The sequence below is a fragment of the Mustela lutreola genome, chromosome 2 (genome assembly GCF_030435805.1).
Source record: "Mustela lutreola isolate mMusLut2 chromosome 2, mMusLut2.pri, whole genome shotgun sequence".
Lineage (NCBI taxonomy): Eukaryota > Metazoa > Chordata > Mammalia > Carnivora > Mustelidae > Mustela > Mustela lutreola.
In genome coordinates, this window is record NC_081291.1 from 10,037,094 (window position 1) to 10,098,041 (window position 60,948).

A 60,948-nucleotide genomic window follows, 5' to 3' on the forward strand; every position below is an offset into this window, starting at 1 on the left:
CTGAACCACTCTCCTTTCTTTGCCACATGGACCTCTCCATAGTTCGGCTTACATCATGGCTACTGGCTTCATCAGAGCGAGCCAGCGAGAGGACAAGAGAGAATGCTAGCAAGAGGGAGAGCCCGCCAGGATAGGAGTCACAGTCTTATAACCTCTTCTTGGAAATGACTTACCATCCTTTTCGCTGCATCCTATTGGTTAGAAGTGAGGGGTCCAGCCCTCACTGGAGGGACAGGGACCCTGGGAGACCATCTCAGATGCTGCCTGCCACAGGAACCACGTGCAGATATCTGGGGGGGAAACAGCATTTCGGGCAGAGGGAATAGCACGTGCTTGCAAGGGCCCCCAGGCAAGAACAAGCCTGGAGTGCAGTCAGGACGAGAAGCACAATGTGAGTGGAGCATCACCTGACGGCAGGGGAAGAGTAGAACCTGAAGGCTGAAATTTTTCTAAGCCATAAAAAGCCTCTAGACTATTTCAAGGCAGGCCATGATGTCATTTGATTTAATCCTGAGGAGTTTCATGTGATATTCATAGACGTAATATGGTACCTGGGATTTGCTTTAAAATAGTCCATTAAAAAAAAAAAAAGTTGGGAGGTAAGAGATAAAACAAGATGGGCAAAATGTGGATTATCATAGAAGTCAGGTGACCAGGCCATCCAGGCTCTTCTCGTCTTCTACTTTTGCACGTGTGTGAAAATTTTTCTATAATGAAAAGGGAAATAATAAAGATAAACCATGTACCTAGTTTGGGGGGGGTGGCGAGAGTAGTAAATTGGGGGATCCAGGGCAGAAGCAGGAATTGGAAGCAGAGGTCACAGCAATGGTCCAGGCTACAAGCCATCAGCCTGGCCAAAATCCGAGGCTGACAATACCAAGTGCTGACAAGCCATGGAGGAACCGGAACTCTCCTCCGCAGCTGGCGAGCGTTAAACGTCTTGCCAGGTGTTTTCTGTTTTATAAAGTCACACACTCCAGCCCAGCAATTCCCTTCCTGGGTATTTACCCAAGAGGAAGGAAAACATATGTCTGCGCAAAGATCTGTTGGCAAATGTTCATAGCAGCTTTGTTCCTTCTTGCCAAAAAGCTGGAAACACCCCAAATGTCTACCAACAGGAGCACAGATGAGCAGGCTGAGGTCCATTCACAACACGGAGTACTGCGCAGCAGATCCTGGAGACTAGGGAACCCCAGGATGCTCATGGCTGAGAAGCAGCACCCAGAGACTGCCCTCTGGGCTTCTGTTTGCATGAAATTCTCCAGAAGGTTAGACTAACCCACAGAGATAGAAATCGGAATAATGCTTGGGGTAGGGGTGGGGGTGAGAGGGCTGGGATCCTTCTGAGACCTTCTGGATGGAAAAGTTCCAGACGCTGGTGGGCTGCGGGCCCAGGACCCGTGCACGTGTCGGGCACGCAGGCAGCAGAACCTGCTGGATGGAAATAGTGTCTCAGTAAAGTTCGGGGCAGGTGGTACCGCCCCCGGTGTGAAGGCAGTGGGATTCCGATCTGAGCTCCGAGGCAGAGCCTACAGGCCTCGCTGGCCACTGGGCGGGACGTGGAGGCAACAAAGGAAGCCCCCAGCCGTCCCCAGGTAGGGGAGGGGAAGCCCAGACCTCCACTACCACCCCGCCCCCCCCACCACCACCACGCCGGGACGCGCTGGCGGGTCTAAAAGCTTCCCTGCAGCGGCCGGTGCGGTCGATAGCAGACACCCCGGCTCCGTCCCGCCTGCCGGGCAGCCCGGCCCCTTCTTCCCGCCAGCCCAGCCCCCGGGAGGAGACCCGGGGCCGAGTGGAGCCTGCTCCGCAGCCCCTCGCCTGGCGCTGGTGCCCCTCCCCGAGGCCCCCACTTCTCAGCCACGGAGACTGGCCCTCGTCCCCGGAGGCTGGAGGGGGGCCAGGGGCCAGCGAGCCAGCCGCTCAGGGGTCTGCCTTGGGATGAACCTGCCGGTGCCCCCCATTCCCCACTCTGAAACTCCTAAAGAACAGCAGCAGAGGTCTTTCCTCGTTGCCAGGGGCGAATAAATCTTTGCCTTAGAACCACCTCTTTGGGGCCATTCAGGCTTGGATTCGTTTGTTCATTCATTCATTCACCAAATATCTAGGGAGCCTTTAATCCCCCGCCCTCCTGGAGTGGACATCCTAGACTAGCGCGGAACAACAAAAATACGAAGAAGCCACAAATGAGGGCACACAGGTCGTTTAAAATTTCCTGGTATCCACACTTTAAAAGTAGAAAATAAGTAGATGCAATTAATTGTAATCCTGTATTTTATGTAACCCACTATGGCCAAAATATTCCCCATTCGACATGCACTTCAATATAAAAAACGATTAATGAGATATTTTACATCCTTTTCTCTGTACTGAGTCTTTGAAATCTGGGATGTTTTCATTTGGAGCATATCTGAATTTGGTCATTTTTTTAAAAAAATATTTTATTTATTTGACAGAGAGAGGGATCACAAGTAGGCAGAGAGAGAAGGGGAAGCAGGCTCCCCGCTCAGCAGAGAGCCTGATGGGGGGCTCGATCCCAGGACCCTGGGATCAGGACTTGAGCCGAAGGCAGAGGCTTTAACCCACTGAGCCACCCAGGCGCCCATGAATTTGGTCATTTTTAAACACTCAAAAGTTGCACTGTAGCCAGTGGTGACCATATGGGCTGGCATAGGCCAGGAGGATGGCAGGGGACAGGTGAGAGGGACGGAGAGGCACAGGGACACAGTGAGGCCTTCGGGTTTCTCTCTAGTGAGACGGGGTCATCTGGAAAGTTTTGAGCAGGGCAGAAGCATGATCTGACTGTTAAAAAAAAAAAAAATCCTTGGGACACCTGGGTGGCTCAGTTGGTTAAGCAGCTGCCTTAGGCTCAGGTCATGATCCCAGCGTCCTGGGATCGAGTCCCACATCGGGCTCCTTGCTCAGCGGGGAGCCTGCTTCTCCCTCTGCCTCTGCCTGCCATTCTGTCTGCCTGTGCTCTCTCTCTCTCTGATAAATAAAATCTTTAAAAAAAAATCCTTTTGGCTGTTGTGTTAAAATAAGTGGCAAGAAGGCAGGGACTTACCTTGAAATGCACTAAAATATGAAGTGACGGGATAAACCAACTGTGGTCCATCCAGACCGGGGAGGATTATTTATCGCTAAAAAGGAAGGGGCCGGGGCTCCTGGGTGGCTCAGTGGGTTAAGCCGCTGCCTTCAGCTCAGGTCATGATCTCAGGGTCCTGGGATCAAGCCCCGCATCGGGCTCTCTGCTCTGCAGGGAGCCTGCTTCCTCCTCTCTCTCTCTGTCTGCCTCTCTGCCTGCTTGTGATCTCTCTCTGTCAAATGAATAAATAAAATCTTAAAAAAAAAAAAAAAAAAAAAAGGAAGGGGCCATCAAACCGTGAAAAGACCGGGAGGAACCTTAAAGGTGCACTGCTAAGTGAAAGAAGTCAATCTGAAAAGGCTCTGGGTACTGTATGATTCCCACCAGATGACATTCTGGAAAAGGCAACACTATGGAGACTGGAAGATCAGTGGTTAGTGGGGGCTGGGAGGGATGAACAGGTGGAGCAGGAAGGATATTTAGGGCAGTGAAAAATACCCCAAATGAGATGATAATGGTGGATACACGGCATTCTTTATTGGTCCAAACCCACAGAATGTACAACGTGGAGAGAGAAGGAATGTCCGTTCGCTGTGGACTGGGAGTGGCTACGACGCATCAGGGCGGGGCCATCAGTTGTCAACAGTGCACCCTCTGGTGGGGCTGGTGATCTGCCGGAGGGGGGAGGGCGTGGCTTCGTGGGGACAGAGGGTGTAGGGGAAATCTCTGTAGCTTCCCCACAAGTTTGCTGTGAACCTCAATCCGCTCGAAAAAAAAATTAATTCTTATTTCGCAAAAAAACTGTAATGAGGTGGGTGGGTAGATGGTGGAAGGCAGATGATAACAAATCAAGGCAAGCGTCACCTGCAGACTCAAGGTGGTGGGCGTGCACGTGGTTGCTCACCGGACAGTCCTTTCCACTTTTCTCTGCGTTGGACGACAGTGATGCTAAATTGTGGAAGAACAGACTGCGTTCATGTCCTGGGAAAGCGATGGCAGATGATGCCACGGTTCTGGCGGCCTGCAGTCTGAAAGGTGCCTCGGGGCTGCATCCCCTAGAAGCCTGCAAGGACGGATCCTCCCAGGCCTCTTCCAGCTCCTGGGGGCTCTGGTGCTCCCTGGCTTCTGGCCCCATCACCCCAGTCTCTGCCTCGTCTTCATGTGGGCTTCTTCCCTTCTCTCTTCTCTCTGTCTCTGATGAGAACACTCGTCAGTGGATTTATAATCCAAGCTGTTCTTATATGCTTCCTATCTTCATTACTTCTGCAAAGACCCTAGTTCCAAGTAAGACCAAATTCACACGTTCCAAGGATTAGTACTTGGACATATCCATTTTGAGGCACAATTCGACCCACAATATAGGCCATGTTTCATGCATCAGCTGTGGGACTCTAGCACGTGGCACAGACTCTCTGAGCCCCTCTCATGGCACACAGTAGGTGCTCAATAAACAGAAACTATTGTTTCCATCATCCCCAGGGCCTCTCCTGGCAAACTGTCCACTTGTAAGCAGCCTCCAGAGACCCAGAGGACACACTGGAGCATCGGGCACACGGTCTGATGCCATCTGGGGGAGAGGGCAGTGTCCTGGTTGATGGCCCAGGCTCTGGCCTCAGAAGGACGAGGGTTTAAATCCTGGTCTTGCCACCTGAAAAACACAGTGACCTTGGGCAGGTGCCTTTGAACCTCTGAGCTTCAATTTCCTCATTTGTAACAGGATGGTGGTGTCTCATTCATTTATTCGGCAAATGTTTACTGAGTACCTACTATATGCCAGGAGTGTGAAGGTTGGGGACACGGTGGTAAACAAGAAGGGGTGAGGTCTGTCCTCAGCGGGGAGATAAGAAATCTGCTACAATGAGAAATGTGTTACTTAGATAATTTAAATGAGCTGATGAGTTGGTGTAAACAGATTAGTAGAGAGGGCTTCTTGGAGGAGGTGACATTAACTAGAGTCTGAATGACAAGAAGAAGGGGTGTCTGGGTGGTTCAGTCATTCGAGCATCTGCCTTCAGCTCAGGTCATGATCTCGGGGTCCTGGAATCAAGTCCTGTGTTGTCACTCCCTGCTTGGTGGGGATTCTGCTTGTCCCTCTCCCTCTCCCACTGCCCCTGTTTATGCTCTTTCTCTCAAAAAGATGAATAAAATCTTTAAAAATAAATAAGTAAATGGCAAGAAGGAGCTGGCCATGTGAGAACCATCAGGAAGGACATTCCAGACAGAGGGAGAGCAGTCCTGCCTCCAAGGGGAGGGGGGTGGGCTCATTCACTTTTTCATTCAACAAACATGTGTTCGGCACTGTGCGCCTTCCACAGACCCAGCCGTGAGTGAAGAACAAAGAGATGACAGGTCCCGGCCCACAGTGAAATGTTCAGTGAATGTCAGCAATTATTGATGGTGAGTAAATCTGGGGATCTCTCCCAATTCCTTCCTTCTTAGCAGCTTCCCTGAGGGACACCCCTGCCCAGGACCTTCCCTCCATAGTGAAGTTGGCTTTCTTGTTTTCACTCTGGTTGTGAGATGACACATACCAAGGGGGGAAATCAAGGCCAGTACAAAGAGAGAGAAATGCCTGAATTTTCACCTCTTCGAAGAAAGTATAGTTAGCTTGAAGGACATCTTTCTGGATGTTTCTCTGGGCATTCAGGCGTGCGCGTGCACACACAGGCCCTACAAATTCCTCTATATGCACATGTGCTTGCCATCATGCAGCTGCAATACACACACCACACCCATAAATACATAGATAGATGCAAACACACATGTATTCACATCCACAGATACTCATTTACACATGCACATGTGCGTGCAAGCACACGTACAAACTCGTGTGTACAGAGGATCGGGATTAGGATGAAGTGAGTGAGGCTGGTTTTTGAAGTCAGGGCCAGATACTGGCTGTATTTAAAAATTTGGCATTTTGTGCCCATGGATTTTTCCATTATTTTGATCTTTTAAAAACACTGCATTCAAATATTTATCTTGATGACTGAGTTTTTTGACACCCCCCGAGGTTTTGCTCCGGAGGTGACTGACCTGCTTGCCTCTCCCTCATCCCAACCCACAGGCACACATGTGCCTATCTGTATGCACACGCCAGCACACTTAGGAGTGTGTGAAATGCACACACACGTGTGGGCACACACACGCACATGCACACATGCACACACGTGCACGTAAGTTCACACATACACGTCAAAACCCACTAACAGGTGTGAAGTCAAATAACACTTTTCCCACGCTCCCAACCCCTTTACCTTGTCACTACCCAGCAGTCCAGCAACATCCACCAAAGCCTTGAAGAGAAGAAATATTGTGCTTATGAGAACAACCTGCCTTTCAAAATGGAACAGAAGAGAATAGAAAATGTCAAAACTCAGCGCACAGAGACAGGATAAATATTACTCCATGAAATCTTTACTTCAGTTCTGAACCTAAGGAAGACTACATTACAATGAGAAAAATTAATGCCCTGATTCATGGTCAAAATGCTTTTGAAAGTACGTGGCTCTATGTGATGTTTGAAACTTGCGTTCTTTTTGTTTTTCGTTCTTTTTTTCAAGTCCCATGTTAATTATGGCATATCTAAAAATTGAACTTAGCTGGGTCCCTGAATATCTGTTTGGAAGAAATTCAACAAAGTCACTTGCTATTTGAAAGCCTCTGTGCAGGCTTTATACGGAGTAAATATAAATTCGTAAAATGTTTGAACAACCGATATTTTCATGTGCATCTGAAACATAGCACCTACATTTAAAGATGTCTTCTGCAAACCTTAAGTATCATATCATATATTAAAGATTCATCATATATTAAATATATGGCCATTATTTCGTTCTGAGATTCTTCTTTTCCGTCCATATATCACAGGTCACTCAGTGTCAATGAATCTATGTTGGCTCACTTTGGTGTTCTGCTCTGTATTTAGCTGACCCCCTGGGCAAGGATACTTTCACTGTTTCCCAGCTTTCTATAAGGGTTTTTGTCTATTGTGATAGTAGAAAGCCCCTACTATGTGCTTGGAGAGGTGCTAAATGAGCATTTCACACACGGTATCTCACGGAGTCCTCGTGATATGCCCAATGTGCAGGTGAGAAAATGGAGATTCTGTGACATTAATTCATGTATCTGAGGGCACATAGCTTACAGACGGTGGAGCCAGGACTGGAACCCCAGCCATATGATTATGGGGCTCTTAACCACCCTGCATTACGCTTTATAGATCTGTACATATTCCCAGAGATGGAGTTGTTGGGTCAGAGAGTTCACACAGTTAAATGTTTAATACAAAGATCTGGAACCGGCCTCTCTGAAGGTTGTATCAGTTTGCACTCCCACGAGAGCTCACAGGTGTGTATCCCCAAAATTTCACACACGCTGTTAAGCTCGATAAGTAAAAACGAGTCTTTTTTTTTAAGATTTTATTTGTTTATTTGAGACATAGTGAGAGAGAGCATGAACAGATGGGTGGGGAGAGGGAGGAGTAGGGAGCCTGATGTGGGACTCAATCCTAGGACCCTGGGATCATGACCTGAGCTGAAGGCAGACACTTAACTGACTGAGCCACCCAGGTGTCCCTAAAAATGGATCTTTGGGTGATAAATGGTCGGATTGCACATCCTTGCAAGAAGTTTGGTGACTGGGGCGCCTAGGTGGCTCAGTGAGTTAAAGCCTCTGCCTTCGGCCCAGGTCATGATCCCAGGGTCCTGGGATCGAGCCCCACGTCCAGCTCTCTGCTTGGCCGGGAGCCTGCTTCCTCCTCTCTCTCTGTCTGCCTCTCTGCCTACTTGTGATCTCTATCTGTCAAATGAATAAATAAAAAATCTAAAAAAAAAAAAAAGAAGTTCAGTGACTTTCTATAAATCCTTTGTGAGCCTTCTATTTACGCTCTGCCAATTTCACACGTGGGATATTTGTCTTTTTCTTATTGGTTCATAAGTGCTCTTTGTATATTAAGGGTCTTAACACTTTATCTGCCCTATATATGGCCAAGAATCTAATCTTCCTTAACCTAGGACCACTTTGAAGGGCCAGACAAGTCTGCTTTCTTGCCCACTTGGCCTCAATGAATGTTTGTGTTCTGATGTGTCTTTGTTGCAGACTGCGTATTATTGGTATTTCCAGAAGTGAAAACGGAGATCCCAAAGTTTTTTTTTTTTTAAATTTTATTTATTTATTTGACAGACAAAGATCACAAGTAGGCAGAGAGGCAGCAGGTTGGGGGTGGGGGGTGGGGGAAACAGGCTCCCTGCTGAGCAGAGAGCCCAATGTGGGGCTCCATCCCAGGACCCTGAGATCATGACCTGAGCCAAAGGCAGAAGCCCAACCCACTGAGCCACCCAGGCGCCCTGACTCTGAAGTTTTATAACTTCAGTCTTATCCAAATCTTATCCAAGTCTTAACCAACTCTTCATTTGAACAACACCTCAGGTTTCCGTGGCAAGGAAGTTGAGGCCTAGGAGTCAGAACGGCTTCGGTCCCAGTTCTGCAGCCCACTACAATGACTGACAGCTTCTCTCTCCTCCAGGGTCCGAGGTGTTGCAAATCCAGTCACCCCAATGGCCCACCCAGCCACGCCCACCTCCTCTAGTAGAGGAGAAGCAGCAGATGGAGAGGAATGGGTGGCACTTCAAGCATGGTCAGGGAAACTGTATGAGGGGTCCCTGGCCTCAAAGGCTGGCAAGCCCTGGTTCCCCCAGCACTTACTTGGCTAAAGAAAGAAAAACCCTGGCTACTTGGGGCTACTTTTGTCACCGTCTTTTTAATATACTCTTCTATATGGTTTCTTTGCGCCTCAGTTTTATCATCTGCAAAATGGGGATAATTTTAATGATAATGTGAGTTAGCCTCTGTAAAGGGACTGGCACATAGTAGGTGCTCAATAAACAACATCAGTGCTTCAGCGTCACTGCTGTATTGTTATTGAGCATCAGGTGTGGGATGGAAAGGCAGAGCCCCTGTGGGCGCCTAGAGCCAGCCCTGGGGCAGGTGGGGCCCAGTAAGCCATCTTTACCTCGTGCCATCTGGGCGGACTCTCAGGGGAGAAACAGGCCCCACCAATGCCCCTCGTCATCTCGGAGTCCCTACTCCAGCCCCTCCAAGACCCAGAAAGGCCCCCTGGGAAAGTGGCACCGTGGGGACCTGGGGACTGAGCTGCCCAGCACAATTACCGTTTTCATCCTCATTAAACCACATTTTCATTCTAATTAGAGTTTCACTGCCTCCCAGAGAGAAGGGCCGATTACTTTTCAGCATCATTACCAGCCTCCTCTCCCACCCTCTGTCCCTCCCTTCCCTGCCCAGGTGCCTGTTCCACACCGGCCAGCCTCTCTCTCTCTCTCTCTCTCACTCTCTCTTCTCCCCCTCTCCCTCCCTTCTGATGTCTCTTTGTGGACGAGAGAGAAGCACTGACGGATGGATGTTTACTTATTAGTCTCCTGCTTTGTGCGCAGCTTGGTGTTAGGGACCTTCACCTACAACATTGTCACCTTACCTTTGCCCTGCTCTAATTGACTCTTTCTCTTCAACAGATTCCCCCTCGGCAAACATGCCCTGTGATTTATTTGTCCTGTGTATCATCTATCACTGATTTCCCAGAATGCCAGCACCCACCCGTATCCCGGTGGCACTCCTGGGTCTGCTGACCCCTTCATCCAACTGCCAGCCCCAGCAGTCGGACCATTCCCAGGGCCGGCAGAAAGTTCTGGAAAGCAACCCCCCCCAGCTGGAGCAGCCCTTGCCCAGTGACCAATGGGAAGTGCTGGATAAATAAGGCTCCCCCACCCCCTGGTGGGAAAGCTCTGAGGGGTGTGTTCAACCTGGTGTCTCAGCGGCCCTAGCAGGACTGAGCCCCACTTGCTAGCAGTGGACACTCCCTTGTGAAAACACCCTCACTGACTGCTCTCCCTTCCCTTCCCAGTTCTTCTCTCCCCTACCCATGCTCTCTGGACTCCCCTCTCACCAGACTCCTCTGCATCCAGGATCTCTGCCCTCTCTACCCACCCCCCAAGGTTCAAGGAAGTCCAGGAGAGTTCCTTCCCCACACAGCACCCAAAGGATGGGTCACGAACACTTCCGCAGCTCTCTTTAGAACAGAAGCACCATTTCATCCAGGCTGCAGCCTCACTGGGCAGCTCTGACCCACATTTGAAACAAACTCTTGGGGTGCTCTCTTTCAGAGTGGAGGTAAACTTCCTGGCACTTTTGAGGGGGGCCCTTGGCAGTGTCTATGAAAACGGGCAGTGTTCCCACCCGCCGCCAGCAGTTCGCCTTCTGGGAACAAGAGCTCTCGAGCGTGGAGGTGGGAGCTAGGGTGTTTTTGGCAGGCTGGTTTGCGACCATGCAAAGCGAGAAACAGCCCATGTGTCCATTGACAAAGGATGAGGAAATCAGCTACGGTGCTGTGGGACACCACATGACTTCAGAAAAAAAGAAGACAGATGCCTGTCTTGGGTTTTTAGGGCTGACAAAAACAAAGTACCATAAACTGGTAACTGAAAACAAAAGGAACGGATTCTCCCATATTCTGGAGGCCAGAAGTCCGCTATCATGCATGGGCACGGCTGGCTTCTCCTGGAGGCTCAGAGGGAGGGTCCCTCCCGGCCTCCAGTGGCCTCCCACAGCCGGTGGCATTCTTTGGTGTGTGATTGCCTCTCTCCGATCTCTGCCTCTATCTTCCCGTGGCCTTCTCTAGGTTCCTGTCCCCTCTTCCAATAAGGACATCAGTCGTACTGGATCCAGGGCCCACCCTAACCCAGGATGACCTAACTTCAACTTAACTAAGTATACCTACAAAGACCCTAGTTCCAAGTAAGGTCACATTCCCAGGGACTGGGATTTAGGACCTGCACATATTTTTCGAGGAGACACAGCTCAGCCCCCACCCCCCCACACCCTGGCAACACCACCCTGGGACTAATCCTAAGTGTGGTCTGATTCCTTTTCTGTGATCAGACTTGGCCTGAATGGGGAGGCACCCCCTCCCGCCCCAACCCAACACCTCCATGCTTTAGCGCAATCATGGCGGTGTCTTCTCTTCCTGTTTTAGCTTATAATGTGTTCAGCACTGCCCTAATCATTTTAGGGGCATTATTTTACTCAATTTTTGCAAGAATCTTACGAAGTCCACATTGCGTTAGCCCCATCTTACAGATGGGGAGACTGATGCCTAGGTACATGGAATCCCTATTTCCAGGCCACTTGGCTGATAAGCAGCGGAGCTGGCCACAGTGGCCTATTGTCACAGCTGTGGCTACTGGTTAGGACTTGCGCAGTGGCAGTGTGGGCCTGCCATGAAACACACACACACGGTGGGCGCCAGGCGGGGATCTGAGCTGAACCTGTGGCCTTTCGGGGAACTGCAGGTTCCATCTCTGGGCACACAGGGTGAGGGTCTCCTCCAGCCCAGCTGCTGTTCTGCAGCCACAGGCCCCCACAGGGCCCGAGTCTCCGCCTCTGGGGTTTGGGCCTGGGAGATTAAGGCTGTCTGCTGGTGCCATCGACGGGCCCTGCTCTCGGAGTATGGTGGACCCCAACAGCCAATGGCAGGGGCCCTCGCCCACCTCAAGGCCCACTTCCGGCTCCAGCTGCCACATACCAGGGACCCAAGTCAGCCTCCGGGTCCTTCAGAGCCTGGAGATCTACAGGCAGCTCCCTCACCCCTCAGGGGTTATTAATTAATGCTAATTAATATCTGTGTTCACAGAGCCAGCCAGGCCCCTGGGCCTGGAGCATCCGAGAACGGAAAATATGAGAAAGCTGGCGTCCTGCCAAGAAGGATGGATTATTCAGACTGGCCCGGGCTGGCGGGTGGAGAAGGGCTCCTAGCCACTAGAAGGGGCCACAGAGACACAAGCAAGGACCAAGCAGTTCTGGGGAGCTTCTAAAGAGGTTGCTCCTTGAGGGACGCTTGGGTGGCCCAGTCGGTAGAGCGTTCAACTCTTGGTTTCGGCTCAGGTCAGGACCTCAGGGTCGTGAGATGGAGCCTGTGTGAGGCTCTGCCCTCGGCATGGTATCTGCTTCAGCTTCTCTCTCCCTCTCCCTCTGCTTCTCCCTACCCCGCTCCCTGGCTTGTTCTCGTGTGCTCTCTCTCTCTCTCTCTCTCAAATAAATAAGTAAGTAAATAAATAAAATCTTTAAAAAAAAAAAAAAGTGGTTGTCATTTGAAAGAACAAAGAGACGAGCCTTGGAGACCCATGAGCTCTGGGTCCCACCCCCGAGCCTCAGTTTCCATAAACGGGAAGAGACTTCCTTTTCTTGAAGGTGACAGGGAGGGGACCCATCCAGCGTTTCTGCGTGTAAAACGCTTTGCACATAAAACTTCCTTTCCGTGAACTCGCGCAGCCAGGTGCCTTAGTTCCCCTTCTCAGGCACATGAGGAGGGGGGCAGGGCACCTCCCTGCTGCTGCTACCTCTGGGTGGGCACCCAGGGCAGGGCACCCCAGGCCCAATCTCAGGGAACACACGGAGAAATCATTTCCAGACGGCCTGATTAAGAACGCCATTGCTAGCATGGCGACGAGACAGTTCTGGCCCCTGATTAAAAACAGAAGTTTCCCCCACGTTTGCGGAGACGGAGCAGAAGGGAAAACAAAGACGCGCACACTCGAGCCAGATAAATACAGACGCAAACACATGCGCGGCAGATAAACACACACTGGCACACCAAATATACACACAGCCGGCTGTGGAAGTCAGGATGGGCTGGCACAGCCCAGAGACCCCCCCAGGAGCAGCCAGCCCCAGGAGAGGGGAAGGAACCCCGCCCAACCTGCACAGATGTTGCCAAGCCCCAACCGCATCTGGGCTCTGACCACTGCCCCGCACATGGACACATGGCTGGGAGCCAGAAGCGCAGGAATGAGCGGTCCCGGGAGCAGCTCACGACAGAAGGGACTTGGTGGGAAAAGGCCCCTGCTCCTTCTCCCGGCAGGTGCACGGCCCACGCAGTCTCCCAGGGGCCCTGAGCCCCCTTGGTTCTCCCCTTCCCCAAGTTCCCTGCCAGGGTCTCCTGCTGTAGTCGGCTCGGGCTGCTGTCGTAATGGACACAGACTGGGTGGCCCATGAACAACACACATGTGCTTCTCTCAGTTCTGGAGGCTGGGAAGTTCAAGACGATGGCGGTGTTGTGGTGAGAGCCCTCAGCTGCACTCATGCAGCTGCCTTCTCGCTGCGACCTCACAGGACAGAAAGAGGGCAAAGGAGCTCTGTGGGGTCTCTTTTATAAGGGCACTAATTCTACTCATGGGAACACCACGCTCACAACCTAATCACCTCCCCAAGGTACCACCTCCTAATAACACCACATTGGGAGTTACGTTTCACCATATGCACTTGGTGGCAAAAGCACAAATACCTATTTTATCTCCCAAATAAACCATATGCCCTCCCCCAACCCCGATCTTTGTGTCAGGCTACGCTTCGGTGGGGAGCCAAACCAAGACAGCACAGAGAAGCACACATGCACCAGCAGGTACACAGCAGTGGCGCTTTGCCCCTCATCGGACGTGTGACAAGTTCTGCAGACATTTCTAGTTGTCACAGTTGAGGAGGGGCAATGCTACCAGCTCCTGGCGGAAAATCCCTGCAGTGCCCTGAACAGCCCCCGGCCTCCAGGCAAAAAATGATTTGGCCTGCAATGCCAAGTACTGAGGTTGAGAAACCCTGGGCCATGGGAGCCCAGTGGATCCTACACCTTGGCACATCCATGACCCCCACGTGGAAAGAGCCAGATGCACACACATGAGCCAAAGGCAGACACGCACAGGCAGCCTCAGACCAGAGAGAGGCACTGTGAGTCAGGCCCTCACACTGGAGGAACAGCGGTAACATTCCAGCCTGGTATGTCTCCCACCAGGATGTGGAGACCACCCAGAGGGGACCTGTCCTTCTGGAGGCAGCCTGGAAGCCAGGTTCTGCTCCAAGGGCTTTTCCATGAGAATAACTCATTCAGTCCTCACAGCAGCCCAAGGTGGGGGGGGGGGGGTTCGATGACAATTATGCACATTTTACAGATGAGGAAACTGAGGCCCAGAGAGGGGAAGTGTGTGTCCAGTGACCCAGCTGGAAATCTGGGTGCCCCCTGCAGTGTGTGTAGACAGAGAAAGCAGGCTGGAAGGGGACCCCCCCCCCCGGGGACCACCCCCCCCCCCCCCCCCCGCCTCACCATCACGTGGGGGCTGAGGTGAGGAGGGTCAGGAAAGACTTTTGCTTTCCAAAGGGATTCTCATATCACTTTGGGTAACTAAGAAATCCATTTTTCAATGTTTTTTTTAAACCAGCTGACCCTGGAGTTGGACATACCTGGGACTCCAAGCCCTGCCTCACCATTTCCCAGCTCTGTGAACCTGGGCGAGCCATGTAGCCTCCCAGAGCCTCAGTTTCCCCATGTGCAAAATGGGGGTCCGCCCACTCACTATTCCACAAGTGTGCTTCAAGGGCCTCCTGAGGACCAAGCACTCTGCCCACCTTTGGCCTTTAAAGGATTAAGGCGGGACGGACGCAGAGTAAGCGTTCCACCCGCACCCCCTTCTCCCACATGGGGCTGCTTAATTAGTTTTGCGGGGGACAGGAGCATGCGCGGGGCGAACCTTCAGCTCCCCCCTCCCCCACCTCTCAGCACATCATCCCCGCGCCTCTCAGGCCCCAGGAGTTGGGCCCCCGGAGCAGCGTCCCAGGGTTTCGAGTCCGAATTCGGGGTCAGAGCTCGACGCCAGAAGGAGGACAGGCGAGTGGGCTAAATCGGGAGGTGCCTCCCCCACCCCCAGACGCTGGGATTTTCCCACCTCTGCTTCCCGCCGCTGCAGCGCGGGGAGCGAGCGCCACCTGTGGGCCACCAGCGGGAGATGCGTGCGACTCTGGGAAAGTGGGTCGCCTCTTGGGTTTCTCCACTCGACTCACAGGGTACCCACGGCAGCGGCAGCCGAGAGGTCCTGGAAACAGCCACCACCCTTTGAAATTCTCCTGTACATCCCGCTTTTCCCAGGGGCTGTTCCCACACTTAATCTTGTCTTCCATTCAACCCCCTACCACCAGCAATAAACATTTATTGAGCACCTACTACTGTGTACGGGGCTTCAGGGAAACAGAAGGAACAGAAAGCTCCGTGCCCTTCTGGAGCTTACCAGGGGGGGATGGGAAACCGAAGAGGAAGGGGACAATAACTTATGAGATCATTGCTGGTTAAGTGTTTTAAAGGAGGAACTAAACAGAGGGATGTAACTAGTGGTCGTGGAGGGGGAGCCCGCTCTGCATAAAGTGAGTGGGAAGATTCTCGGGGGTCACAATGTTTGCACTGAGCCCTGAGAGGGATCTGGTCCCCGCCATGCCAACAAAGGGGCAAGGCTGTCCAGTGGAGGACATGGCAAGTGCAAAGACCCTGGGGCAGAAAGGAGTTTGGAGTGCTGGACCAGAAAGGATGACAGGGTGGCCAGAGCTGAGAGATGACAGAGAGGTGGGGTAGGATGTCAAGGCCCCTTTTGGAGACAAATTTGACCATGCACTACCGAGCACGGAATAAATGTCACTCTGAGCCGCAAGCAGTCCACCATCATCCAGCCCCACACGGATACCCTCCTGCCACTCCCGCCCCATCTACAATGCCAGTCCAGGACCAGGTGCCAGTCCACGTGCCACACCTCACTCTCCTGGGCCTTAGCCTCTGACGATCTTCATTCCAATTGCATCACCAAGGGGGCACTGCAGAGGATATGGGGTGTGGGGAGTGGCTTAGGGCTTGGGGGCATCAGAGTGGGCCTCAAACGTCTCCTTGGGGATGCCAGGAGCTAGACTGTTGGGATAGAGGCAAAGCGTGGACCTGCAAGTCTCAGCCGCCCCATGCCAGGCACTTTGTGGACACTGGGGATGGGGGTTGGCTCTTCTGACAAAGCCCCCACCTCATCCCCTGGCTGCCTCAATGGGAGAGCTAGGAACCACAGAGCCAGCCTGGCTCCTGGGACCCAGGCCTCTCGGCTGAGGTGAGTACCCCCACTAGAGGGCCTCCACTGTCCTCTCTGAGCCCCCAGGACTCCCCTCCCAACCTCCCTGTGGCCAGCCTATGTCCCTGGCATCCTCAACCCCTTTTGAGGCTGGAGTTTTGGTCTCAGCTTCCCTCAGCCAGAGAGTCAAGTCTCAAGGGCTGTCCCCAGCCCCACACCCCAGATTCCAGCCCAGCCCAACCCCCCTACCTTTGTGCCCTCCTGTTGCCTGACAACCCCAAAAAGGACTGCACAGGGGGAAAGCTCGGGTTCCATGCATGCTGTTCTCCGGGACCCTGACTTGGGAGCCACGAGGGAAGCGATGGGTCTCAGCCCCATGAGGGGAACAGGCTCCATCTCCAGTCCTCCAGTCCCCTCTGGCTTCAGCTTTGGGGGCTGCCTTGCTCTTGGGGGAGGGGGCGGAGCCTCCTGGAGCTTCTAATTATGGTTTCAGAGGCACAGACTTAATTACTGCCTTTCGAAGGGTTAATTACCCCTAATCGGTTGGGAATCAGGCAATTCTCGAGCCTTCTGAGAACCAAAATATTTCCCCTCCCGGAAGCTGCCAGCCCCCCATCCTCCCACCACTGCTGTCTCCAACCCCAACTTTGGATCGTCTCCATTTCTGTGTATGGAGGTATGTGGTGAGCTGGGCAGAGCTGGGAAAACCCAAAACCAGCAGTCTGCCCTCAGAGAACCCACTTGCTGGGCCTGACATAGACAAGAGCTGAATTGAGAGAAGGGGAAGGTCCAGGGCCAGGCAAAACTGGGAAGACTTCCTAGAAGGGGAGGCTGAGGGCTGGTCTTAAGGGTCCTCAGGGACCCCTGTGAGCCTGCAGGGCTCCTGAGATTCTGTCTTACATGGGGAGCTACAATTCCTGGAGAGGCCGGAGTTGATGGCTCCAGCCCTGGGTGGCCTGTTGGGAGCCTCAGTTTTCTCCTCTGTTAAATGAGGGCAAAGGCACAGTGAACGAGGCATGAAGAGTGAACAGAATTACACACATCAAAAATGGCTGCCCTCCTGGAGAAAACCCTGGTGGGTACTGAGGTAACAGCCATCAGAGGGAGCTCACCCAGCCCCACTAGCCACCCTGTTCCTCCCCATGCCCATGCCCTCTGCCAGGCCCTTTGCCCTTGCAGTTCCCTCAGCATGGCTGACTTTCCTCCTGATGGGGCTGTCTGGGAAATCCTGGTCCTAAATAGTCATCTCCTCCAGGGAGCCCTCCCTGACTATGCTGCTTCCCCAGGAATCACTCCCTTTCCTGGAAATTCTCCAGCCTACCATGCTTTTATCCCTCTGAAACATGGCGTTGTTTATACCTTGGCTGGGTGTCCTGGAGCTCAGTTTCCTCATCTGTAAAATGGGCATGATATCTATAGTCCCCTCGAGTCTTGGCCGCTGACTGGTGACCCTAGAGGCCAGGATGCACTGGGACTCTCTGCAGGTCACAGGACAGACTCAGGGGATTCTGAGCAAAGTGAAGGACCAGTGAGCTGGAGCAGGGCAGTTCGGTGAGGCTCCTGGGACCAGGCAGTCAGAAGAGGTTAGAGAGAAGGCAGGCCTGGGGACAGTGGTCAGGCTGTTATCCCCATTTCACAGAGGTGAAGTCACTTATCAAGGGCAAACAGCCTTCTGGCTGGACAGCCAGGATTCACAGCCGCATTAGTTTTGACTCCGCTGTGTTTTGGAGGTGGGGTTCAGGCCAGGGTGGGGATAAGGATTAAATCAGAGACAGAAGGGGGGGGGGTGCCTGGGTGGCTCAGTGGGTTAAGCCGCTGCCTTCGGCTCAGGTCATGATCTCAGGGTCCTGGGATCGAGTCCTGCATCGGCCTCTGTGCTCAGCGGGGAGCCTGCTTCCTCCTCTCTCTCTGCCCGCCTGTCTGCCTACTTGTGATGTCTCTCTGTCAAATAAATAAATAAAATCTTAAAAAAAAAAAATCAGAGACAGAAGGAAAAAGAGGGAGGGGAGGAGGGAGGAAGACAGGGAGGGAGGAATGGGAGAGAGATGGGGAGGGAGAGGAAGGGAAAGGGGTGGAGAAAGAGAAAAGGAAGGAAGGATGCATTGATGGCTCAGGACGATTTCAGTCGCCAGTGAAAACCCAAACCCAAACTAGCTTAAGAAATATCTAAGGACTGTTGGCTGCAGGAATAGCTGAATCCAGGCTCTCAGACAAAGTAATCTCCCCCTCTTAACTAAGCTTGCCCCTGGAGAGCTTTACGCTCATGCAGTAACTTCTAGTGGGATTAAAATGGCCTCAGCAACCTCTGGTTTATCTTTTGGCAGCCAAAAAATTAAAAAAAAAAAAAAAAATGAGAAAGACACTTTTCCAAAAGCGCTTGCAAAAATCTGATGGCAGCCTCTCACTGGACAGACTGGGGTCGCATGTCATTCAGAAACCAATCACCGTGGCCAGAAAGGATGGAAGGTGCTCATTGGCCAGGCCTGGGTCATGTGATCGCTCTTGGTGCTGGGGGTGGGTGCAGCCCCAATTAGCCTTAAGTGGGAGAAAGTGGAAGAGAAGGAGAGGGCTCATTCCACACAAGTTTACTGATCCCCTACTGTGTTCCTGGCGTTGGCCTGGTGCTGGGGATGCAGCAGTGAACAAGGCAGAAGAACCCCTGCCCTCATGGGGTTCACAGCCCAGGCAAATACGTGAATGGCAATGATATCAGAAGGCGATGTGTGCTATGAGGAAAGTTCAAGCAGATAAAAGGGAGGAAGGGAGCTGAGACTTTAAATAGCAGGTGTTATCTTAGCAAAGACTTGAGACAGAAGGAGTGAAAATATCTGGGAAAGGGTATTCCAGGCTGAGAGAACCAGGACCACCCGTTGGGAGACGTCCGGGTGAGGCAAGGGGCTGGGAAGACAGACCACTCCTGGGCTTCTCTCCCCCGGAGCCAGGGAGCCCCCAGGCCCACCCCAATCCAGGACATGCTTGGGCAGGGCCACTAGGAATGTTTGCTTTCTGCCCTCTCCAAGCTGGTGGGAACAGGTGTGGCTGGGGTCACAGGAAGGCACAACGTAGCCTGAGATTTTGGAGAGGCGGGAAGCTGGGTCATGGAGAGGGTGACTCTAGGAGGGGAAGGCCTAGGAGACAGGAACTGCCCCCTCCAAAAAGGCCCAGGGGTCTGTTGGCCCCGCGGATACCTTGCTCTGTTTGGGCATCAACGCTCCTGTGTAAGCCCCGAGCCAGTGGACGGGGCCAGGGTGGAGTGGCAGGCCCTATGGTCGGGCTTTGTCAGGACTGCCCAGAACTGCCGATGGAAGTGCCGATAAGGGCCCCAGAGGTTGGATTTCTGCCCTGAGAGGGTTGGGCAACATCCTGTTTGGGCAGGCTCCTATAGGTTTCTCTCCTGTAACCTGCGCCCGGCCTGGTGGGAGAGGTCCAGGCAGGGGAGCAGGAGCCAACTGTTAACACTGTGAGAAACAGAAATCACCGGGCTTCGAGACACTTGCAAGAAGAAGAACAAGTCCAACAACCTGGGCCCTGCTTCATGTCTTACACAAAAGCAACTCTGACAACTAAATGTAAACCTCTAGTTGCAACTCTGGCAACTAAACGTAAAACCGAAAACGATAAAATGGGAGGAGAAATCTTGGGGACTGTGGCTCAGGCGAAGATTCCTCAGGCGTGTCACCAAAAGCATGGTCCGTGCAACAGAACGTTGGTGAACTGGACTTCATCAAAGTGAAAATGTGTGCCCTCCAGAACACATACGAGGAATGAAAAGACAAGCCACAGCCTAAGGGGGGAAATCCGTGCAGACTGCACATCTGATGAGGGGCTTGTGTCCGGAGTATATAAAGAGATCTTGCACCCAGTACGAAGATTCAGCATTCGTTCCTGTTCAAAACTAATCAAGTAGAACTAGAAGAGAACTATACTCTGATATGTTACTTACAAAAAAAGAAAGGAGGAAGAAAGGAAGAAGAGAAAGGAAAAGAAAAATAAGGAAAAGAAAAAGGAAAGAAAAGAAAGACCCACAGCAAATGTGAAATGCAGTTGTGAAACAGTAGATCTCCCCCAGAGATCAAGAAAAGAAAAAGATAACTGTTGTCACTGCTTCTTCTCAACATTGCACTAGAGGCTTCCAGCCAGGGCAACAAAAAAAGAAAAGACAAGAGAACATGTAAGGATCAAAACGTAATAAATAAAACCTTCACCCTTTGTGAGTGAAGAAATAAGGTAATTGGCAGATGACCGATGACCGAATGGGATTAAGTGAATTTAGCAAGATCCTGGATACAAGGTCAATATACAAAAAGGAATTCTATTTCTCTGTACCAGCAACAAGCAGTTGAAAGATAAGTTTCTGAAAACCCAACAAGAAAAACCAGAGGCCCAATTTGAAAACGGGCAAAGGATTTGAACAGTGCCTTCAGCAAAGAGGATCTCCGGCTGGCACACAAGGATAGACAAAGGTCCTGGACATCACCCACCGGGAAAGAAATGTGGAGTAAAACCACAAGGAGATGCACCGCACACATCTTTTGGAGCAGCTAAAATAAGAGAGGCTGATGATACCTGGTGTTGGGGAGGATGTGGAAGATGAAACAAACAGCCACTCCGGACAGCTTTAGGAAACAATCTGACAGTTTCCTAAAAAGTTAAAAAGACACCGACCATATAATCGAGAAATGAAAGTGTATGTGTACCCAAGCATTCCCAGCTGAATTATTCACGGCGGCTAAAAGGTGATGACAACTCAAATGTCGATTAACAGATGAATGGATAAGCAAAATAGGGTCCTGCCATAGAGTCAGGCTCCCTGCTCAGCGGAGTCTGCTTCTCCCTCTCTCTCTGTCCCTTCCTCTGACCAGCTCGTGGTCTCTGTCTCTCAAATCAATAAAATCTTTTTAAAAACAAAACAAAACAAAACAAAAAAAACATACAGCTTTAAAAAAGGTCAGACAAGAAATACTACAAATTGTATGATTCCATTAATGTGAAATTTCTAGAAGAGGCAAAGCTATAGGGAGACAAAGCAGATCAGTGGTTGCCTGGGGCGGGGAGGAGAGGGGAGAGGGACTACAATGGGGACAGGGAACTTTGGGGTTATGGAACTGTCTCAGTTGCTGGATTTGGGTCATGGCTGCACAACGCAGCAAATTTACTAGAAATCATTTAACTGTATGCATACTGTGGGCAAATTATATGCTAAGTAAATTAAACCTTGATAAAGCGATTAAAAAGTTGCTCCAAGGTCGCCTGGGTGGCTCAGTGGGTTAAAGCCTCTGCCTTCAGCTCAGGTCATGATCCCAGGGTCCTGGGATCGAGCCCCACATCGTCGGGCTTTCTGCTCAGCAGGGAGCCTGCTTCCTCTTCTCTCTCTCTCTCTGCCTGCCTCTCTGCTTACTTGTGATCTGTCAAATAAATAAATACATAAATCTTAAAAAAAAAAAAAAAAAGTTGCTCCAAACATCTGCAGATGGGATTGTCACCGTTCAGTTGATTAAACCCACAGGTGCCTTGGGTTCTAGGCCCTACTCTGCACACTGGGGACGCGGGTAGGGAACAGACCAGACAATAAGCCCTCGGAGGGTGGTGTGGTGTGAAAAATAAAGGAGGCATGGAGAAGGTACAGTTTAAAGTTGGGGATCAGGGATGGCTTTCAGGGAAGTGGTGTCTGAATAAAGACCTGAAGGAAGTGAGGGGAGAACCATGTGGCGGTCTAGGGGAGGAGAGCAGCAAGCAGGGGCAACTGTGAGTGCTCCCCTGCAGCGGGGGAGCTTGCCAGGAACAATGAGGAAGCCCGTGGCCTGGAGGGAATAGTGAGGAGGAGAGCCAGCGGGAGGAGGGAGGCCAGGGAGGGGACGGGGCAGAGCGTGCAGAACCTTGTGGGTCACAGGGAGGGCTTTGGCTTTTGCTCTAAGTGAAGTGGGAGCCATGGAGGGTTCCGGAGTTGAGAAGGGATGGATCTGACTCAGGTGTTCAAGGGCGCCCTCTGGTTACTGTTAGAGGAACAGCCGGGGGAGGGGGGAGAATGTGGGAGCTGGAAGACCAGGACAGAAGTGATCCAAGACTGTATTGATCCAAGTGGGATACAGTGGGGCCCTCGAGGCAGTGAAAAGCTGGTGGATTCTGGCTGGATTCTGAAAGTAGAGCCTCAGGGTTTGCTGGTGCAGGAGACAGAGAGAGACAGAGATGGAAAGAGACGTGGACTATTCCAAGTATATTGTGCAGAGTGTCTGGGCCCTTAAGGAAAGAAACAGAGCCCCTCATGGCACCTGAGGCATGGCCCTAATTTGAGAGTGCAGGGCGTGAGGGTACCACATGGGGCTGAAGCTGCTCCAAGCCAGGCACCTCCTCCTGCTGCCTCCCAAGTCTGATTCCAGTACCCCTCTGGCTGTTCTCTTCCTTTTAGTCTTGGTTTCCAGAACTTCTCCTCCCTGGGGAATCCAGTGCATGTGCTTCTGATTCCTTTGTCCTGAACTCATATGGCATGAGCACCCCCGAAAGCCTTATGTGGAAGAGTCTAGAGGCAGGGGCTGTGGGGGGAGGACGGGGGGGGGGGGGCGGCACATTCCTCCTGGGGGGCCAAGGCTGCATCTGGCAGCGTCTCCAGGGTGTCCGGCACCAAAGATGGCTCCTCCCAGGCCAAGCCAGACCGGCAGCCGCCCAGCACAGACTTTCTTTGGGGCCTGGCCGGCACCCGCCCACAACCCCGGCTCCAGCTGCCTTGACCCCCCCAGACCTCCCACACATTTCCTCCTAGGAGCCATGACCGTGGGATTCAGTTTTTCCCACCCTTTCCCTCTATACCCAGCCTGCCTCTCCCATGGGCCTCCTCCCTGGTGGCCACAGCAGGCCCTGCTGTGGCAGCTCCCCTGGCAGGGCCTGTGTGTGGCCAGAGAGCCATAGGGTAGGCTTCTGACTGCCCCCGACTCCCGCCCCAGCACCTCTCCCATTCTGGGGCTTCTGTGCTCCTCCTCCTCCTCCCCAGCATCTGGACTGTTTCTGGTCCCCTCCTGCCTCTCTATGTCAAAGGAGTCAGAAGGGTCTCCCTATGCTTAGAAGCTAAAACGTATCAAGACCTTGGTAGGCCTTGGTAGTCCTGCCCACTCACCTCCCAAGGAGGAGTGAGTGCTTCTGTTCCCATTTTCCAGGCAGGAAGACTGGAGCACAGAGAGGGGGTGTTGGTTCCTCAGGACCACACAGGACCACACTGCCAGAGAGTGGCAGAGCCAGGACCGGACCCCTGACCACTCTTTTCTTCCGCCTCTCATGAGAGGGCCAGACGCGGTCCTGGCCTTCTGGAGCCCTCCATCCAGAGAAGAGAGACAGGAAATAGTAACTGAGCTAGAACACACCACCCAGTGACAAGGGCGATGAAGATTCAAAGAGGATGGCTGGCGGCTGGGGGACTTGAGCCTGGGGTCGCCAAGACCACCGTTGGGGTGAATGATTCCCTAGGATTCACAGAAATCAGAAAAGCTGTGATACTTATGGTCACAATTTATTACATGGAAAGAATACAGTTAAAATCAGCAAACGGGTGGCGGGGGCGCCTGGGTGGCTTGGTGGGTTAATCATCTGACTTCTTTTTTTTAAGATATTTTTTTAAATTTATTCATTTGACGGAGAGATAGTGAGAGAAGGAAGCAGGGGGAGTGGAGGAAGGACCAGCAGGCTTCCTGCTGCCGGGCTTGAGCCTAGGGCTCTGGGATCATGACCTGAACCAAAGGCAGCCTCCCAGGCGCCCCAGCATCTGACTCTTTTTTTTTTAATTTTAAAGATTTCATTTATTTATTCATGAGAGACAGAGAAAGAGAGAGGCAGAGGGAGAAACAGGCTCCCTACCAAGCAGGGAGCCCGATGTGGGACTCAATCCCAGGATCCTGGGATCATGACCTGAGCCAAAGGCAGATGCTTACACATCTGAGCCACCCAGGTACCCCAGCACCTGACTCTTGATTTCAGCTCAGGTTATAATCTCAGGGTCATAAGATCAAGCCCCATGTCACGTTCCATGCTGGGTATGGAGTCTAGTTAAGATTTTCTCTCTCCCCGGGCGCCTGGGTGGCTCAGTGGGTTAAAGCCTCTACCTTTGGCTCAGGTCATGATCCCAGGGTCCTGGGATGGGGCTCTCTGCTCAGCAGGGAGCCTGCTTCCCTTTCTCTCTCTGCCTGCCTGTGATCTCTGTCTGTCAAATAAATAAATAAAATCTTTAAAAAAAAAAAAAAGATTTTCTCTCTCCCTCTGCCCTTCCCCCATTCTAAATAAATAAATAAAATATTTTTAAAAATAAAATAAAATAGGGGCACCTGGGTGGTCCAGTTAGTTAAGCATCTGCCTTCAACTCAGATGATGATCCCAGAGTCCTGGAATCGAGCCCCACATCAGACACCCTGTTCAATGGAGAGCCTACTTCTACCTCTCCCTCTGCTGCTCCCCCTGCTTGTGCTCTCTGTCAAATAAATAAAGAAAATCTTTTTAAAAAATCAAATCAGATCAGATCAGATCAAGTCAAATCAAATCAAACAGCAAATGACCAAGGTACATGGGGCAGGATAGAGGAGAGACCAGGCACAAGCTTCCAGGTGTCCCCTCCCCATGGAGCCATGCAGACAGCCTCCAATTCTCCCAGCAGCAGTGTGTGACACAGAGCATTATTGCCAACCAGGGAAACTCACCTTGGTGACCAGGGATTTTCTGGGAATTGGCCACACAGGCAGGCTGACTACTCCTGTGGCTGACCTCGGGCTCTGTCCCTCTAGAGATCAAGCCGGTACTGCATGGTGACCCAAGGCCCTCACCATAAATCATATTGTGAACACAGACTATCTGACATGGCTAAGGTCATAGGTACACAGACACTCCTAACAGGCAGGACACTCCAGGAATTTAAAGATGACCTTCCAGGGGCGCCTGAGTGGCTCAGTGGGTTAAGCCGCTGCCTTCGGCTCGGGTCATGATCTCAGGGTCCTGGGATCGAGTCCCGCATCGGGCTCTCTGCTCGGTAGGGAGCCTGCTTCCCTCTCTCTCTCTCTCTCTGCCTGCCTCTCCATCTACTTGTGATTTCTCTCTGTCAAATAAATAAATAAAATCTTTAAAAAATAAATAAATAAATAAAGATGACCTTCCAGAAGCAGGCTAAGGGCTGGTCCTGCAGACAGAATGTGCAGGAATTGAAAACTCCAAACTTGCACAGTGAACTCTGTACTGAGCAGGGCTAAATGCTTTGGTGAACCAGGAATGCATCTTTAAGGATTTCATGTTGAAACTCAAGCAGAAGGAAGTGGGTCCCTACCTGATTAAGCCTTCAGATGAGACCGCAGCCCTAGCTGACACCTGGTAAGAGAACCTGAAGGAGAAGGCATGCCGATGTCTGAAAGCAGAGAATTCAAGGCAGAGGGAACAAAAGGTGCAAAGATCCCATGAGGGGACTGAGCTTTCAAGAGGAAGAGGAAGATCAACCCAGCCCAGGATGAGAGAAAGAGGTAGGACCCGAGGGACCATCTGGGGCCAGGGTAGAGGGCCTTATGGATGATGGAAAGAGAGGAGCTGAGCAGGGCACCCCCATTTGGGGCCTGAACAACTCAGTTGGTGGTTGAGCCATACACTAAGAAGGGACAGCCTCCAAGATGACCCCCATGATCCCTGCCTCCTGGTAGATGCACCCTATAGAATCCCCTCCCCCTGAGTGTGAGCAGGACCTTGTGACTCACTTCTCACAACAGAATGACACAAAGGTGATAAGATGTCACTTCCAAGATTAGGTTACTAAAGACTGAGACTTCCCCATTGCTCCCACTGTTTGCCTGTCCACGTGCCTCTCTCTCTCTTGCTTGTCCCAGTGAAGGCAGCTGTCATGTTGTAAGCTGCCCTATGGAGAGGGCCATGTAGTGAACTTGTCTTATTTTATTAAGATTTTATTTATGAAAGAGAGACCCAGAGAGGGCATACAAGTATGAGCAGGAGGAAGAGCAGAGGGAGAAGGAGAAGCAGACTCCCCATTGAGCAGGAAGCCTGACATGGGGCTAGATCCTGGAACTCCAGGATCAAGACCTGAGCCTGCCTGAGCCACCCACGTGCCCCTCTACGTGGTGAGTTTAGAGCCACCTCCTCAACAGCCAGTGAGGAACTAAACCCTGCCAATAACCTATGAGTGAGCTTGGGAGTGGCTCTTCCCCTCACCAAGCCTTTAGATGACACTGCACACAGCTAACACTTGGATGGCACCCTAAGAGAGACCCTAAAGCAGAGAACTCAGAGAAGCAAGACCCAATTCCTGATCCACAGAAACAGTTTCCTGTTATTTTAAACCCCTACATTTGGACTAATCTGTTACACAGCAACAGATCACTAACACACCAGGTTTGGCCAGAGGCCAGGAGGAGACTCAGGTGCTACAGTGTTTGCCATGTGGAAAACAATTATAGTTGACATTTGTCTTGAGTTGACTTCCCTCAGTTGCAGAGCCTGAGACAAGGATTTGAGTGCAGGTACTTTATGAGAAGCGGATCCTAGAAAGCATGAGTGGGGGAGCTGGGAAGCAAGATAGGGAAGGGCAGGCAACAAATACAGAATCTGAATGAATGCATCGCTACTGCAGGCACCTGGGACTCAGGCCGCTTGGGGACCTCTGAGACACCGTGAAGAACATACACCTCCATTATCCCACAGGAGGGGCAAGGGACTCACCAAAGGTCCTGACTCACCAAAAGTGATGGAGGCTTATCCTCAGGGATGTCAGTTCCCTAGCTGTCATGTAGCCATCCCCCATCCCCCAACCTCCAGGACTGGTTCATCTTCCCAATCTGAACCACTGTCCCCATGAAACAGGGACTCCCCACCATTCTACCTTCCGTCTCTGTGGGCTTGACCACTCTAGAAACACTCATAGAAACAGAATCCTATAGTGTTCGTTTTCTCTGACTGGCTTATTTCACTCACCATATTATCCTCCGTGTTCATCTAAGTTGGAGCCTGGGCCAGAATTTCCTTCTTCCCCCCACCTCAAAAAAAATTTTAAGTGGTGGAAAACATATAGCCTAAAACTAATCATCATACCCATTTTTACCTGTACTGTTCAGCAGGATTAAGCCTATTCATGTTGTTGTGAAACCAAGTTCCAGAACCTTTTCATCTTGCATAACTGAAACTCGCTACCCACTAAACAACAAGGGCCCGTTCGCCCCTCTCCCTGGGCCCCTGGCAGCCTTCTACTTTCTGTTTCTGAGAATGTGACTAATTCCATTACCTCATGTACATGAGATCAGACAGTGCTTGTCTTTCTGTGACCGGCTTTTTGCATTCAGTGTAATGTCCTCAAGGTTCGTCCACATTACAGCTTGTGTCAGAGTTTCCTTCCTTTTTAAGACTGAATAATATTCCATTGTGTGAATCTACCACATTCGGTTTATTCCTTTGTCCATTGATAGAAACTTGAGTTGCTTCCACTTTTTGGCTATTGTGAGTAATAATAGCTTCTATGAACTTGGGTGTACAAATACCTTTCTGAGACCTTCCTTTCAAGTCTTTTGGGTGTATATACCCAGAAAAGGAATTGCTGGATCATGGGCTGAAAATCTGTTTAACTTTTTAACCAGACTGTTTTCCACAGCAGCTGCACCGTTTTACATGCCCAGTAACAGTGCGCAAGGGCTCCAATTTCTCCACATCCTGGCCAACACTTTTTTTTTTTTTTTTAACAAGAGCCATTTGAGATACTACAGCTAGTATCTTGCTGTGATTTTGATTTGATTTGATTTGCATTTCCCTGTTGATTAGTGATGTTGACCATCTTTTTCTGTGCCTGTTGGCCATTTGTCTGGGGATTTTAAAGACTCTGTTTCACAGAAACCTCGGGATGTGGGAGGCAGTCTCCTTGCCAGTGTCAGGGCCGGCTGGCCTCTTAGGCATCCGAGCAGCATACAGGGAGAGTCCCCAGGGCTGACTCCTTGAGCTGAGCAGAAACTGGGATGTGAGAGGCAGGTGCTACTGAACTCCTCACTCAGCAGGCACCAAGACCCACACCAGGGGCCACGAAAACCCCAGGGACACCCTTACCCCCAGATATGGGGGTGGCTGATGTGAAATGTTCTCAGAAAAGCCCCTCCTCAGACCACTCAGAAGAAAATGATGCTCTCTGGGGCGCCTGGGTGGCTCAGTGGGTTGGGCCGCTGCCTTCAGCTCAGGTCATGATCTGGGGGTCCCGGGATCGAGTCCTGCATCGGGCTCTCTGCTCAGCAGGGAGCCTGCTTCCTCCTCTCTCTCTCTCTCTGCCTGCCTCTCTGCCTACTTGTGATCTCTGTCTGTCAAATAAATAAATAAAAAAATCTTAAAAAAAAAAAAAAAAGAAAGAAAGAAAGAAAGAAAATGATGCTCTCTGTCCAGAGGGACCCTCTCTTCCTGGCTCCCCGTAGTACCAAAGAGGACCCTTTTGGTCCAAGTGGCTTCCCACCCACTCATGGAACCCAGGCGAGCCTCCCCATCCTCACCTCCTGCACCGGGGCACTGGTTGTTGGCTCACAACCGTCCTCCGTCCATTCCTCTCTCCATGGGCCGCAGATTGTTTCTTCAACCACCTTGCTTTTCTTTTTCTTTTAATTCTTAAATGAATTTATTTTGAAAGAAACTTTTTGGCCAGGGCTACTGAAGGAGACCTGAGCCATGGCCAGAAGTGGAAAACAGCAGGAAAAAAAAGCCTTGCATTGGTAGGGGTGGAGGTGGGGGATATTAAATCTGATTAACGCTGCTGCCTGTGGAAGGTGCGGGGCTAGGACTAGGACGGGGACAGGGAGGCACCCACGGGCAAAATTTAGGCAGTCACTCGCTCTCAGGGCTGTGCCCGCACTCCCAGGAAACCGAGAGCTGTGGCCTCACTCTCTAGTGCCGCTGTGGAGCAAAAAGACTGCTCTTTTTGTAAAAGAGAGAAAGAGAGGGGGCTGGGGACTGTGGGAGGGACAAGGGAAGAAAATGACAAGAAGATGGGACACATGGGTCACTCAGTCAGGTAAGCCTCAGACTTCTGATTTCAGCTCCGGTCATGATCTCAGGGTCCTACCATCAAGCCCCCAGTCAGTTCTGCACTGGGCATGGAGTCTGCTTAAGATTTTCCCTCTCCCTCTGCCTCTGCCCTTCCCTCTCTCTCTCTCTCTCTCTGTCCTTCTCTCTCTAAAAAAAAGAAAAAAGGAAAAAGAAAGAAAGAAAAAGACAAAAAGGAAAATAAACAAAAATGGAAAGAGGTTACCGCGATGTTTAAAGGTGTCAAAGATACAGCTGTGATAAACACAGATGTTGACATCTATCTGTGCAACCATTACTGAGCAGGTGCTGTTGAAGGTACAGGGACACAGCCATGTCAGCAGCGAGTGAACAATAGAAACAACAAGTGGAAGGTCCATGTCCCCCAGGTCCTCAGCCTCCCCAGACATGAGGGCACAGGAGAGAAGCCCCGTGGAGTTGGTGGTACTGTACTGGCTTGTCACGCCATGCTGGGAATTAAGTATTTTGAATATCACTTCTGACGTCATCGCTTGCTGCGCACAAAATCACCCCATTGTCTCCCCCTCACTCACTGTCTTCAGCCACACAGGTCTCCTTGCTGTTCCACAGCAGGCATGCTCCTGCCTCAGGGACTTTGCACAGACTGTTCCTTCTGCTGGGAACGCTCTTCCCCAGATGGCTTTGTGGCTTCTCCTTCCTCATCTCCTTCAGTCTCTCCTCAAATGTCGCCTTCTTGGTGAGGCCTTTCCCAACTGACCTTTTTCGTGTGGCAACCCCCAGCACCCCCTCCTTCTTTCGCCTGCCTGCTCTTCTTTTCCTAATGTCTTTCACGGCATGCTCAGCTGTCACATTCATGGGTTTCTCTGGGGCTGGGATGTCAGCCTCACAGGGCAGAGGTTTAGGCCAGGCTTCTTCACACCTACACCCCCAGTGCCTGTCACACCGTGTTTGTTGAGTGAATGCGTGACTGTCAGATCTGTAAAAGGAGGAGAGTCGTGTCTGGTTCCTCTCAGGGCAGGAGCAAGATGAACTAGGTATGGTCTCGAAGGCACAGAGGAGAGACTGTGACAGGAGAGATGCCCAGGGTACTGGTGGGGGACACTGCCATGACCTGCTTAGGGTTATTATTATTTTTTTTTTTACATTTAGGTGAAACTCACATCCATAAAACTAACCATCCAAGAGCGAACAATCCAGTGGCATTTGACATATTTGCAAAGTTGTGCAACCCCTCCCTCCGTCCATGTCGTGGTGTGTTCCAGAACTTCCTTCCTGTTCTGTGGCTAATATTCCATTGCATGGATGTGGCCCATACTGTTGATTCATTCACCCACTGATGGACACTTGGGTTGTTTCCCCTAGTTTGTTGGAGTCCCTGCCTTCAGCTCTTTGGGGCATCTATCTGAGAGTTGCTAATAGAATGCTGGGGGTGGGGGGTTATTCTTTCTGAAGCCCCTGGCTCCCAAAATACATCACTTCTTTCTGGGACTGGTCATGACCATCAGCACCAGCACCATGGCCCAGGACCCCAGAGACCAGTGGCGTAGGGTGCACCGATGGGGACACTGAGGCATAGTGTGAAGTTGATGCGGACAGTCAGCCTGAATTCTCTTCCTTCCTCGCCCTGCTCCACATCCTGGGACTCCATCGCAGGGTCCCTGGAGAGAGAGACTGCCCTCACTGGGCATTGTCTGCCCGTAGCCGTCTGCTCCCCAAAAACCCTTGCAGAGTGGGGAAGAGACTGAGAGCTCTGTGAGGAAGAGGCAGAAAGGCCCCTGAGTGTTGCCCAGCGTTTCCAGCTCAGGGCTGCAGGGCTTCCTGTCGGTCGGAGTCCCGCCCACACCACCCACTGCAACCTGCACACCCCCTGCTCGAGTCCCCAGCTGGGCCTCTCCCTACACTGCTTTCCATTTCTCTTCCCTTCCTCTAAGTGATTCTCATTAAAGCCTTCAAACATTTGAAAATTTCCAGAAGACATTTACAAGGCCTCTGGTTCCCAGAATCAATGACCATCCGTCTACCCATGACCTGCTTTAACTTACTTTGTTCATTAACTTTATTTTACTTTCCTAAGGCACACCCATGATGCCCTCTGCCCACCATGAACCAGGACAGGACCCTGCTTCCTCCTTCCATCACCCAGGGTTCTCTTTCTTATTCCCTTCCCCACGGGCTTTCTGAAAGTATGTTTACATATGTTTGTATTCTGAAATCCTAACTTGTTTCATTTTCTCTGTGTGTGAGCTTTAGAATGAGGGTGGCTTTTGTGTGGGGCTTTTGGCACTTCTTTTTTCCTCAGGATTCTACTACAATCAAATCATCGTGTCATATGCTTTAAGTCTATCACTATTTTGTCAATTACGCCTCAGGAGAGCAAAAAAAAAAAAAAAAAAAAAAATTCTACCGTGAACCCCCGTCAAATAAATGAAGATTTTTGCACTTCACTCTTTCTTTTAAAGATTTTATTTTTAGGGGCACCTTGGTGGCTCAGTCAGTTAAGTGTCGGACTCTTGATCTCAGCTCTGGGCTTGATCCCAGGGTCATGAGATCAAGCCCTGTGTTGGGCTCCACGCTGGGTGTGAAGCCTACTTCAAAAGAAAAAAAAAGATTTTATTTTTTAAGCAATCTCTACACCTAATGTGGGGCTCAAACCCACAACCCCAAGATCAAGACTTGTATGCTCCATCAACTGAGTCAGCCAGGCGCCCCTCTGTTTTTTAAATTAAGAAAGGAGCATGTTGCCAAGAGGCAGCCCAGCTGGGGGCACACCCCTGGCATTCTTTTTCTCTGACTGTATGATATTCCAATCCCGTGAGCCCATAGCTGAGGAAGCGCTAAGCTTTCCTTCAAGTCTCAGGGGCCATCGAGTTAAAGTGGTGCTTTATTTTTTTATTTTTATTTTTATTTTTATTTTTTAGGGCGCTACTTTAAGGAATCATTGACTTTGCTGGTTTTAAGCAACTTGTCCCTCGCGTCCCCCTTACTTCCCTAAATCTTGGCCACTGCTGGGAGGGGGTGACACTTTGGGGTCCCGCTGTCCGTGAGAAGCCCTCTGGGCTCCAGAGCCACCCTCTGCCCCAGCTGGCTCAGCAGCTGCTTATAAACTGGCTATTTATAGCCCCACCCCAACCCCCAGCCTTGTCACCACCCCCCACACGAGCCACCAGTGAGGTCAGCCCTGATGGGGAAGGGGAAGTAGGTTGCTAGGAGCTGGGGTTTGTTTGAGGTTCAGGGCTGTCCCTGCAACTTCCTGGGGGCCTTTATTTCCTAGAAGCTGAGAACATTGTGGTGACACCTCGGTCCACTTTCCCTACCCCGGTAGCTCTTGGCGTGAAAGAAGTGGAGGAATGGGACACTGGGGGCACCAGGCACAGATGTGTGTCCTCCTCCTGGGCCTGGAACGCGCCTGCACCTCTTTCGGGCAGTTTCCCTGTGCTGTGGCTCTGAGCAACTCCACTGTGCCTTTCTCTGTGTACCCCCCTTCAGACAGACAAACTGCACCCCCAGGACCCCCCCTCCACAGCCTCAGCCCCGGGAGACAGGCCCAAGCCCTCTCGAGGGCCCAGGCCAGGGAGGCACACGTGCGGTGCCCTCCACTCCCACTGCACCCCGGGCCGAGGCCCCAAATAGCTCGGCAACTATATTTAGAAGTTTGCTCAGCAGTGCCAGGGAACTATAAATACGGCAGCTCAGCACTGCCTGCTAACTCCCCAGGCTGGGCTGGGCAGTGTGGGTGGCGGGGGGGTTAGGAGGGTGCCAGCTGGGGCTAGGCATCTCCTGAGGGGGACCCTGGGGGCCCAGCCTGGGGGGGGGGGGTGGAATCCAGGTGTCCAGCCTGCAGGAGGAGACAAAGGGTCCATTGTCAGGCCTGGCCTGGGTTGGGGGTCAGGGTCGGCCAGCGACCTCCCACTTTCTTCCCTGGCTTCCTGGGGCTTCCTGGCTCAGGGACAGCTGTCTGGACTCACAATAGCTGTGCCGCCCTCCTGGAGCCGCAGCTGGGCTCATCCGTGTGGGGGCTGGCCCGGCCCCTTCCTCTGCCATTGTCTCCCAGGCAGGGGGCTTCCTGTTAGTCCCCCTCCAGCCAGAGACCCCATCTGACCCCCCACTTCAGCAAGGGCTAGTGTGGGTGCTGGGCATAGGTAGGCAGCACAAGAGGCTGGGAGGCAGGACCCTGAGGTCTCCTTGTCTCTCTCCCCACCGCAGCAAAGAGAAGGAGTGTACCCTAAGAGCTACAGCTGCTGTTCACTGAGCGTCCCCTCCTAGCTACACCCTTGCAATCTGTGCTCTCTTTTATGACCCTTGCCTGTGCTTGGCAAGGTGCCAGCCATTTCACAGCTGAGGAAACTGAGGCCCAGGGACATCACCTGCCCAAGACCCTATGGTCCCAGAGGGGGAGAGATGGGGCTTGCTGGGGTCCTCTGATCTGAGATGGGCATGCCCTGTGACTCCAAGTCCCTTCATGGTGCTGTGCCTCCGCTAGCCCGCCCCACGAACGGAAATCGCAGCACCTGCCTTCTAGGGCTGTGGGTAAGATCAGGGAGCTCAATCTCTGTAGTGTGCTTAGAAGGGGGCCTGGTGAGCAGTAGGTGCTGGATGAGCACTGCCTTCCACCAGGATGATTTGTTACTGCTGTAGCTACAATCATCAAAATATAGAATAGAATACAGTATAAATAGTATTATTAGTAGTAGCAGTAATAATAGTAGTGATTGAATAATCCTGGCTCAGCCACTTCTTAGGTGAGGAGCCTCCTGCCAGTGGCCCAGCACTCCACGTGCCAGTTTCCCCTCGGACTCATAGGGACCCATCATGTCCCTGCCTCCCTGCTGTGGCACAGAGGTCACAAGATTGTCTGGGGAGGTGGGGGTGGCGTTGCCAAATAGGTCGGCGGGGCTGGAACTTAAGGACAGAGAGAAGGAGAAGGAACAGTGTGCCACCCCAGCAAGGGCCAGATCAGGAAGCCTGAAGAGGGTTTCCCTTCAGCAGGGGGGCAGCGACAGGGTGTGTTGAGGGGGTGGGTACGAAGTATGGAGACTTAGTGGGTGCAGGCTCTGTGCCACGGACTGCAGAGACGCGAATGGACCGGAGTGGAGGGGGTGTGGGCAGACAGTAAGCAAGGTAAGTAGGTAGAGTCCGTGATGGGAGGCGGCGAGAATACAGAGAATCGAGAACATTGGGAGGAGCTGGGGTGCTGAGGGTGGGGGGGGATTGTATGTGGACTCGAGGGGTGGGTCAGGAAACTGAACCAAAACATGAAGGGGAGGACTGAGGGAACCAGATGGTTATCGGAGGTAAGAATGTTCCAGGCAGAGGCAACAGCTTGTGCAAAAGCCCTGAGGTCAGACTGTGCCTGGTGTTTTCCACAAGGAAAGCGGCAGCCAAGTGAGCACGGAAAGAGCAAGAGGAGGTGAGGGCACAGAGGTGACAGGGCAGAACACACAGGGTCTTATGGGCTGTGGGAGGACTGGGGGTTTTATCCATGAGCTGGGAGCCCTGGAGGGCTCTTGAGCTGGGGAGGGGTGTGACCTGACTCAGGTGTTCGCAGGTGTCCTCAGGGTCACTGTGAGAGGCACAGAGTGTGGGGGCAGGAGCCAGAACACCAAGGCTGGAGATGACAGCCCTAGACCAGCGTGGGGGGGCCAATGAAAAGGAGAGGTGGGGAGATTCTGGGCTATCTGAGGGCAGGGCCCCAGGGTGGTGATGCTAAGGTTATCTTTCTTTGTGCCTCTCCCCATCCTGGAGCCAACATCTCTGAGCCTTTCCTCCTGTTACCCTGTTCCTTCCTCACCCTGAGGCCAGTGGGCAGGCATTTTAATCCCATTCACCAGACAGGAAAACAGTCCCAGGGAATTCAGACCTGCTCCAAGGGCCCAAGACACACACCAGGGAAGAAAAAGCCAAAGAATAGATGGTCACCAAGGGTGAGGATAGATGTGCGGACAATACCCAGGACGGCTCCTCCTACCTCCCCCAAGCTGGACCTCCCCAAGCCCCAGCTTCTCCAGCTACCCACTGTCTGACCTGCAGTCCTGAGGAAAGGGGATGTCCAGCCCTGAGGTTTCCAGATTCTGGGAAAAAAAAAAAAAATTCAAAAATCCACTCCAGACCTGATCTGGCCACCCCACCTCCCAGCCTCTTCCTGAGTCCTCCTGCCCCCATGCCCGAACCCCTTGAGTCGCCAGCAAAACCCTTGCCATGCGCCACCCAGAACAAAGGGATGGGGACGGGAGGGAAAGGCAGGAAGGGGTTAATTCTGGCAGTGGCCGGGCTCCCTCCACTCATGACCCTTTTTTTCCATGACCGGCAATCTTTCCCCTTCGACCTATCATGTATTTCATATTTTCTTTAATTTTCTACACTCTGCGGCCCTGAAGCCGTTCATTTAAAGGAAACATTAGGGGCACCCTCAGTCTCTCTCTGCCCACTTGTAATCTGTCTGTCAAATAAATAAGTAAAATCTTTTTAAAAAATTAAAAAATTTTAAAAAAAGGAAACTATATTGACATCCTAGTTGTAAAACCCTCTCTTTGCCCCAAGAGTTGGTAAATGGAAAAACAAATGATACTTGGGTCCAGGCTGGATACCACCACAGCTCAGCCCCAGGGCCCCAGAGGTGTTAAAAGACACATTAGCACCTCCTCATAGAGACTTTCTTCTGGACCTTGAGCTGTGGGCAGGAACTGGAGGACTGGGTCCCCGCTCAGCTACTTGTTATCAGCGCCTTGACCTCCCGCTCTGTAAAATCATAGCCCCACCTGCCTCGAGTTCGGCAGAATCAATGGGTTAAGATAGATGCATGGATAATTCTAGGAGAATCACGCCTGGCTCCAATTAAGTGTTGTATAAATAATAGTGTCTTTTAAAAAAAATTATTTGATGGCTCAGGAGACAAGCCAGTCATGTGATTTATTAGAAAAGGAAACAACTCTCTCATTGATGAGGGAGCAGGAGGCTGCCTGAGGACAAAGCAAAAGGGGGCACCTTGCACCCCCTCTCCACCCGCTCCCCTCGGTAATATGTGTGACATTCCTCAGGCACCCCTGACCGCCATAAATGAGAAACAAATAGTTAACTTGCAGAGATCACAATCCTGCAAGATAGGAGTCTCCCAACTATCTTGAAGTTAAGGGCTTGCCAAAAGACAACATTGATCAAGCCGGGAGACCTCCCGCGCCCTGGCACCTTGTACGCCCTCTTTAGCATATGAAAACTCCGTTGAAACCTCCCTTTCCCTCACCTTCCCCCAACCTCAGGGTACATAACCTGCCATCCCTCACAACCCGGGGCAGCAGCTCTTCCTGCCCACGGGTCCTGTCCCCGTGCTTTAATAAACCACCATTTTGCACCAAAGATGTCTCAAGAATTCTTTCCTGGTCATCGGCTCCGGACCTCAGCCCACCGAACCTCACCTAGGTTCTAGAACTTCATCATCGTCACGTGATTCTCTGTTGCTGCCCAGGAGCCCCTTCGATGTTAAGTTTCCCACACCGGGGCAGGTTGGCCCAGAAAGGCCAGCGCCAGAAGCATGGTGGCCCATGGCCCCCCAGTTTCTCCTCTTGGTGCCCGCCTGGCCCCCGTGAGGGGCCCCTTCAAGGTACTCCCCTCCCTCCCATTTGGACTCTTGTCTCCGGACCTCAGTTTCCTCACCTGGAAAGCAGGGATGGGGGTTGCTGTTGGCTCAGAGGCCGGCCCTGGAGACTCAGGCAGGCATGCCAAGGCAGGGGACACAGGTTGCCCCCAACACGTGAGCCCCAAGCCGTTTCTGACATAGCCTCCCCAACCTGAATACCCCTGCAAGAAGAGCCAGGCGGCGCCGCGGGCACGACTCCCACCCCGCCCCTGCCTGCACAGCCCCACTTTCCGCTGGGCTCTCGCCAGCCCAGGCTCACGGGGGCCAGAGTTTGTCAGTCGCTCACATGGTGGAATGGGAGGCAGAGGATTTGCGAGCAGAGCAGGTTGTTCCCACGTGAGAGTGTGTGTGTGTGTGTGTGTGTGTGTGAGCCCGTGCAACGCCTCTGGGTCTGTGTTTACTGCACTTTTCCTGTTGGCTTCCAGCTGCCCCGCCAGTTCCGGGGAGGGCCCTGGGCCAGCCTCTGTCCCCCCCCCCCCTTCATAAAGTCCCAGCCAGCCAGCCTCGGGACACCGCGCAGCTGCCCAGCCTGGGGAGACTGGACAGCCCTGCCCATCCTCTGCCTCCCCAGCCAGCAGTTCAGACCATGGGAGGCCCCCGCCGCTGCAGCTTCCTTCTCCTCCTTCAAGGTGAGGATTTGGGGACCCTGCTTGGGAGGGACAAGGGGGCTCTGAAAGCACCCCTGGGTGCTCTGGCACTCCCTGCCCTGCGGAGAAATGGAAGGTGTGGCTGGCGGCTCTGGGGCCCCTGCAGGGGAGGAAGCCACATGGCCAGGCGGGCACATGGAGAGAAGGGCTGGCAGAGCGGGGGCACCCCCAGCCTGGGCAAAAACCCCAAATGTGCTCTAGGAGCCCCCATGCCCACTCATATCTCTGGGCTCTGCCCAGAAACACTTTGAGGGCTGCCCCCCTAAGAAGGTGAACTGTGGCATGGGGGAAGGAGAGGAGTCTGGGACCCTGTAGGGAACTGTTTTTAACATAGGGCATGGGGGATGCTGAGGAGCTAGGAGACAGGACCGCTTCACTGGGTGGGGGGGGTACTCCCAACATGTCCCCCATTGTCTCAGTGACAGGGGCAGCCGCAGAGAACCCCACACTTCCTCCCCCAGACCCAGCCAGGACTCCACTGTGGGTTGAAAGAATTTTGCCTGCTGTGGGTTTGAACTTGATTTTTTACCGCGACTTCCCCCCACCCCACCCCTCCTCCCTACGCGCCCCACCCAGGGTGTCTCTAACGGTTATGGTTATCAGGACAGCTTGTTGCCTGAGCAACCAGGCAACAAAGAGAGTGGAGAAATGACATTTGGGGTGCCACAACCAGAGCTTCCCTGGGCCACAGGGACGGGGGTTCCCTGTGGTGGCCCAGGGTGCCAAGTGTGAGCAGAGCCCCACCCGCAAGCTCCACCCTGGCTTTCCTCGGGAGCAAGGGCAGGAGTCGAAGTGGGACACAACTCATGGAGGGCCGTGTGTCTCTGGAGCCAAGTCATGGAGCCCCTGAAATCAGTAAAATGGGGAGGGGGGAACCTGGTCTTCACTTTATAGGGTTAAGTGTTGAGTGAGTTGGACACAAACTATTCCTGGTTCACAGTAAGAATTGAGGAAACAGTATATATTTTTTTTTTTATCTTAATTTGTCTTATTGCCTTCTGGGCTGGACACTGGGGGGTCTGAGGTCTGGGCTAGGGGACCCTTAGCAGGAGGAGCAAGAGGAGGGTGACGCCCCCCCCCCCCCCCGCCAGGGTCCCTAAGCCAGAATCGATTGCTCAGGGCTCCACAGGCAATGCAAACCAGATGCGACTTGGAGAGGATGACCAGCAGCTCCTCTCCCAGCTCCTGTTTGGGTGACTTCCAGGGCCCCAGATGGAGAAGGCCTGGCCCAGCAGCCTTGGTTGAAGGGGGAGTGGCGGGGAGGAGATCCCAGCCCGGCCCCAGTGGAGAGGACAGGGCACAAAAGAATCCCCCCAAACACCAGGGTCTGGGGAACTTGAACTCCATTCTGCTTTCCTCAGTGCCCCTTTCCTCACCAGGCTCTTCTGGGCTCCAACCCTCAGTTTGTCCATCCGTAGAGTGGACATAACCAGAGCCCCTGCCTCCTAGGGCGGGTCTGAGCAGGACGGTTGCTATTTGGGCTTTTGGGAGCTGGGGACACATCAGTCCCGTTCCCACCCTACCAGAGAAGGTCCTTTTGTGGTCTGTCCCACAAAGAGGAAGTGGATCTCGGCTAAGGGACGAGTCAAGCCCTGTGGCCAGAGAGGAGGAAGAAAGGGATCCTCATTCAAGGGAAAGGAAGGGCATTCCAACCTCAGTTTACCTTGGCTGGGAGGACCTGTGGGAGGGGGATCTCTGGACCCCCACTGGCCTGAGTGGTATCCGATTTAGACACAGGAACTAAATGTTTGGGGTACCCTCAAGTCTGTATCCCCCATAGGCCCTCAAGCTGTGCTCCCAATAGCCAAGCCCAGAATTCCCCTGGGAGCCCCATCCAGGGGCAATAGAGTGTGAGTCATCCCTTCCCCTTGGCCCAGGAAGTGACTCATGCCCTCCTGCCCTCCCTCCTGGCCCCCAACCTTCCACCCACCACCCTGCTTTGGGTCTCCCCGGATAAGAGGGGTGTCCATAGCTTCGCCAGCCTTCCCAGATTGGCAGAGACTGGACACATCCCCGAGCCCTTCCCACGCCCCCACCTGCTGCTTAGGCACTCTCCTCCCCCGCCGGCTCCCTCTTCCCATTCACCCCCCTCCTTCTAATTGTGTCTCTGTTTCCCGATCTTGCTCTCGGATCTATCTCTAAATCTCTTTGTCCAGTCTCCGCCATCTTGCTCTCTGTCTTTCCATGAGTGTCCTGCTTCTCCGCCCATGTCTAGCACTGCCTTAACGTCTGTCTGTTTCTCTCCCTCACACCTCTCTGCTCCCTCCCTCCGCTTTCTCCTCTCTCTGTGTCTCTGGCTCCTTTTCTCTCTCTCTGTTCCTCTCTTTCCCTCTCCTTATTTTCTCTCCATCACTATCTCCGAGCCTCTTTCACTGGTGAACAAGGAGCTTCCTGTCCCTAGAGCCCCTGCTGACTTGAGGAGGACCCCCAAACACATGCCTGGGGTGCAGGGTGCCCCTGAGCAGCAAGGACGGCAGGAGAAGAGCACCCCCACCCCGGTGTGAGCCCACAGTGTCTTCCTGTGTGCGGGGAGCCGGGGGTGAACTGTCACCACTGCATCTCAAGCCAGTTGTTGGGATGACAGATGTCGTGGGTGTGGTACGTGTGCACCTGTGTCCCCGAGCCAGGGTCCAGGGGGCCAGAGCACCTTAGATTCCAGGGCATCCGAGAGAGCACTTGCTCCAACCCCTTCACCTTCATGTAAAGCAACGATGATATAAACACTTGGACATACCAGGCAGCATTCACGTGCTTAGATCTCACACACTGCGAGGAAGGGTGGTCCGTCATCATTCCCATTCAACGGATGGGAAAACTGAGACACTGGGAAGTGAGATCACCTGGCCTAGGTCTGGGATTTGAACCAGAGCTGCCCATCTCCCATCTGTTTACTCAACTGTTGTCACAGGTCGGCAGGAGCCAAGACCCCCATCGGGCTTGGGCCCCTTCCTCACCCTCCGTCTGAAACCCATCCCCAGGCGATGGTGGCAGACAGGTGGCTGTAAGCGAGGGTGTCCAGGGAGGGCTGCTCGCCCTCTCATTAGTGACGGACAGAGCCCCAGTCTGGGAGGGCTCGGCAACCCTCTTCCCTCAGATGTGTCCACCTCAGTTCTCCATCAGTCCTTCCCTGCTCTGGGCACCCCCCAACACACACCCTCTCTCTCTCTTCCAGTGCTGGGTATCTTCCTGATTCTGTTGGAAGCTGGGTCCCAGAAAACCAGTGGTGAGTCTGCTGAGAGCAAAGTAGTCCACAGCCAGAGCGTGGGGGAGGGTCCCTGCACCCCCACAGCCAAGGCAGGAGGGACGCCTGCTACAGGGGGAGGCCGGGCTGCCCTTCCCAGCAACCCCTCCTTTGGAGATGGCCCTGCCCTCCTCCGGAGCACCTGGCTCAGACCTCACCTTCTGACACTGGTAATCTTCCCCACAGACTGTGCTCGCTGGTGCCCTCCGAATTCCACGTGTGTCAATGCCACCGCCTGTCGTTGTTCCCCGGGATTCAATTCTTCTTCCGGGGTGATCTTCACCAGCCTCTTGGAGAGCTGTGATGGTACAGGGGCTTGGGGTGGTGGAGGGGCACGGAGACGGTGGGGCATAGCCCAGTGCCTGTGAGGGATGTCAGTGGTGGCTGGGTTCTCAGCCTTTGGTCTTGGGATTGTCCTCAAGGGCAGAGAAATAGAAAGGACAAGATAGAAAGGTGGAAAATAAGTAAATAAACATGGCTTCTTGGAGAGAGTGGAGGTCTGGAGTCTGGTTTCACTTAGCCCTTCCAGGATGGGGGAGGAAGATGCAGAGCTGCCACCCACGCCCCACCCCCATCTCTGCACTCCCTACTGAACAAACTCAAATCCAGGATGCCAGCCAGAGGACAGAGAAGAGAGCTAAGTGGGCTTCAGGAATGTCTTGCTCCAGCTGCAGCCCAGCCTCTGCAGCATAGCTTAAGCATCTAATCTTCCCAAAAGACACTGATTAAGTATCAGCCCCCATGCTGGGGAGTCAGGTGATGGATAGGGATCTCTTCCTGAAGGAACTCATGTCTTTGGGAGGTGACCCTTTGCCCCATTGTGTTCCAGACATTAATGAGTGTGGACCACTCTCGGCAGTGTCCTGTGGAAAATTTGCAGACTGCCAAAACACAGAGGGGAGCTACTACTGCACATGCATTCCAGGATATGAGCTTGCTTCTGGGGCAAGAATGTTCAAAAATGAGAGTGAGAACATGTGTCAAGGTAAGAACTGCCCCACATCTTCCATCACCCTGTCCATGAGGTTGGAGTTCACCAGAGCCATTCCCGAATCATCCCCAGGGGCAGGGCCCAGGCGAGAGGGTACAGCACCCATGTCTGCATGCCTGTGCCTGAGCCGCCAGCACAGAGAGGCAGGGCAATGTGAAGGCCAAGAGCCCAAATCCCTGCTTTTCTACTTGATAGCAGTGCATCTGAGACACCGGCCAGGACACTTACTCAGAAGCCACTGTTAATGTATAAGATGTGATAATATTATTGAGATTTTGTGTTTTTTTTTTTTTTTAAAGAGTCCCTATTTTTTACAGATAGAAAAGTAGCTTTGCCTTTTGTTAACTGTGTGACTTTGGACAAGTTCTTTTGCCTCTCTGTGCCTCAGTTTACCCATCTGACGATGGTGCTTACCTCACAGAATTGCTGGGAAGATAGAGGCAGCAAAGCACAGAATCGTGGCTGTCTGATTTTGAATGACCCTCAGTATGATCTAATGTACCCCCTCCAGGATGGGCACCCCTGAGGTCCACCCCAGGGTGGGCACGGAGAGCAGCTGCTCCTATTCACCCCACACCATAGTCACATCTCTTGCTGTGGTCTTGTCCAGTGATGCCATGGTTCGGGCCCAGGAGAAGCCCGGCCTCCACGCATCACCAGGCTTTGTCCCCCTTCCAGGGAGAAGAGCAGGCGGGGGAAGGGGCTTTGGGTATCCGCAGGGGGCAGAGAGGGCCAGCAGTGGGTGGGTGGGGGCAGCCACTCACCCAGAGAGAGGGGTTAGTGCAGAATAGAGAGAGAGAGAGAGCAGAGGAGGCGAGCAGGCGTGAGAGGTGAGAACGAGGTGCACCTGAGGGTCCAAAGGACTCTGGTGTGGGTCCATAGGCCTACCCTGCTATGGAGAAAAGAGCCCACAGCCTGTTCCCTAGCCCCATCCAGACCTGCATGCAGACGGAAGGCTGCAGAGCCTCACTGGTGGGGGTGAAGGGAGGACCCACACTTTTGTGGAGCCCAGGGGGAAGCCTCCGTCCACAGCACTGCTGGTCCCTAGGGGCTTCTGGGTGAACGTTGTGCCCCAAACATGTGGCCTGGCCAGAGGACAGAGCCTTCACATGAAATGGGAAAAGGTCCATCATCTCCAGGTGAACACAGCATTTTTGGGGAATGGAAAGTGGACTGGGTTTCAACTCCCACAGGCCTCCTGGGCCTGACACTTTTGTGCACTGAACAACCTGCACAACTGTACATGGCGATCACAGATCCCACTCAGTGTGCCTGGATGGGGATGCCGCCTACCAACTGTTGTGAGCCCCCAGCACAAATGGGGGCTGTGGTTACTGAGAGGCTGCATTGCTGTATTAGAACAGACCAGGGCTGAGAGAAGGGGATTCTGTCAGGTGAGTAGGCAGGGACACGGACGAACAAGAGACGGGAGAGGGACCACTGTGGACCTCAAGCTGGGCGACAGTGAGAGAACAGTCTGCTGGCTTGGCCCAGGGCCTGCTGCCTGAAGACGGAGCTCTGCCACGGACTCAGACTTTGCCGCAGCTGAGGACACATGTAGCCGTGTCGTGGCCATCAGATCTGCTGCTGGCAGGAGACCCAGGCCCCTCTGTGGGCCCCTTGCTCCACTTTCCCCAGGCATCAGAGGATGTCCTGGGTACCTGCCTGGTGTGCCGAACCTCTCTGAGTCCCAAGGCTCAGAACTCTCCCCAGAGGGTCACTTTAGGATGTCTAGACTGTCCCCCTACATCCTGGGCATCTTATTTGCATGAAACGAGAGGCGAGTGGCATTCAAGACACTTTGCAGGAGGTGGGCTCAGGCGTAGTATCCGTCCTCTTCGCCACCATCAGTAACTGCCTGGGTGAGACCTGCCCCCACTGGAGCCCACATGGACCTACCCAGACCAGGAGCCCCTTCAGACCCTTGGCCACCATGGACCCAGGTACCTCATCAGGAAAGGCGGGAAGATGGAGATTTGCCAGGAGGCACACAGCCTCTCGCCCACCTGCACAGCAGGCCAGCATCCCACCTGGAGAAGGCTCCTCCTGATGCCCGGCCCCTGGCTTCTCAGCCACCCGGCCTGCCTCTTTTTCCCTGCGCCGGGCTCTGTCCCGATCCTTCTCAGGAGCTTTGGTTCAGTCTGGATGACCAGGACCCGGAGGATGTTGTGCCTGGGGTGGACCAGGTGACACACAACGCCCCCCCCCCCCGCCCCACATACACACATGCACACACACTCGGACAGTCGGTGAACCAAGAAGCTCCTGTGTGGACCAGGTGACCAGAGAGGCCATCATCCAGGACCACTGCCCCAGGTGTGACCCTCTCCTGAGGAGGTCAACCCAGGTCCCCCAGGAGCACCGGATCCCTCAGGGACAGAAGACGGAGCCTAGTCATTGGAGTCCAGTGTCCGCATCCCTGCATCCTGGTGGGAGGCCAAGGGCCAAGAAGACAGGAACGTTTGCCACCTCTCACCCCCAGCACCTGCTCCCTCTCTGGCCACCACCCTCACCTACTGCTGGCCTTGCTCAGGTGGTGCGGGTTCTCATCACTTCCTGCCAGTCCAGGGGATGCCTTCCCAGGAATCAGAGAAACGCATCTTCACTGGCCCAAGGCTGCCTGACTGGACATCAGTGACACAGTCCACCCCAGCCTGGCGCCCCCTGTCCCGGCAGGCTCTGGCCTGTCTGGCACCATCCTCACTTTCCCTGCCTTGCCCAAAAGCCTCGTCCTTGGAGGGCCTGGCTCTGGGGTGGGTCTTGTCCATCTCCGTGGAGCTGGAATCTCAGAGTGAGCGTGGATGGGAGCACCCTCTGAGGGTCACCAGGACTCCAAGCGAGAACTCAGCCAGTGAGTGGCCATCCTGGGGGAGTTAGGACAAAGGCCATCGCTGGGAGCCATGACAGGTCCCAGTCGGGTTGCAGCATTTCCTCTGTACACGGTTCCTAGGAAGGACCACCCTGGACTTATCCAAGTCCTCAGGCTGGGACACAGGTGGTTATAGGACCCTGCTCCAGCTAGGAGCTGCCCAGAGAGGAGGGAGCCAGAGCTGGCAGACGGGGCGGACTTGGACCACTTCTGGCTACATCTGGAAACAAAACATCTGGGCACCATGCTCACCCATAGCACGCCTCCATGTGAATTAGAAAAGGCATCCACTCACTGAGGAGGAGAGAGCAGAGGCTTCCAGATGCTTCTATCCAAGGAAACAGCTGCAGGCACCCATCACCCTCTCCTTCCCCCTGCAGATGTGGACGAATGTCAGCAGAAACCCCGAATCTGTAAAAGCCCGAGCATCTGCACCAACACCCAGGGCAGCTACACCTGCGAATGCCCGCCCGGCTTGCAGCTCAAACCGGGCGACCCAAATCTGTGCACAGGTAGAGGCCCTGGCAGACACTGTGAGGCTGCGCTGGAGCTGGGGAGGGGCCAAGGTGGATCCCACAGCCCCAGGAGGAGGGAGAAGGCTCTCAGGTTCCCAAAACACCACGGGTTTGCTCTGCCCAAGGAGTCACCTCCCAGGAAGTTCCCACCACAGAGCAGGAAGGCTGCAGGGCCTTCTGGGCCTGGGGTTCCCTTGTGGAGCCCCCGGCCTCTGTGTACACTTCCCGGCCTCATCCCTCGTCCTCTGTCACATGGGAGCAGAGGGAGTTATCACCTCCAGTTTCCAGAAAGGGAACCTGAGCCAGAACTGGGGAGGGAGCAGGCAAGAGAACTTGGAAAGTTCAGGCCCCATGAGGCAGTCTCCCTTCTGGTTTCAGTCTATAAACCGAGGACCAGGGTCCCTGCCATGCCTGTCTTGCAGGGAAGCCATTGTAAGGTCCACTGAAGTTGAAGGTCACCAGGTGGTAGCAAGTACAATAATGGTAGGGTCCTTGGTGCCAGGCAGTGAGAACGGGTGCAGTGAGTGGAGGGGACACTGACCCTCTGGCTTTGTCCTCAGATGTGAATGAATGCACATCGGGGCAGAACCCATGCCACAACTCCACCCACTGCCTCAACAACATTGGTGGCTACAAGTGCCGCTGCCGCCCTGGCTGGAAGCCCATTCCTGGGTCCCCCAATGGCCCAAACAACACCGTCTGTGAAGGTACAGAGCTCAGACGCCACTTCCTGGAGACCCACACTCAGAACATCTGATCCCATATTCAGAGGCACCTAAAGGAACCCTGGGTGCTCTGCTGTGCCAGGCATTAATTCTGCGGGGGGGGGGGGGTGGCGGGGAGGGGCAGTTCTGGGGAAGGAGCTGGGGTGCCCAGGAGCAGGCTCCTTGGAGTCCCCAGGCAGCAGCTAATTACCACCTGGGACAAAGGTATTTCTATATTCACAACCTGCACATCTGTACATGGCTTCTCAACCATCTGGCCTGCCTGTTTCCCTGCACAGGGCTCTGTCCCGACCCTCCCTGGTGGGCTCCCATGTCAGGCTCCTCACACTCCCCATGACCCCTGCATCACTAGGATGTGGGGTCAGCAGGTGATATCACCTCCAGCCAAGGGTGGGGTGGATACTAACACAGGGAAGGGGGGCAGGACACAGAGGGGAAAGGCGTCCTGACTCTGAACTTTGTGTCCCCAGATGTGGACGAGTGCAGCTCCGAGAAGCCTATGTGCCATGAGTCCACCATCTGCATCAACACCGTGGGCTCGTACAAGTGCCGCTGCCGCCGGGGCTGGGAGCTCAAACCCGGATTCCAGAATAAGCAGCGCAACACCACCTGTGAAGGTACCTGGTCTGACCTGACCCCAGACCCCGCCCCCTCCACACACAGACACTCTCACGCCTAATGAACTGCTGCTCTATCCCCTGCAGAGATGTCCTTCCCCATCTGGACCCCACCCCCTGGAAAAAAGACCCAGGTGAGTGGCCCCCCAGCAGGGACCAGGAGGCAGAAATCCCTCCTCGAAGTCGGCCCGATCCACCCTCTTTCCCCAAGCTCCCCTACCCACAAATGAGGCTCTCTGACCCCTCCCCATGTCCCCTCCCCACAGAGCATGTCCCACTTCTTTGAAAAAGTCCAACATCTGCGCAGAACCTTCAAGCCAGACTTGGCTCCGGACACCATGAAGGTAAGAGCACGAGCTCAGGGGGACCCCTGGACAGCATGGGGGGTGGCTGAGGGATGCTTCCATGGGGGTGGAGACAGCCCAAGCAGGGGTTACACAGATACAGACACATATACACACCCCAAAACGTGTACACACACACACACACACAGAAGGAACACGATGCCCAAAAATGGAGCAGTTAGGAATTTCATCTCTAAGGTTAGACCACAAAGGTTCAAATCCTCCCCATCCCTCCCACCCTACCCCCCCCCCATTGCCACCTTCTGCTATGTGACCTGAGGCAAGTGACTCCCCCTCTCTGGGCCTACTCTATAGAGTCAGTTTGAAGGTTTCATGGGAACTAATAGAAGTGAAGTTCAAAGAAAGGGCAGGGCCTGGCACGCGCTGAGAATTCTGTGAAAGCTTTCACTTCTGTGCTAAGCCCGGTGGAAACGGGTGAGGCCCTGTGTCCTTTTAAATTTTCCAGTAGCTACTTTAAAATAAACAAGCAAAAATACACAAGTGAAATTAGCGTGAAGACCGCATTTGATCCAGTGGATTCAAAATATGACCACTGCAACGTGGAACTGTATTCCGGGGTGCTCGAGAGCACCTGTGGCTCGTGGGCAACTCTTCCGGGCAGTGCAGACCTAGACCAGAGCCTGGCAGGAAGCCCGCGCCTGGGACAAGTCAGGCACCACTGTTCCCGTCCATGCATACAAGCCTCTAGTCAACCCCCTCCCTTGTCTTCTGACCACTGCACCATCTCAGTGATTCCGCTGTCACCCCACTGTCCCCCAGGCCACCCCAGCTGGTTCTGCAGTGTACCCCTTGGTGGAGGTGGCTGGTGAGGTTAGGGCCCTTTGGCAGCCCCTGCGGGACAGTAACCCACCAGCTGTCACCCATCATTCCCAGGATCTCATCCAGTTAGTGGATACGATGCTGGAGACTCCCAGAGATCTGGAGACCCTGTCCCTGACTGAGAGGCACTCCATGGCCACCAACTACCTCTTGGGCCTCGAAACAGTCCTGAGAATGCTGGCCAAGGCCATGCCGGGAGCTTCCTTCACCTATGCTTCCCCTTCAGACACAGGTGAGATTTCGCCCTGCCCCGCCCTAGCCGGGGACCCCATCCCACACCCAGAGCCCCCAGTCACTCACTACCCCTCTCTCCTCAGAGCTATCCCTGATGATCCAGGAGCACGGGGATGGGGATGGAAACATCACCATCGGTCAGAGCCATGCACGGATGCTGCTGAACTGGCATGTGGCGGCTGAAGCCAGGGATTCGGGTACCGGCGGGGAATCCGAGGGGATGCCCGCAGGAGGGGAGGTTCTGAATATCAACAACTGGAAATGGAGTTATTGCTAGGGCCCCCGGGGGCATCATGGTGGGTTGGAGAGCCTGAATCAGAGGTCTTAAGAGACAGGATCGGGAATGGGAGGAGGGAAGGCAGGAGAAGGTAGCCAGCCTGTGTACTCCCCAGGCCCCACCGTGATGGGCATCCTCTCCAGCTGGAACATGCGGAACTTGCTGGCCAACGCCTCCCTGAAGCTGGAGACTGAGAAGAAAGCTGAGCTGAGCAAGATCCACCAAAGTACAGTCCACGGCGCCCAGGCTGAGATCGTGTCAGCAGTCAACTTGGTCTTTCTGAGCAACACAAACACGGAGAAACTTGACTCCCCTGTCACCTTTGCCTTCTCCCACACAGTGAGTCCTCAGGTGGGGAGGAATCAGCCCTACTGCTCACCCCTTAACCAAGGTCCCAGCAGTTCCTATGCAGCCTTCATTCCCCCACTCTGCTCCTTCCTTACACAGACCTCAGGGCTTTGGCCGCCTTGCTGTACCCTGTCTGGGACACAGTTTTCTCCCACCTGGTCAGTCCTTTACCTGGTTCCAGTCTTTGGAACTCCTCTTTTAGGCCTTCCCTGATCTCCTTATTTAAAATTACAATTAGTAGTTATGCCCCACCTCCCCCGTGCTGTTTCCTTCTTATTTCCTTCTTATTTCCATTGCACCTCACCCCTTCTAACGTGCTATCTAGTTGACTTGTTAGATTTATTATTTATATCTGTCTCCCCCACTAGCATGCCAACCCCAAAAGGGCAGGGATTTGTGTCTTTCCCGTTCATTGTGTGCCATGCTGGGGGACACAGCAAAGTAGCTGCTCAGTAAATACTTATCAAAGGAAAAGTAGCCCTCCTTGGGCTCAAGCCAAGCCCAGGACCCAAGAATGGGCTCCAGGCTAACCTTTCCAATCGTTCCCACCTGCCCACAGCAGGAGGAGACACCTAGGCCACGGCAGGAGATGATCTGTGCATTCTGGAAGAGTGACAACAGGAGCGGGCACTGGGCCACCACAGGCTGCCGAACTCTGGGCACCAGGAATGGCAGCACCACCTGCCAGTGCAACCACCTGAGCAGCTTTGCCATCCTCATGGCCCACTATGACATAGAGGTGAGCAGCCAGGGGCCACCCTCAACAGCCCACAGCTGGCCAGGCTGGCCTAGGTTAATATAGGCAGCTGGTTCTTTTTTTTTTTTTTTTTTTTTAAGATCTTATTTATTTGACGGAGAAAAAGACAGCGAGGGAAGGAACACAAGCAGGGGGAGTGGGAGAGGGAGAAGCAGGCCTCCGGCTGAGTAGGGAACCAGATGCCGGGTTCCATCCCACAACCTGGGATCATGACGTGAAGGCAGCTGGTTCTTGATGATACAGCCCAACTGGCCCTATATGGTCACACAGGCCGGGAGCCCCACCTCATGGCCCCCAGCCCCTTCCCCGCACCACCCCACCCCACCCCCCGCAGACCTCCCCATGGTTCAGCAACTAATCGGTGTAGCCTGGCACTGCAGACCCTGCTCTGGCTGGCACCCCTTCTGACTGTCCATTTCAAATTGTTTTCAGTTGTAAAATATTACTAAACGCTCCTAAGCGAGCACAACTTTCTGTTTGTGGCCTCAGAGATCCACAGGCAAACTGGTCCACATGTTTAATTGGAATGGGCCAGGCAGAGTAGGGGAGGCTGTGGTTGAGGCCAAAGGTCCAGGAAGGACAAAAAGGTGGGTTTCAGTGAGTTAACAATATGGCAGGTGGGGAAGGAGTAAAATTTGAGATGAGGGAGAGGAAGTTCAGAAAGATGGGACAATCAGTATTAGAAAAGAAGGATGTGGGAAAAAAAAAAAGAAAAAAAGAAAAGAAGGATGTGGCCTTGGAGCTTCCCTGGGGACCTTCTCAGAAGTCTGGGTGTTTAGTGGGGAGACCCACCAGGAACCGGGGACCCCTGCTTCCTCCATGGTTGTTGGGGGGAGGGGATGTGATATTTAGGATGAGAGACACAGAGCAAGCTTGCTCAGGTGTTGAGGGCAGAGGATGCGGGGCTTAGGTGAGCAGCTTGATCAGAGACCTGCAAGGCAGGCCCCAGATGGGTCTCTGTGGTGGGGCCCATGAGGACAGGAAGTCCTCGGGACGCTGAGCCCCGCGCACCCCACCCTGCATCTAGGACCCGAAGTTGGCCTTGATCACCAAGGTGGGGCTGGCGGTGTCACTAGTCTGCCTGCTGTTGTGCATTCTCACCTTCCTGCTGGTGCGGCCCATCCAGGGCTCGCGCACCACCGTGCACCTGCACCTCTGCATCTGCCTCTTTGTGGGCTCCGCCATCTTCCTGGCGGGCATCGAGAACCAGGAAGGAAGCATCCAAAAGGTAAGGTCCGGCGCGGTGGAGGGTCGCCCCCTCACCAGACCGCTGGGTCGGCGAGGCCCGGAACAGGGAGAGCTCCGCCCACTCCCGGGGCTTGGTGAGGATCACAAGCCCGGGAGGCACGCGGCTAGGCCGTAGCGCGCGGTCTGCGCCCGCCCCCCACTCTGCGCCGCCCCCCACTCGTCGCCGAGCCCCTCACCCCGCGGCACCGCCCACCTGAGGGAGGGTTCTTCGAGGGCGGACCCAGCCGGCCCCGCCCGCACTGACGTCGCCCCGCCTCCGCCCCGCAGGTGGGGCTGCGCTGCCGCCTGGTGGCGGGACTGCTGCATTACTTCTTCCTGGCCGCTTTCTGCTGGATGAGCCTCGAGGGAGTAGAGCTCTACTTCCTGGTGGTGCGGGTGTTCCAGGGCCAGGGACTGAGCAAGTGGCAGCTCTGCCTGATCGGCTACGGGGTGCCCCTGCTCATCGTGGGTGTCTCCGCGGCCGTCAAAAGTGATGGCTATGGCCGCAACGACTAGTGAGTGCAGGCCAGTGGTTGGGAGGGAGGGCACAGTCTGGGCCACAGTGCCCTGCGCGCTCCGTGGCTCTGACAGCACCCTCCCCTCTCACCCAGTTGCTGGTTGAACCCTGAAGGTGGCTTCCTCTGGAGTTTCGTGGGACCCGTGACCCTCATCGTTCTGGTAAGTGCCCCCACCTCCACAGCCTGAGGCACGTGGCTCCACAAGGAGCCGTAGAAGACCTGTTCTCTCCCTGCAGTTCCAAGGACTCTCCCTAATGTAAATTCTGTGCTGCCCACCCAGTGCAATGCTGTGATCTTCGTGACTACTATCTGGAAGCTCACACAGAAGTTTTCTGAGATCAACCCAGACCTGAAGAAACTAAAAAAGGCCCGGTGAGAGCTGGGGCCAGGAGGGGGCTGGCAGGGAGAGGAGGGTGTGTGTGTGGAGGGGCCTTCCCCACTGACAGCCTGTTCCCCCTGCAGGGTGCTGACCATCACAGCTATGGCTCAGCTCTTTGTGCTGGGCTGCACCTGGGTCTTCGGCTTATTCCTCTTCAACCCGCAGAGCTGGCCACTGAGCTACACCTTCACCATCCTCAACTGCCTGCAAGGCCTCTTCCTCTTTGTGCTCCACTGCCTACTCAACAAGAAGGTGGGCTGCAGCCGCTATGGGTGGGGTGAGTGGGACCCCCAGTCCTGGGGCCTGCCCCTTCCCTAACCTGGTACTCTGGGCCCCACAGGTAAGGGAGGAGTATAGAAGGTGGGCCGGCAGGGTCACAGGGAACAAGTACTCGGAGTTCACCACATCCACGACTGGCACCAGCCACAATCAGACCCAGGTAAGGGCTGAGCCCGGGGTCGGGGTTCTGGGCTAGAGCGCCCCCAAACCAGGCTCCCTTCTCATGGTGCCCCTTTCTCACCAGGCCCACAAGCCCTCCGAGTCCGGTATGTGACAGCGCAAGTCTGGCCAGGCCAGTGGCTCCTGTGGCCTCAGCAGCTTTTGCACGTGCCAAAGACTGTCCCCTCCTCCCTCACCACTCTGCTCCCTCTGCCCTCCTGCCTTGGCTGCCACGTGCATGCTAGAAAGCAGGGGGGCAGCAGCTATAATCTGGCACTGACCCCAGGACACCCAGCCAGGTGAGAAAGGATCTGCCAGGCCTGCTTCTGGCTGCCTCTCTGCTCCAGCCCAGCCAGGACCCAACGTGAGGGCAGAAGCTGGCCGAGGGCTGCAGGCTCCTTCCCCGCCACACAAGGCCCGGACATACAGGACTCCTGTGACGGGCCTGGCCTTTCCCCTCATCTGTCCTTGCCACAGAGCAAAAGGCCAAGGTGCTGGGGCTCATGCTGCCCCTTAAGCTAAGACTGAGGCCAGGGGTGGGAGAAGGGCAGGGCCCCTCCTAGCCCCAGTGCCTGACGCTCACGGTACAGAGGCCCATCTGCCCCTGGAGGCAGAAGGCTCGCATTGTTGTGAAGGTTGTGGATATTGTATTGTTTTTGTTTTTTTAATCTGTATAAACCTTTCAATGTTGACACTTAAAAATTAAAGATCACACTGATACCGAAGCTGGCTGTGGGGGATGGCTAAAGCTCACTGGCCAGGCCTACTACATCCGTGAAATGCTAAGAACTGACAGACAGGGTGGGAGCCAGGATTCCATAATAAAACTTTACTCTTACACAAATCTACAGCTTTTAAACAGTAAAAAGGCAGGCCCACTGGCACCTAGAAAGAAGCCTAGAAGCAGCACTCGGGAAACAGGGCAGCTCTGGCCATCAGCGCGTGGTTACCGGCTCTGCTCAACTGTAAGACACAGAGGGGAGGCCAGTGAGATGAGGAACCCGGGTTACTGTCTGGACCCAGCCCCTTGGCCTGGCCCCACACTTACTATATGTGGAGATGTCGATTTCTTCAGGAAGTTCGGCCACGTTCACCTCAAACCTGTCCTGAACGTCATTGAGGATTTTGGCATCATTCTCATCAGATACAAAAGTGATAGCCAGACCTTTGGTCCCAAAGCGACCTGCACGGGCCACCTGCAGGGTGAGAAAAGTGGGGGGTCAGGCCAGAGACACAGCCTAACCTGGGAGTCTGAGGACAAGCAGGGCCACGTCCCCATGCGCCCCCACCCTGGGAGGGGGGCCTCAAGGAACGGACACCTCTGTGGAAACACTCACTCGGTGGAGGTAGGTGTCTGAGTCCTCGGGCATGTCGTAGTTGAAGACGATGTTGACTCGCTCAATGTCCATCCCTCGGCCAAACAGATTGGTGGCCACCAGGATCCGCCGCTGGAAGTCTTTGAACTGCTGATAGCGCGACAGACTGGGTACAGGAGGAACAAGAGGCGGCCATCAGACATGGGGTTCCTGCGTGACACTCCCCATGAGGCGCCTGCCTAGGAGCCTCTGAGGGTGGCACGCACTCACCGCTCCTCCTGGGCCATGCCCCTGTGGATAGCGATGGCCGGGAAGTTCTGTTCCACAAGGAGCTGGGCCAGGGCCATGCAGCGCTGCACTGACTTCACGAAGATCACCACCTGCAAGGGAGGGAGGCAGGAAAGGCGGTCAGGGTCAGAGGCCCCTGCATCAGCCTCACACAGGCCCAGACCCCCAGGAAGGCCCACACCGTGTCACCTGGTTAAACTCCAACACATCCAAGAGATCAAAGAGCTTGCGGTTCTTCTCACTGTCCTTGAGCTTGACATAGTACTGCTGCAGTCCGTGTAGCGTGAGCTTGGTCTCATCATCCACAAACACCTCCATGGGCTGTGCAGGAAGGGGCAGGCGGGGTTTACTTCTGGGCTTCTGGCCTGGCCAGAATCTTCTAGCGAAGGACTCCATGCCGTGAGGCTTCCCGGAGGGCCTGCTGTCCCCCGGTAAACGCCTTTCTCCCAACAGCTGACCTAAGCTCTGGTCTGACTCGGCTCCCAGTCTGACAAAGACACAGGAGGGAAGGCAGGCCCCTGGGCCCCCCAGCATTCTCACGCAGTGAGGGAAGCGTGGGTGTCCTGGAGCAGCAACAGCTCAGAACCAGAAGCCAGCAGGGCCAGAGCTGGCACACGGAGGCCGCGGCCGCTGTCCCGCCCCACTCACGTCTTGCATGAACTTCCTGCAGACAGGCCTGATCTCCTTGCTCAGGGTGGCGCTGAACATCATGCACTGCTTCTCGTGAGGCGTCAGCCGGAAGATCTCCTGCACGTCCCGCCGCATGTCTGCATGGGGAGGGCGACAAGCAGGTGGGCTGAGTGCCTGGCAGACCAGGACCCCCACCCGAGACCAGCCCCAGCTCCTCCCAACCTGTGCCAGGGAGCCGTTAGCGCCATGACGAGGGCGGTGTGAGCCGAGGAGTGGAGGGAGGGGTGAGTCCCAGGTGCCTGAGGGGCTGGACTCGGGGTGAGCACAGGCGCGGGAGGAGCTGCCATCCACTTACACGCTGCCAGAGCGGAGCAGCCGTGCCAGCGCGCCTCGAGCCACGCTTCAGGGAGGGGAGCCTGAGGCAGAGACAGCCGCTGGGGTGAGAACTGCAGCCGCCTCCCGGGACACAAGCCCCATCTCCCACTGGCCCTGGCGGGGGGCTCACAGGGCAGGCGGGGGCAAGAACTAACTCAGCAGGCGCAAGGGCTGATGTGTACACGGGCCCGGACACGGCTCATTTGGGCCCTGTGGCCCCACTCATCTTGGGCTCAGAAGCAGCAGGGCACTCTGCCCATGCTAGAACTTATCCTAAAATTGTTTACAGAAGACCTGGGCGCCAGCTACCCACCTGACCCCGTCTCTGGAGCAACCTTTGACCTATCCTGTCAGGGCCCACCTGGCTCTGAAGTCTGGGGGTTAGTGGGACTGTGAGGGCGGAGAGGGTGTGGCTGGGTGGGCCTCTGGCAGCTCCCAGACCCAAGCAGGACACTCACCCAGTTGCTCCAGCATCTTGTCACACTCGTCCAGCACGAAGTGTTTCACGTTCTTCAGGTTCAGGCTCCTGTTCCGCACTAGTGCCAGGATTCGGCCTGGTGTCCCCACTACGACATGGGGACAGTTCTTCTTCAGTATTTCTTCATCCTTCTTGATGGAAAGGCCCCCGAAGAACACAGACACCTATGTGGGTGGAGAGAAAGGTGCTTTTGCCTGTCTAAGCACTCCAGGCTGATAGCCACCCAGCCTATAGCCCTGCCAGCTTCTGTTCCAACAGCCCCCTCATCCCCTGGGCCTAGAACCTGAGGACCAGAAAGGCCTGAGAGCCTGGCCCTTGACTCTGGTGGAAAGCAGCCTCACGGCTGGGACCAGCACAGGCCTCTGGGGGCCATGCATAATTCAGCAGGCTCTTAAGGAGCATAAACCACCGCAAACCTCAAAGGCAGCCTCTGCAGCCAAGCTTGGTAAATGGTAAACACTGGCTGGGCCAGAGCCGGGAGAGCAAGTCTGCAGAGGACCATGCAGCACACCCAGCCCAGGCTGAGGAGGCTCACCTTGACACTGGGCATGTACTTGGAGAAGCGTTCATACTCTTTGCTGATCTGGAAGGCGAGCTCCCGCGTGTGGCACATGACCAGGACTGAAACCTGCAGGGCAGGTAGAAGAGAGACACTCAAGGCAGGGTCCCAAGTCCTGTCCCAGCCAGAGCCCAAGCCTGTGTTCTCTCATGGGGGCCCAGGCCCACCAGGCCCCTATCCCTCCAGGGTGCCTGCCAGACTCACCCCACACCTCCAGCCGCTGAAAGGGCCAGTCTGATGTTCTATCTTTGCCCCACCCTTCACTCCCTATATCCCTTCAGCTAACGGGGTCTGTCTCCCACTGCCAGGATCCACAGTGAGACCTAGCTGGTGAGGTAGCCCATGTTAATGGTTTCCTGAGAGTCTGCTCTCTGGCTGTCCCATGACCACCGACGAAGGACGCTGCTCCTGCCTTTATGCCCATGATGCCAAGTGCTACGACCACACCACAACCTCCCACTGAATCTCCCTTTCCTTCAGTTACTGTAAGGAAACAAGGGATCGTGCAATGACACAGCCCAAGGATGTGTGCCCCAGTGTGACAAAAGCACAGCACAGGAATGCACCTCAATTCTCCTCTAGCAAAATTCCTGTGTGAGGAAGTAACTGTCAGCAGCAACTGTAGTAACAAATCCTTATTCAATACAATCTCACCTGAATAAACCTGCACAATCTAGAAATACACATGACAAATTAACACCTGTATCTCTGGCAAGTAAAACCCTGGGCACTTTTCAGTTTCCCCCCTCAGCTTCCATTTCGGGGGGAGGGGGGAGGGGGGATTCGGTCACAATCTTAAAAGCCCACAAAAAGCGCAAAGGATCAAGAAGGCCAAACAAGGGAGCTGTAGCTCCTGATGCCTCAGGCACTGGGCCCCACGGGGAGGGCCCCCACCCACCTGTCCGCTGACTGGCTCAATCTGCTGCAGGGTGGCCAACACGAAGACCGCCGTCTTGCCCATCCCAGACTTGGCCTGGCACAGGACGTCCATGCCCAGGATGGCTTGCGGAATACACTCGTGCTGGACTGAGGGAGAGAGCACGTGTGAGCGACCAGAAACTGGATGCTCCCTGTGTGCAGGCTCCTCGCCAGGTGGCTGAGGAGGCCAAAGTGCGAGTGCTCAGAGGAGGATCCTGGCAGGGAGAACCAGGGAGGCATACCCTCGGATGGATGCTCGAAGCCACAGTCCACTATGGCCCTCAGGAGCTCTGGCTTCAGCAGAAAGTCCCGGAAGCCAGAGCTGTGGATGGAAACATAGGAACCCTTGACGTCTTTCTTGGGGGGAGCAGGAGTGCTCTCCGGAGGAGCCTGGGGCTCTTCATCTTCCTCATAATCCAGAAGCTCATTTTCCACATCCTGTTCCGCCATGCTGCTGAGAAAAGAAGAGGAAGAAGAGCTGAGGGAGGATAAAAAAACCCACCCACTGAGGCTCATCGAGGGAGGCCGCCGAGCAGCTGCAGTCTGTTGACACAGGCCCAAGAAGGGCAAGGCACTGGAGCCGTCTTCCAAGCTGGCACAGAAAGGACCCAGAAGATGAAGCTGACGGCCATCACTCTCTGACCCCTTTCCATCATGCCCCCCCCAGCCCCCCGACTCCTGCAGAAAGTCCCACCATCTCCACTTGGGCAGCACCCCCAGCCTCAGCCTGTCGTGGTCACACCCTGCCCTCCTGTAAGCCACCTCATCTTGGCCAGGGCCCCTGTTCCCCACACCCACACATGCACACACCCCTCCACCTCCCAGGGCCTCCCTCTGCTCTGAGTGAAATCCCCACACTTCCCTATGGTTCTTACATCCCTCCTTGTTGGTCCTTGCACAACTCGTTCCACACTATCCCTTCTGAACCACCCCCAGCCTTGCCTGGCTGCTCAGACTCACCAAGCCCCTACCCCAAGCTTCTGCGGCACCTTGCCCTCACCAGGAAAACTCTAATGACCCACCTCAGCCCACCTAACCTAAAGGAGCTCCCTCCCCACCACTGCCCAAGAAGTCCACCGGGCCTGCACAGGGTAGGCCCCCTGAGACCAGGAGAGGTGGCTGCCAAGATGCTGGAGAGAGCAGAGTCTGCCCTGCCCCAGCTCCGCCCGCTATTTGTGGTCTGCACAGGGGAATAATTAAGTACTCTCATGAACAGGCCTCCCATTGGGCCCAGGCCAATAAAAAGAGAGCTGAGATGGTAAATAGAATTAATACAAAGGTTGCTTACCTCCTGGCTTTATTTTATCCAATACATGCCCAGCACCTACTGGGTGTAAGCTACAAAAGACCCGGGAGTGAGAATATGATCTTTTGTACTCCCAATCCCACCCTAGCCTCCAAGTCTAGAGGGAGGAAGCGCTGAAGCAGTCACTCACTCTTCTTTCTGAGCTGGATACGGAGGGTCCTGGGCCCACTTTCTGGCCCTCCCTGTCTCATTCTCTCCATGACTTCATCCAGCCCCAGGGTTTTAACCACCTCTGTGAGGGAGACCTCCCAAACTTATGTCTCTATCCACTGCCAGCTCCCTTCAACAGCCTCTGTTACCCAGCTACCTTGCCTACATCTCCCCTCAGAACCTGAACTCAGAATACCCAGACCAAAACCCACTGTCTCTTCCTGCAGACCTGCTTCTCAAAAAAGCAATTCCATTTTCTCATTGGCTCTTTCTGTCCCCCTGTCCAGTCAGCCAACAGGTCCCAATAGGGCAATTAGGCCACTTCTTACCGCTGCTACCTCACTGGTCCCAAGTTCCCTTCACTTTTCTTTCTTTTTATATATTTATTTAAATTACTTCTACACCAACGTGGGGCTCAAACTCAGGACCCCAAGATCAAGAGTCACATGCTCTTCTGACTGAGACAGCCAGATGCCCCCTCACCTTTCTTTTTTAAAATTAGAACAGCTTTGGGCGCCTAGGTGGCTCAGTGGGTTGAGCATCTGCCTTTGGCTCAAGTCATGATCTCAGGGTCCTGGGATCAAGTCCCGAGTTCAGCTCTTTGCTTGGCAGGGAGCCTGTTTCCTCCTCTCTCTCTCTGCCTGCCTCCCTGCCTACTTGTGATCTCTCTCTGTCAAATAAATAAAATCTTTTAAAAAATAAACAAATTTAAAAAATACAATTAGAACACCTTTACTGATATAGTCACATGCTCTACCAGAAATATGTGCAACAATCACTACAGCCGGAATGCATTACATATTTCAGTTGGTCTTCAAAAAGACCAAACACATTACCTATCATCCTCCCCCTTCCAACCCCTTTGGCCACTGCTAACCTACTTTTTTTTTTCTATGAATTTGTTGTTTCAGACATCCCATAAATGGAATCACAATATGTCACCATTCATCCAGCTTCTTTCATTCTGCATGTTTTGACATTGATCCGCTTTGTGGTATGCATCAGTACCTTGCTCCTTGTCATGGCTGAACTTCCCCCCCGTAGGGCTACCAGTTCACCCATTGTCAGCTGATGGGTATTTGGGCACCATCGTCTCTTGCCTGGATTTATGCTAATAGTCTCCTCACTGGTCTCCCTGTTTTCCATCCCCCTCCACCTTCTCTCCCCACAAAAGCCAGAGGAAGCCTATTAAAGTGATGTCAGAGAATGTCACTCCTCTGCTCAAAACTCTCCACAGGCTCCCACTGTGCTCAGACAAAAACTCAAGTCCTCACCATGACCTACCAGACCCTACACGAACCGACCCCCTCCATGCTCAGACCTCGTCTCCTCCATCACTCTTACTGGCCTTGCTGCTGTGCCTCAGACCCGCCTCTGCACTTTTGCAGTTGCTGTTCTTGCTGCCCACAATGGACATCAATCCCCCTACTTCCTTCAGACCTCTTGCTCCAGAAGGGTACTTCTTGCAGGTCACACCTAAAAAAGCACCCTTTTTAAGGTCATGCCTGATAGCCCTTTTGCCCAGAGCCTAAAACAGATAAGCACTTAACAACAAGGGCTGAATGAACAGAATTAGAATTGAGGCCTCAAGACAGAGCTTAAGCACTAAAGTATGCATATACCCTTACTAATTCTTGAAAAAAAAAAAAGTAATCTGAACAGGAAGGGGTTAGTTCCCAGGCAGCAGAGAAAAGAACAGGAGCTAGGAAAGGTCAGTCCCAAAACACCAGGCCCTTGTGAGGAATGGAGAGCAAGACTGGCTGGTAGAAGTAGAGGCAAAGGACAAAGCTGGGAAAGCTGTTCAAGTTGAGGGCATTCATACTTTATTTGCTAACCTATAGGGAATCGCTGATTAAATTCTTAAGTGACTCAGTTGTCCCAGAGCAATTTATTCCAGAGTAGATGAGTGGGGAATGAGACCAGAAACAGGGAAAACCAGTCACCAAAAGAGGATCAACCAGCGTGGGGGTGTTATGAGGGAAGAAGGTGGAACATTCAGCAGGGCAGGGTACTCCCTGGGCAGAGAAGAATTAGAGTCACCTACTCTGACCGTCAAACCTGGTGAACAAGAAGAGATGGTGCATTTAAAAGATACAGATCAAAATAAATCGTTTTGTTCTTAGGGAGAGAGATTCAGGGCAGCCTGAGTTTGAGGCACAAATTTTTCTAGAAAGCGGTGAGACAACATGTACAGCTCAAAACAAATTAGAGAGGACGAGGACTGTTGGGGTTTGTCCCACCCAGCGGGGATAGCTGCGACTGCTGAGGCCCCAGGAGCAGATGAACTTGAAAGCTGACGCCGGAAAAGTGACAATTTAGACACACCCACGGGTACCCATTCACAGTCAAAGTGCCCCCAGGGAAGACTTCCATCTCAGTTTGCGTCTGAGACATCTTTTTTGATCTAAATCTCTGGAACCCCGAATCCCCCAAACACAGAGCAAAAACACAGCAATGTGGGGGTAGGCAAGTCCCTCGCACTTGGGGAAGCCTGTCCCGTCTACAAGCTCGGGTTTCCGCCACCGCAACCCCAGACCCTGGCGTCGCCCCCTCCCCAATCCCTCCCCAAACAGCCTAGGCGGTCTTCTCGGACAGAAAGGCTTTCTCTCCAAATCGGGCTCGACCCGTGGACCGCCATGACAGCCTACTCCCGGAAGCGGGCATGGTCCTCGCCCGCCAACAGCCACGGTCCCCCTTTGCGCATGCGCTGTGGCATTCAACGGCCGAACCCGCGCGGCGGGTGCCCCAACCGCCCCGCCCCGCCTTGTCTCGCGCCCGCTCCTCTTCCTCTTCCCCTTAGCCCCCGGCGTCTCCCATCGCCAGCTCGCCCGCAAGTCCGAAGTCTCTGCACCGCGGCCCCGCGCCCCGGGGCCATCGCTCACCTGGCACCCCGTTCGCCTCCGCGTGCTCCGAGAAGTGCCGTCCGACTCCGGTTACCCGTCTCGCGCCCCAGCACGAGCTGTAGGGCTTCCTGCCTCCTACGTCCGACTGCGGCTCTGCTTAGTGGACTGCTGCCTTTTCATTCAAGAGAGGCGGCAGCGATGATTGGGTCCTGCAGGAGGCGTCTGGAGGCTATTGGTGAAGAGAGGAAACAGGGCGTGCCTTTTGCCTCGGGTTCATTGGTCAATCTGAAAGTAGGCGCCCTGGGCTGAGGCCGACGTGAGGCCGTGCGCTGTCACGTGACTGGCGGTTTGCCTTCGGCGGGCGTCTCCATATTTAGTACTGGCAGCTGAAGTCGGGGATGGTTTGCTTTTGGCAAGTGTCTCGCCTTTCTGTTACGTGGCTTCTACGCCTGGCATGGAATTCAGGACTCTTGAA

At 53.9% G+C, this 60,948-nt stretch overlaps 2 protein-coding genes and 2 long non-coding RNA genes across 11 annotated transcripts; 2 read left to right on the forward strand and 2 right to left on the reverse strand.

The window, feature by feature from the left end:
* The first annotated feature begins 1,127 nt into the window (after positions 1-1,127).
* On the forward strand, positions 1,128-6,915 carry LOC131825720 (uncharacterized). 2 transcript variants are annotated; one of them, XR_009351293.1, is made up of 3 exons: positions 1,128-1,268; positions 5,401-5,482; positions 6,358-6,915. It is a non-coding gene; the product is annotated as an uncharacterized LOC131825720 (long non-coding RNA). The 2 variants fall into 2 exon arrangements; XR_009351294.1 differs by lacking the exon at positions 1,128-1,268 and adding an exon at positions 4,944-5,105.
* A 24,978-nt stretch (positions 6,916-31,893) lies between these two features.
* On the reverse strand, positions 31,894-36,796 carry LOC131823644 (uncharacterized). The gene is made up of 2 exons (XR_009350626.1): positions 36,661-36,796; positions 31,894-35,081 (listed from the first exon to the last, which is right to left on the reverse strand). It is a non-coding gene; the product is annotated as an uncharacterized LOC131823644 (long non-coding RNA).
* ADGRE5 (adhesion G protein-coupled receptor E5) lies at positions 33,998-52,335 on the forward strand. 5 transcript variants are annotated; one of them, XM_059160227.1, is made up of 21 exons: positions 33,998-34,131; positions 37,069-37,272; positions 40,463-40,513; positions 40,718-40,837; positions 41,361-41,516; positions 44,772-44,903; positions 45,467-45,613; positions 46,102-46,248; positions 46,336-46,382; positions 46,515-46,592; positions 47,487-47,664; positions 47,750-47,863; positions 48,059-48,282; positions 48,851-49,030; positions 50,076-50,276; positions 50,564-50,790; positions 50,887-50,953; positions 51,074-51,165; positions 51,256-51,424; positions 51,513-51,611; positions 51,696-52,335. In XM_059160227.1, exons 2-21 carry the CDS (start codon positions 37,230-37,232, stop codon positions 51,723-51,725), a joined length of 2,502 nt encoding a protein of 833 aa, XP_059016210.1. In that variant the 5' UTR covers positions 33,998-34,131; positions 37,069-37,229; the 3' UTR covers positions 51,726-52,335. The 5 variants fall into 5 exon arrangements, with proteins under 5 accessions (XP_059016210.1, XP_059016205.1, XP_059016206.1 ...); XM_059160222.1 differs by lacking the exon at positions 33,998-34,131 and adding an exon at positions 36,469-36,607; XM_059160223.1 differs by lacking the exon at positions 33,998-34,131 and adding an exon at positions 36,469-36,607 and having other exon boundaries at positions 48,854-49,030.
* Positions 52,336-52,424: 89 nt separating this feature from the next.
* On the reverse strand, positions 52,425-60,663 carry DDX39A (DExD-box helicase 39A). Of its 3 annotated transcripts, none has more exons than XM_059160229.1 (11): positions 60,513-60,663; positions 56,417-56,628; positions 56,155-56,282; positions 55,233-55,325; positions 54,678-54,861; positions 53,863-53,981; positions 53,404-53,535; positions 53,197-53,306; positions 52,948-53,092; positions 52,659-52,806; positions 52,425-52,573 (listed from the first exon to the last, which is right to left on the reverse strand). In XM_059160229.1, exons 2-11 carry the CDS (start codon positions 56,622-56,624, stop codon positions 52,557-52,559), a joined length of 1,284 nt encoding a protein of 427 aa, XP_059016212.1. In that variant the 5' UTR covers positions 56,625-56,628; positions 60,513-60,663; the 3' UTR covers positions 52,425-52,556. The 3 variants fall into 3 exon arrangements, with proteins under 3 accessions (XP_059016212.1, XP_059016211.1, XP_059016213.1); XM_059160228.1 differs by having other exon boundaries at positions 56,417-56,625; positions 60,513-60,657; XM_059160230.1 differs by lacking the exon at positions 60,513-60,663 and adding an exon at positions 58,975-59,259 and having other exon boundaries at positions 56,417-56,625.
* Positions 60,664-60,948: the final 285 nt, after the last annotated feature.

What these genes read in the sequence shown, in the direction of transcription:
- ADGRE5 (XM_059160222.1), top strand. Translation starts at nt 36,484, where the DNA reads ATGTTAAGTTTCCCACACCGGGGCAGGTTGGCCCAGAAAGGCCAGCGC. An exon ending in GCGCAACACCACCTGTGAAG is followed by an intron (nt 46,249 to 46,335) that starts GTACCTGGTCTG and finishes TATCCCCTGCAG; the next exon opens with AGATGTCCTTCCCCATCTGG. An exon ending in TGGCCCACTATGACATAGAG is followed by an intron (nt 49,031 to 50,075) that starts GTGAGCAGCCAG and finishes CCCTGCATCTAG; the next exon opens with GACCCGAAGTTGGCCTTGAT.
- DDX39A (XM_059160229.1), bottom strand. Translation starts at nt 56,624, where the DNA reads ATGGCGGAACAGGATGTGGAAAATGAGCTTCTGGATTATGAGGAAGAT. An exon ending in GCAGGAAGTTCATGCAAGAC is followed by an intron (nt 53,536 to 53,862) that starts GTGAGTGGGGCG and finishes CTTCCTGCACAG; the next exon opens with CCCATGGAGGTGTTTGTGGA. An exon ending in ATGTGTTGGAGTTTAACCAG is followed by an intron (nt 53,307 to 53,403) that starts GTGACACGGTGT and finishes CCTCCCTTGCAG; the next exon opens with GTGGTGATCTTCGTGAAGTC.